Source organism: Chiroxiphia lanceolata, chromosome Z (genome assembly GCF_009829145.1).
Source record: "Chiroxiphia lanceolata isolate bChiLan1 chromosome Z, bChiLan1.pri, whole genome shotgun sequence".
Taxonomy (NCBI): Eukaryota; Metazoa; Chordata; class Aves; order Passeriformes; family Pipridae; genus Chiroxiphia; species Chiroxiphia lanceolata.
In genome coordinates, this window is record NC_045671.1 from 56,340,874 (window position 1) to 56,412,962 (window position 72,089).

Below are 72,089 nucleotides of genomic sequence, written 5' to 3' on the forward strand. Positions count from 1 at the left end.
ACACTTAAGTTCAGCTGGAATTGACTGTCACTTCAGTGTTCGACACATGGTTGTGTCATTCTGTTTAATTAATAATTTCAGAGTATGTCTGAATATTAATTCAAAGACTACCTTCCCTTCACTATCTCAGAAAAAAAAATCAGTAAAAATACATATGGAATATTTATGAAATATATATGAAAAAACCACAGAGAATATCTGTTGAATTTTGAAGAGGATTTTAAAAATTGCTGTGAAGATGGTGAGTTTGTTTACCACACTTTTGTAATTAGGAATAACACTGATTTTTTTAGTTATTTTATCAAAATATAACAATGTGTTCTTAGCCTTTCTCAGTTGCAATGAAATGCAAATAACTGAAAATCTTTTCTACTGAAATTCAGCAGAGACTATGCTGCCTTTCAATTTAGATAGCTAAGAATGAGCATACAATCCCAGTGATTTAGCTGATAGGTAGTATTACACAAAGTTTTGATAATATTACCCTGTCCCTGGGTTTGCTTGGTTGTATCCTTCTACCTTCAGAATTATATATAGTTTTGAAACAAAGCAGGAATTTTGCGATAAAAAAATCTAAATATTTTATTTTTAAACAAAGCACTTCAGACTCTGTCAAATTTTCATGTCTATATTGGATTTAAAATCACATTTAAAGCCAAGTTGCTATTGGAGCCAATCAGAGAGTTTTAGATCTCTCAGTTAAGAGATAGGACCAGATGTATATTGTTTGTAGTCGTTCCAATGTCCCACCCTCAAAGGCATGTGTCCTTTGAGCAGACTCTTCAAAAAATTTCTTTACCACTCCTTTCTTTTGCCCTGTGTCTGTCCCTTCCTCACAATTATGTGATTTTATGCATTCACATGCTCAAATCATTTGTCGTTTGTCTTCCAAGTCCTTAAAAACTCATCTGTGATTGTTTCTGCTGGTTTGTATCGTCATCTTATCATTGTGTCCTTTGAGTCTGAGGGAAGACCTGCCTCTCTCAACTACACCATCACTGTTCCCAAAAGAAGCACCTCATGAGTTATATCCTAAATTTATTCTTGTCTTCATCAGTGGATTCTACTGACTGCCTTATGCCCCCTTGGTATTTCCACAGGGACTGACTGACCTGTGATTCATCAAGCTGAGAGTATTGTTTATTTGTTTACCAACAATTGTGGGAATAAATGAGACACATCCCAGAACACCTGCTTGATTTCCTGTACAGATCCCCCAAAGCCTGTTATCATGACATGTCTTCCATGAAAGAAATATCTCTATGAATTTTGTTATATAGAAATCAAATGTTTTTAAAGTTACAAATCTTTAGAAGTACTAATCAAGGCTATATGTAACTTTTTTCTTTTAATTGCTTTCAGTATGTAATAAAATGGCATGAGCAGATGTAACACTTTCCAAAGGTTGTCTCCTCTCTGCAGTCATTTATGCTACTTCTCTCTTTTCAATGTTACCTGCTAGATTTTTGTATATATGCATTAATTAGTTTCCAAGTCAGTCAATTTTCTCTATTAACACTCAGCTGTCTTTACCAGAACGAGTCTTCCCATCAATAGTTTCTACGATGCCAATGCCCTCATATTCTTTAAAATGAAGAGTTAATGCCCATTATTTTTTACCAAATCTTATTTACTATTTACTTCTTTTAAACTTGAAAGCCATGCATGTTCTACTGAGAAAGGTATTTCTTCTGCTGTCAATTTCAGAATCTATTTTTTTATATATGTCACCTATGGTTTTCCTTTGCAATCGGCTGAGTTCAGTTTGTCTTTTTGACCATTGAACACTCCAGCTGATGATGTTACTTTTGCTGATTTCACTTCCATGTTGTCTATGCCTTACATTAAGTTAAGTATGTTCTCTATGTATGTAAATCGTTATTACTATTTAACTGTTTTTCCCATATTGGTAATGAGAGGTCAATCAGACTTGTGACCATTTATGCCTGGCAGCATATTAAACTAACAAGAGATGCATTTATACATCTTCTGTAGTTAGTGTCTATATTAATTGCAAAACAAATTCTTTTGCATTTATTTTAATTATATGCATACACAAGTTGCTTTGTATTAAACCAATCTGCCTATATGTGTCTGTTTTGTGTATCTATTCATGTGTCAATTTCATGGCATCTCTGCATTTCATTATTAATACTAAGTATTTCATGATAATACAAATATAATTTCCATATGGTATTTGCAATTTCCCAGCTCAAACTCTTCTGCTAACTTAATCTTAAACATTTCTCAGCTGACACAGAATGCTTCTTCAAAAAAGCAACTAAAAATTCTGAACAGCTGCATAGAGTGCGGAGAAAAACATTGAGATCTGAGATTCTCTATTACTAGCTGCCCTGGAAACATATGAAAAAGATGAAGTTTTACTCCTGTGGCTAATACACAGTTATAGAGGTTGTCAGTGTTAATCTCAGTCCCAAGTTTGCAGATAGTTTTACAGGAAAACCTTTTGTCTCATGTACTATTTTCAGTCACATTCAGAAATTCATTAAATATTCCCTTAATTCTTTTAATCCTTTCAGAAAAAGGTAGAATATTGCATGAAGAAAAGTTATGAGGCAGTTATGCAGTATCTATCTGACAAGGGCTAGACATAACTGGTTTCTTTCTTCATATATTTTCAGATCTGCTAATTCTCATACAACTAAGCAATGACTAAGCATCTGCTAGGATCACAGGGCAGAACAGTCCTCTGATACAGGGAGGGGGGGTGTTGTTTGATTCTATTCATGAAATCATGGAATCCTAGTGTGGTTGGGATGAGAATGAAACTTAAAGATCATCTAGTTCCAACCCTTGCGCCACAGGTAGAGACACCTTCCATTAGACCAGGTTGCTTAAAGCTGCATTGAGCCTGGTATTGAATATTTCCAAACATGGGAAATCCAGGGAATCCACAGCCCTGTGGGCAGCCAGGTCCAGTGTTTCACCCCCTCACAGTAAAGAATTTCTTCCTAATATCTAATCTAAAGCCATGCTCTTTTAGTTGTTTTTAATTTAAAGAACAGAACACAGGCTCTTCTGCCTACAAATAGAGCGAAACCATTAACTAGCCAGATTTACAGGCTTTTAAAGTTTTCTAGAAGTTGCTAATAAATTCCAATGGAGACAATAAGGAGAGAATTATTCTTTACACAATTAGAAAAGTCAATAACTTTTTATCAAAGCCTCAAAGTTGGGAGTAATTCGAAATAGTTTAGCCTCCTAATATGTTTACATGGCAAAGCATAATTTTTAACTTTATCAGGGCAATGCACATGTGCTCGTGTGGTACTAGTCTTGGATTAATCAGAATCACCCTATTTCCTATGCCCCAAGGCAGTATCTAGGAACTACAATGGGCAAGATTAACATTCATATATTCTGTATATCAATATTAAATATTCATATTTTAATACCTTACAGTGTCTTAGCAAGTTTCTGTGTCATTGTATTAGCTTAGCACAATGCTGTGTGAAACAGGAGTCTTCCCATCAACACTTTCATTATACTGCTGCACTAGACAGATACAGCAGTAAGCCGCTTATACAGTATGGAGTCATACCAAGCTAATATTTTGATAGTAAGTTAGTCAAGCTTTATATGAATATGATTCACTGTGCTGAAAACAAATGGCACCACAGTAAATTGTTCACTTGATCAGAACCACCCACTGTACTAAAGTTAGTGTAGGGATTGCTCCTGGGTTATTGGAAGAAGTCTGGAGGAGGTGTGGCTCTATTATTTTGAAACAGGAGACATTCTTATTACAGTTTCTACCGATGGAAACTACTGTTGCCTGAAGAGTACACACCAACTATACATTTGATCTAGGTAAACTACTTTAGGAGGCCCAGCCCATTTCTGTCATCATGCTTTCTCTCACCCCAGCAACATCTTCCATTTTTCAACAATGGGCATACTTTGCTAGGTTTCTAGGCTGGTATAAACGCTGAGAGTCAGTGAAAAGTCACTTATTAGTCCATAAATTGTCATTGATATGTCATTTTATCAATGTCATTGATAAAGGTGGACATAGTACCAGATCATAACTACAATCATTTCAGTTCCACTGAAAGAACACAGTGTATCTAAGGAATAATAAATATCTACTGCAACACTTTATGAAAATGTGTACATATAAGGATTATTATGCAACTAATCTAGTAATTTAACATGCTGTTTTTTCCCGTTACACTGGCCATAGTCTGCTGACAAATCATTAAAAGTACATTTTCCCTTTTGCAGCTTAGTTTTACAAAAACAGTGGTTTAAGCTTCTTCAACAATACTTTCACTCAATTTTTTCAAGGTAACTAAAGATGCAGCAAAGTGCTAGACTCACTTATAAGTAGAAGTACTGAGCTTTACCCGCCTCTACTAATGCTGCATGCATAAAATTAGTATAAATAGATAAAAAGACACCTACACTCTTCCCACAGTGATACCGTTGCAGCAGTCCCACAGAAGACAAGTTTTTCTGTAGCTGCGGAGGAAGTAGAAGGATATGCTCAGAGGAAACAGAGCCAGAAAACACCCCTTTGGTCACAGTAGATTTTCCACAACACTGACATCAGCAGCTCTCAACAGACATCTTTTTCCATAGAATTTCTAGTTCCCCATCCTCCTCTCTGCCATCCCTCTTTGTTACTCAGTTGTCTTGCTTGAATACTTGAAGTCCAAACTCACATTTTTTGCTCTTGCTTGCTTAAGTCTAAGAAAATTTCCTCTTTTATTTGTACTATTATTACTATCATCATAACATCACACTCCCCTCTACAGCTTCTCCCCAGATACGACACTTCTTTTTTTTAATGTTCTCTCATCTTGTACTATTACTCAAAAACTATAAAATCTTTGTTGTCCTTCTGTATATTTTTCATGTTGATCATATAAACAGGGAGATGAGTGAGGATTTTTCCCTGGTGTTTATTCCAGTCAACATTTAGGTGGGAGACATACAGAAAATAGCACAGATACTCCATATCCGTACCTCAATAGTACAGGGAACCATGCCAATTGTTCCCTGTGTACTGTGAAGTACAACACTTCTCCAGACAAAAAATGTGTTCTTCAGACTCATTGCTCATACACATAAACTGACAGTTACACCAAAAAAAAAAAAAAAAAAAAATCTACTGGAGAAGCAGTACTTATTGTATCTGATCTTATATGCACTTCACAGTTGCAGCTTATTCCATTAAGCAAACTGATTTAAAGTTTATTTACAAAGGGCTTTTTTTGGATGGTACATATGCCCACATAAGAATTACTTTAAGCACTACACTAGTATGATGGCTGTAGTTTTTCACAGCTATGTCATCAAAATATTAGACTTTCAAACAAACTGGACAAACTTTGTCTGAACTTATACTAGTGACCCATTGCAATTTTAAGAAAAGTGGTTTAGACATACTCTGTTTCTCACTATTGGGACATTTCAGTGAGCATAGGCTTTCTGTTTCCACTGATTTTGCTTCAAATAACTTGACATAGTTTCATCTCCATTAATTGATGCCTGCCTCTATATTACTTTCTAAGGCATCCATGCAAAACCTTGCAGATTTTCAGCCAGAAAGGCAGAAGAAAGAAACATGATGAATTATGAAATCATAAAATCACAGAATCATTAAGGTTGGAAAAGACCTCCAAGATCATTGAATCCAACCTTTGGCTGAATACCGTCATGTCAACTAAATCATAGCACTAAATGTCATGTCCGGTTCTTTCTTGAACACTTCCAGGGATGGTGACTCCACCACCTCCCCAGGCAGCCTTTTGCAATGTCTAAGCAATTTTTCAGTGAAGAAATTTTTCCTGATGTCCAGCCACAATGGCCCTTGGTGCAGCTCAAGGCCATTTCCTCTTGTCACTGGTTACCTGGGAGAAGAGATTGACCCCCACCTTGCTAGAATCTTTTTTCAGGTAGTTGTAGAGAGCAGTAAGGTGTCCTCTGAGTCTCCTTTTCTCCAGGCTAAACATCCCAGCTCCCTCAGCTGCTCCTCATAGGACTCACCCTTCATCCGCTTCATTGCCCTTCTCTGGACAAGCTCCAGCACCAGAGTGTCTTTATTGTAGTGAGAAGCCCAGAGCTGGACACAGGATTTGAGACGTGGCCTCACTGGTGCCGAGTAGAGGGGGACAGTCATTGCCCTGTTCCTGTTGCCCACACCATTGCTGATCCAAGCCATGATGCCATTGGCAATCCTGGTCACCTAGTCAGGATGGCATTGGTCCTCTTGGCCATCTGGGCACAGTGCTGGCTCATGTTAAGCCACCACCAGCAGCCACTAGGTATCTTTCCAGCCACTCTTCCCCCAGCCTGGAGCACTCCATGAGGTTGTTGTGACCCAAATGCAAGATCTGGCACTTGGCCTTGAAGTTTCTTCAGGTGAATGCTCTGGGAAACAATATCAAAGATCTTACTGAAGTCCAGGTAGACACATCCACAGCCTTTCCTTAATCCACTTGGCAGGCCACCTAGTCATAAAAGGACACCAGGCAGGTCAAGCAGGACCTGCCTTTCCTAAACTTGTGCTGGCTATGCCTGATCCCCTGGTTGTGCTGTACAAGCCATGTGATGACACTCATGTTCCATAATCTCCCCTGGCAGTGAGGTCAGGCTAACAGGCTTGCAGTCCCCCAGATCCTAATGCTGACCCTTCTTATATGTGTGGAATTGTCTAACCTTTCAGTTAATCAAGACAGATGATAAATGATGGAGAGTGACTTGGCAAGTTCTTTCACCAGCTCCCTCAGTACCCTTGGATTAATTCAGCCCCATAGACTTGTGAGTGTTTGAACGGCACAGCAGTTCACCAGCTACTTCCTCCTGGATTGCAGGAAATTTATTCTGCTCCCACTTCCTGCCTACCAGCCCAGGGGCCTCGTTGCCCTTAGGATAACTAGACTTTCTATTAAAGACTGAGTCAAAGAAGGCATTCAGTACCTCAGCCTTTTCCTTATCCTTGGTGGCCATATTCAATAAAGGACAGAGATTTTTCTTGGCCCTCCTTTTGTTGTTAATTTATAAAACTACCTTTATTAATCTTTTACAGCTGTGGCTGGTCAGATTGAGTTCTAGCTGAGGTTTTCCCTGTCTAATTTTCTCCCTATATGACCCAATGACAACCTTGTATTCTTTTTGAGTTGCCTGCTCCTTCTTCCTAGGGTCAGGAACTCTCTTTTTTTACCCTTAGTCCCAGTGAAAGCTCCCTGTTCAGCCAGGCCAGTCTTCTTCCCTGGTAGGTTGTCTTTCAGCATACAGGGAATGGCCTGCTTCTGCACCTTTAAGATTTCCTTCCTAAAGTCAAGCCTTCCTGGAGCCCTTAGTCATAGAGGAGTGTTTCCCAAGGAACTTCCTTAACCAGTGCCATGAACTGACCAAAGTCTGCCCTCTGGCAGACCAAAGCAGAAGTTTTGTTGATCCCTTCCTTACTTCACCAAGAATTGAAAACTCTATCATTTCATGGTTGCTGTGCCCAAGATGGCCTCTGACCACAACACCTCCCCACAGCGCTTCTCTTTTCACAAACAACAAGGTCCAGCAGGGCATGGCCCCAGTAGGTTCATTTCCCAGCTGTGTCAGGAAAGTCTCTTCTACACACCCCAGTAGCACCCTAGACTACCTCCTCTTCACTGTGTTGAGTTTGCAGCAGACATCTGGCAAGTTAAAGTCTCCCACAAGAACAAGGGCTAACAATTGTGAAACTTCAGCCAGCTGCTTACATAATACTTCATCTGCCTCTTCATCCTGGTTGGGTGGTCTGTTACAGACTGCCACCAAGGTGTCTGCCTGTTTTCTACCCTGGTTCTTACCAATCGGCACCCAACTTTATTTTCACTATCCTTGAGCTCTATACAGTAGAAAACCCTGTGTGTTTGTAATCATATATACCAAAAAGGAAGGGCGGGTGAAAATTTTCCCCTGATATCCTGACACAACATAAGTACTTTTTTAGAATAACATTCAGCTTGGCTTCCATCCCAAGCGGGAGTTCATCTGTTTCCTTCCAGTGACTTTGGTTATAATTTCCTGAAGCTGAACAGCAATAGTACAGATTCCAGGCAGAATTTAAACAACTGATACTGGAGTGTGTCATTACTTTTGAGAAATTTAATGGTCTTCAATTTTATCATTTAAACTGTGCTTAATGAGTAAAAAAAGGATGTATCACAGCAGATACTATTATCTTTTATTATCTTTTTATTAAGAAAGAAATATTTTGTAAATTATTTCCTCATGTTTTTTAATAGAAACTAATATTAACAGCTCTGAGAATAACACTGGACTCTCTTCATCTCATCTGTTAAAGATGTACTTTGAAGCATGCCTCCATGTCATAATAACTGTATGTAATAACTGTCCATAACATATCTAATGGGTATGAGAAGCCTCAAGTCCAACCCTCTTTTCTTCTGCCTAATGTGGTTTATTGCAGTGCCCATCTTACTGCCTTGTGCATAAGTTTTTGAGTTATTACTTTGTGTTGTATCATAATACACTTTCATAGGCTTGCCTAGGCTCTCCTGTCACCCTGTATATGAGGCTAGACTACAGCTCTGAATGGTGAACCCACGCTGCCAAACAAGATGATGCAGCTGCATGCAGATACAGCTTCAGGATGCGGAAATCAAATTTATTCCCACTGGCATTGACCTGAATCCCCTCTAAGTACCTTCTGAAGACATCTTGGCAGTCTTAGCAGTATTTTTAAATTGTTAAAAACAGGCTAAGTCTGTCTAAACATACGTTATTCACCAACTCTCGTCAAAGCAATTCTGCTTTTTCTACATGATTGTCCAGCAGACCATGGGAACCTGCTGCACAGGCTATCTATTTTAGTCCCAAGCTAGGCCTTCAAGCTATGATGAAGCTCATCCAAGCAGTGGCCACAATAAATACTGTTTTACTGTCTCAATCAATAATAGGGGCTCTCTTTCAGGAAGAATTTTTGAGCTGTGTCAGCAAACGCAACTCAGAAGGAGGCATATCTCTGGCTGTAAAGCACCCTGGGCTAGATCTCAGATTGCATCTGAGGAGCTGCAAAGTACCCGCTAAGAGATGGCAGATGAAAGCCCTCTGCCTTCATCTGCACCTTGCTAAAATCCCAGCACAAGACAGTGTCCACAAGGAGCTGGTGTTCAAAGTAGCATAAAACAGAAGTCGATACAGATGCTTATTTTATTTTATCTGTTTAGTGAAGGTGGAAAAAAAAAAGAAGACCAAAATATAAAAAAAAGAAGAAAAAATAAATAATAAAAAAAAGAAGTACTGGGAAGAAAAAACTGAGCTTCTCCACAAAAAATAAAACAAAAGCAGATAAAGGAACAGAAGCTGCAAGCGAAGTACAACTGTTTTTATGCTGGGTCTGACGTAGGGGTTGTGGCAGTATGTATATTGTTGAGGGTGCCGTGTGTGGGGTAACACATCAACTACTGCCCAAGGAGCAAATTCAGTCAGGCTGTGCCTTCTGCTCCCTTCCTTGCTACGTACGAGTGACACACAGCATGCTGCTGCTCTTGCTGGCACCAGGTAGCTGCCAACATGACTGTGGAAGGAAGTCAGTGGCCATGCATCCTCACATAGGTCCCCCATCTTCCCCACCATGTCAAATCAGGAGTAGCATCCTTTGGTTGCTCCTCCTCTAGATGACTTGGGTATTTGGCACAGGATGGGAAGGGAGAATATTGTTGTGCTATGCACAGAGAGGCATGGGCTGCAGTGTAGTCCTACACAAGCATGTGAGCTAGTTTTGCAGTTTTCCTGCCTTTTCCAGGCATCAATGGAAGTAAAGATGCTAAGATGGAGGTCTGAAAGCTGCTTGAGGGAGTACAAATGCAACAACATGGTTGGATGCACTTTAAACTCACGTCACAAATTGACGGGCAAACTAAGCATGCCAACAAAAGGCTAAATGAAATGATTCATCTGATGTTGTTTTCTTGCAAATAGATTTTTCACAGAGCAAAAGAATTTGAGATAAATTTTAAAAATCAGCATAAGTAAATATGTCAAGCCACTGAATTAACTTCTTTCCATTTGAATGGCAGAAACCTTAGAGTCTATGCACTATTGAACCTCCTACTTTGTGGAAAAATTGGACTCCAGGGGTTAAACTCAGCTGCCAGGAAAAAGTAAAGCAGTGCCATTTCAGAGCTTGTGTGACACACACATGTGACACAGAACTTCCAGGAGAGCTGCATTGCTCTGGAGTGATTGTTGGACGACAGATAGGGTAATTTATTGCTTCTCAAGTGACTATAGACTCCTACATTTAGGCAGCTGGATCCCATCTTAGAGTACTCCATTAAGATAAGTACAGGGATAAATATTGAATGATTGGGAACAAAGGCAAGACCTTGTAATTCAGTTTGCTATTCCTCTCATTTAAAGTTTACGTAGATATTGTAACTGTGTAAACGTTTCTACATATACATACACATATGCATTTACATATACTGTAACAATCTGAAAATGACTGGGGAAGATTCTGACATAGTAATTGCTGCAGAAAGGCTTTACTGGTCATTGATTCTTACCATTAGCCAAGTGACTTCATTTGTTGAAGAAAAATCTTGGCAGGTCCCCAACCCTGAAATTAAAGCTGGAAGAAGTTCCCTTCTCTTTTCCAGAGCCTAAAAGAAAGAGGCAAAGAGATTTAAAAAGAGTCCCAGAAGCAGAGAAGACCTTGGAAGATTTTTGATTCCCTCCTCTCCCTCCATGGAAAAATAGTCCGCATGTAAAGCATAGGTAGAAACAGGGATAAAACAACAGGGACATTACAAATAGAGTGCTAGAGTACTAACAGTGTGCATGTAATACTACACATACAGAGTACAGTACGTATTTTCTATTACTCATGTGACTAGCAAAGAAAACTAAAAGCGTCTTCATCATTGTAATTGTTTCAGGTTGTTTTTCTTACAAAGATCTTTAAAATGAATGGAGCCTGCTGTCCCTCTTTACAGAGACTATTTCTTTCCAATTGTACATTATAACAGGTACTGGTAGATGTAAGTACAGTAGGCACATCTCTTACATCTGAAAAAATGCAGACACAGACAGTAACTGAGCATTTCTGTATGAAAATTTCTTTAGGTCCTTAGGAAAACACCAGTTTCAAATGTAACTGTATTCACTGGTTTTTTTTTCTCCCTCTCAAAAACTACAGTTGCAAATAGCAAGAGTTTATTGAAATAACAATCTCATCCGCTACATGATCCAGAGACCACTTAGACTGGTAGGATAATCAGAGAGAATAACAGTAGAAACAAAACATTTTTTATAGAAGAAACTTGGCTTCCAGCAAAATGACTTTTACTGAAGACAATGAAGTCCCATTGATTTCAGCTGAAATTATGCTGTGTATAAAACGAGAAACTGATTTCAATGTTTATTACTGCAATATTGCACGCTTCAACGATCCAGAGAATTTTAATATGGAATGCTGGCAATGAGGAATTAAACCTGTCTTGGAGCACTTTGTCACAGTGAATTTCTATATGTAACCTGAAGGGTAATCAGATGACATTAACCTTCCATAACAGCTCACAGACATCAGTTTCATTAATTTAAAAAAGTGGTAACAGGTAGTGGACTTTTTCTCTAGCATAATTTAACCTCAGAAAATATTTTTGCATCCCTTATAGAAATATACTTAGGTATATACACATACTTGATTAGAAGAGCAAATGGTCACATATTGCCCAAATGTGTTAAATAATAGTGTTCCCATAAATTGGAGCAAAATTTAAAAAAATCTTTGCACTTTTTTTTAAATTTGTATGATCTTAAATCTGGAGGATAAGTGAATACGAGAAGAAACCACAAACATTGATGTGCCAAATATCACTACTATGTTTCAGAAAATGGTACTTCATGATGGGACAGATGAATACTGAGCTAAACATGTAAAAGTCTCATGGAAAAAAATGAAATGTCAGAAACCAACAAAGATTTCTCTTCTTTATAGGTAAATAATATTTCATCTTTCAGGGAATCACTGGTATTTTGAAACGGCTGACTGTTAAGTACAATTTGATGACTTTAGACAATACCACAAGTGCTTGGACAATTCTTTAAACCATTCTGAGTAGTTTCAATACTTTCTTCTAAGTGTTATTTTGTTCTAAGCAAAATTTAAAATGTAATTTAAAAAAAGATATGCAAATATGCTAAAGTATCTGAAACTTTGGATTCTATTTTTAAAATTAAGTCTGTCACTAGTACAGAAATTATGTAACAGTTTCCTCCTTTGTGTTTAAATGGGGTTCAGCCTGATCATAAAACACAGTAGTTTATACCTACCTAAAGTGACAGTCTGATTGTAGTCTCAATGGCTACCACAGTCCTGATAAAAAAACAAAGTTGTAAATAGGAGGTAGATATCTACTATGATAGACTACTTACACCTAAATAGATAAAATAGATGGGAATTTAGAGGATACATGAAATAAACAAGCTAGCAAGAATAAAAATATCAATTTGGAAAATATAGTGTTTGTTTTCATCAGGATTTTCAAAGCTGATACATTTTTCAACTTAGATTTAGTGTAACTATACATCTAGTGGTGTCTAGAACCGACTACCACTATTCCTGGCTATTTGCCAGGGAATTTTAAGCAGAACTGTTGTGCCTTGATCAGTTAATTCCTAAGGTGTCCAAATTAGGAATCAGATTTAACTAAAATGCAGGTCTAACATGTGAAACGTAGCCACAATTTTGGATCACATGCAACAAGAAAGCGACTATCATCAAAGAATTAAAAGGAAGAAGCTAAGAGAGTAAATGATAATTTCTTGCTTAACTGAGAAGACAGGTCATATACTAATGGCAAAAAACATCTTTTTTAAAAAAAAAACAACAACAAGATTTTGGAGAGTAAGGGTAAGTGTTCAAATGTAACATTTAGTAAGACAAGAGGGCATGGTCTTAAGCTCTGCCAGGGGAAGTTTAGGTTAGATATTAGTAAGAAATTCTTTACAGAGGGGGCAATCGGGCATCGGAATGGGCTGCCCAGGGAAGTGGCGGATTCTCGGTCCCTGGAGGTTTTTAAGATGAAACTGGATGTGGCACTTAGTGCCATGGTCTAGTACCGCAGTGATAGTGGATCAGAGGTTGGACTTGGTGATCTCAGAGGTCCTTTTCAACCTGGCTGATTCTATGATTCTATGAGTTCATTTGGCTTGAAACTTAAAACAGCCTATTAAGTTGAAGTAAATAAAAGGCCTTAAGTCTCTACAAGTTACTGTTGTTCTGATTAGCATTCAAGATTTTAATCCAAAAAGTTAGTCCATCAAAGGAAAAATAATTTCTTTTAAAAACCTAAATTTTAAAAGAGCCTCTGTGATAAAAAAATTTCAGTTTTTCAAAATCTTTGAATGCACTTTCCACAAAAAAAAAATAAAAATGCTTATGCTGACAAAACTGGTAAAGTTGAAAATCAGAAAGTATTTCACAAATTCATTTGGTCAGATTTTACATGAGTGTAACCAATATTTTATGCAATGCTGTCACAAAAATTTCATTCTCAATGTTCACTATGCCTCACCAAATGGACAATTTCTTGAAATATTTTCTTAATTTTCATCTTCTCAATATTTCTCTATGATACAGAAATCTGCCTGACATAAGAACGGAACAAAATCAGAGACAGAGCCCCAGGCTCACTCACAAAGCAGTGGACTTTATGATTTTTAAAAACCATAATATTCTATTTACCAGCAGAAGCGTGCCACACTTGGTCTTTCAAATCTCATCATCTGGGGATGGATTTTCTAGGAAGGTAACATTTCATGGTACCATATTCCTTTCTTACCTTATATCTGAGTCAGATTTTAATTTCTTGTGTCATGTAGGTTTTTCCAAGTTGTCATGGCTTTCATTCATCTGTAAGACAAATCAATACTAGCTTTGTGTAGCATCTGGGGAAACAGAACAGAAAAAGTTATTTCATCGTTTGACTAAATCAAAGTAATCACATCTTCAAGTATACAGAATTACATGCATAAGCATTGAGTTTAATTCATGATCTGCTGTTCTTTGCTAGCAATACTGGTACTCCGAAACAGGACACTTTTTCCTCACATAAAAAAACTCTGTAAAGAAATAATATAAAATGAATATTAATTATGTACATAATAAAGAATATTTGATCAATTCCCAGAGGATTTACATTTGGATAACCAACTGTATGGAATACTGTATTCACTGTGTAAAATTAATAAGTTCTTTCTTTTCAGCATTTTGTATCTGATGTCTGCATATTACGTTAATGAAAAACATCATTCTTTTTTACTACTGGCTTTCAAAACCTTGTTGGTTTTGAAGCAAAGGAACCACTAGAAAAATGACTGATACAACAGAAACTGAACTTCCCTATGCAAGACTGTAAGAGCCCTCTTCTGTTTGCTTTCTCAGGAGTGCAATGGACTACTTTTGTGTGTCACACTGCTTATATAGAACCCTTTTCTGATATATTTGCATTTCACTATACAAGGGGGATCTCTCTTAGAAAGCTCAGAAGACTTACTCTTGAGCACTGCACGGTTTTCCTGCTGTCCTGGTTCTACTTGCTGCAGCACTGAATTGCACCACAGATGCCAAGAGCCAAACTAACTTGTGTGATACTGACCATGATACTACTCAGGCTGTGGAGGATAATTTGGGTTAATCAAGTGTAGGTTAGCATAAGTACATGTGCTTTTACCACAATTTGCTCTCACAATATGGTATGTGATCCTGCAGCTCATTCATCTCTTCACAGCTATGCTGCAGCTATGCACTGTACATATGCAGTATACATTGTATACTGTAATTCACATCAAAGAAAAAACAACAGAGACTGATTATCTTCCTTGTCCAAGAACCACAGTTTCTAAACTCACAAACAAGAGTGGAGTCCTCAGAAAATCCCTGGGAGCTGTCAAGCTTGTTCTCAAGGACTAAACAGCAGTCAAAGACTTCTTGGGTCTAATTTCAATAGTAATTTAAAAGTCTTTGAAGACAGTTACTAGATGAACAGAATAAAACTGAGACGCTGGTTTTATTTTCTGAGTCTGAAGAGAGAGTATTACTTGTGCAATCTGCCTTCTAAAATACTTGCACACCATTTGAAAGTTCTAGGCTAAACTCCCCAAAATTTGGTATTTAAATTTGCAAAAATAGTTCTCCAGATAAGCAAGTATAGGCAGCTCCTCTAGGACTTACAGAAGCCACCTATGTCATGAAGCAGAACCTCATTAATCAAATAGTTCTGAAGAGATACTCAAAAACTCGCTTGTTGATAGGCTCTCTCGATAATTAGTTATTGCTCAGAATAAGCAGTTAATGATGCAGGAGCTTTATTAAATAAATCTTGGCAGAGCTCTTTTCTAGTCCCAACTACTTGACTGATAGCATTTCCTGATTACCCAAACTTGATATTTCATTCATAGACCGTGTTCACAAAAAATGGATTGTATTGCCGGGCAAAGGAAAAGCACAGGAATGTCTGATTAAACAAGACTGAGTGCTCTGTATGATTTCTATAACCATTTCTATAACCAAACAGTTAAAATGAAATGTCTGCTTCTGTGTTTGTTGGTAAGACCAGCAAACATTATCAACTTTCTGCTTCTACTGAAAGCCTTAATTTCATCACCCCATAATTAACAATTTTACTATTTTTTCTAAATACAGATTCCAAAATGAACTATTATCAACTACATGTTTACAGAGCCAAATGGATTTGAATTCACTCCCAACAGATGGAAATACAAATCCTGATAACATAAAGCTGTTCCCGAAGCAGTTATTCTTCCCCATACTACATCCATATATACTACTTGGTCAATCTGGTTGCAGCAAGCTCAGGCAAGCTTGGATTTAGAGGTATTGAAACAAATATTTGTTTGACTGTACTGGTGCATTGATATAAAGGTGCTAAATTTCACTTCCATACTTTGAACAAATTAGTGTTTTTTCCTAAGAATTTATTTTGAATTAGGTAATTATGTTCAGAGTAACACCTTCTCCCTCTTCCCTTGGAAAAACTATGACCATTGTTCCTCCAACACATATTTAATTTGCAACCTTAAATTTCTCCCAATTTTGATTGATCAGTGAATATGTGCCATTCCAAGCTTTTCCTTAGTATAAATGGAGCATACATTTAATTTCCTATTTTGTACTACAGATATGCAATATGCAGTGATATACGAGTAAACCGTAAGCTTGAAACACAGGAAATATTTATTGGTTTCTTTAAAACTATTTGTGGTCTCAATAGCAAATTAACTTTATATTTGTCCAATTAGAGATGTAATCTATCTGAAGACTCAGACATGGGAGAGTCCCAGATTACATGAGGATTTGACTGCACAACATGAAACCCATTATAGGTTTCAAAATAACACAGCCTACACACCTTTTATCTTTTCAAAGGCCATTAATTAGTATCAAAATAGAAATTAGTATTTCCATAAGAAATTGTACCATTTACCCTCTACCACAAAACCCTTCATAATACCCTTTCCACAGTTTATGAAGACACCCAATTAATTTGGTACCCAAGAAGATATTCCATTCTGAACAATATGCAAAATGTATCTGTATCTGAATGATAAACTAATTACATTTCTAAACGTTGCTTATGCGCAAACACCATGAAAGAGACAGTACCTGTTCTTAGGACAACTAGTACTCTCCTTTCTGGCACTCTGGTACTATAGTGGGAGAGAAGCTGGATGATCTTTATCACCTATTATAGCTTTTGACCTGGGTTTGTAGTCACAAAATCATCACATATGAGATACAATACTATGGCTAGAATTATATGCGTTTTTGGTCTTTCTGAAAGATGATGAATTAGGACTCCAGCCCTTCTATGTGAAAAGATCAGTACAAGAGCTAGTACAGAAATGTCTGCAGCCTCTATTCTGCTTATATTTATTGTAATTAGCTATAAACTCGGATAGGTTAAGCATTATAAAGAATTCTCTGGTTGAATCAGCTAATACTTAAAAGTGGTATTAATCCTAATTAATGAATTTTTCATAGGTGTTTATGAAGCAGTTCTGAAGATACCTGGTGATATCACTTTATTGGGTCACAAGTCCATGAGGAAGACCAAAACTGACTGCTAATATTTTACTTTTTGTTTTCTTCTTATTATTAGCTTATACTAATAAAGTTGAAGATAGAATTTTGCAGGATCATTAACTCATAATATTTACCATTATCCCATGCATGTTATAGTGCTTTTTAAAATATTAACTTCTCTTTAGAACAGATGTTGGAGTTGAGTAATTAAAAACAGCACCACTTGTTTTTCAAAAAGAAATCAAAATTAGTTTTTCCATTCATATTTAAAGAAAGTTCATTTAGAACTAGGTTCATATTCACAGACTGCTCTGTAATTCAGTATCTTTAAAGAAATAAACTTGGTAACTATATTATTAAAAGACTATTGTTAAAAAAAAAAATCACCATAAAACCATTGTTTATTCAAGTCCAAGAAAATGAATAGATGAATATTTTAAAATAAAACATATTTAACCAGCAAGACAGGAAGCATTCTAAAATACTTGTCCAAGCCCACAATAAAATGAGTAACAACTCATCAGTTGGTTCACTCGAAACATATTTGTAGGACTGAAATAACATCTGTTCTTGTTAATTTGAAAGCTAAAGAATGAAGTGGTAGGTTAATTTGCCTGCACAACAAATTTAAAGGAAGTTCAGGTAGCCAATGTTAATTATACTCAGGAATAAATAAAACTAGTACATTGGAGCACTGCATTTGTAAGTCTTGGCATATGGAAATCGTGTGAACTGAGGGTCATAAGACTTCTGTTATTATCATTAAATCTAGTGACTATTTTAGGTCAGTTAAGTAAACTGTTCCCTTTTAAATTTAATAGAAGCAATCAGAAAGACTTCTTATTGATTTTAAAAGAACTTTGGGTCCAAAATGAGTTTTTAACTGATGAACACATACCTGAATATGATGTAGAATGAAAGAGACAAAGAAAGAAAGAAAGAAAGAATTTTATTAACAAATAGTATCTTTGATAAATCTACCATTCATTTTTTGCAGTGATAGGTTAGAAATGTTATAAATTACCACTATCTGAAGTTGGCCCAGAGTCATGTAGTTATTGTCTTGTGCAGTTATTGTCTGTGTGAGCCCTTGGACAGCATGAGGTTTCCTGGACAAGTGGAAAGAAATGTTGGTGTCTGGCTCTTTTCTAAGAGCCACTCCATCAGCTCAAGGAACAGTCTTGCATCCTGCCTTTTTGTGTGGAGGACGCAATGCCACAACATCAGTCATGAAAACTGATGGCCCTGAAGGGAGTACAGGTTAGTACTGTTTAATCGTTCAGGAGCTTTATAAGACTTTGAGCATTTAATGAATTATAGATTTCAAGTGAGAATATTTTTGACAGCCCCAAAATTTTAATACAATGGATAACTACATCTAAAAGTATGATATGTGATACCATACAGAATTTATGGACAACTTTCAGCCCTATATACTTAAACAAATAGGGTTTAGGAGTTCAGGAAAGACAGATTCTCTGTTTTGAGAAAGGACATCCAAAAGTGAATGATGAAAGGACATACCACCTTTAAAACAAAATGACCTCTTTCTAAAGCTGAGGCATTTTCAAGCAGCACAGAAGCATTGAACACCTGTAAAAATACGTATTTGTGGAATGAATGGATTTGTTTGCCTTCTGAATCCTGCTGATCTGTTTTTACACTTAGTTTTCAATTGTAGTAATTCATATGGCCATTCTGCCTCAATTAAAACAGATCATAATGTGAATTGCCAGCTGTTTGGATAGAGGGGACTTATTAAGGATTCTTTAAAAGCACTGTGTTCAGTTGAGTGAATGAATTCTAAGGAATTATTTCCAAGTAACTGATCTTTTACTTTGTGACTGCTTAAAGCTGAGGACACTTGTGCAGTTCAGACTTTCTTCAGTTGCTTCTTCAGGGCATAACTATTCAAAGCTCTCATTACAACTTTCATGAGTGATCAGCATATTGGGATTACTTTGGTCACCTCCAGCAAATGTGTAATCCTCTGGGAGCAACACTCTGGGCCATCACAGAAAACATTGCCGCAGGGTACCCACTGAAGGAGACACATTTGGAAGGGATGCCATTTCTCTTGCCCCGGGCCCTAACAGCTCTTTCGTGGGTGTTGGACCCAGGTTAGGTGTGAAACAACCTGAACATCTGGACACCAGGAATGAAGAAAACCTTTCAGTTGACATGTATACAGAAAGCAGTAGCAACCTACCGCAGAGGATCATCCTTTTGTCTCCAGATGGTCCAGGTGAGGAGTCTCTCGATTGCTTCATATTAGCAACCAGGATAAACCCATAAAGGTGGGGTTAAAAAGGGCGGGTGCCCTTTGCCTCCCATTCTATGGGAGATTTCACTCCTGTGAATATGGCCACAAGCTGAATATGGCTGAATATGGCTGCTGCCCCTTACAAAGAAAGCTCAGGAAACTCATGGGCCACTTTGAACAGAGGGAGAAGTACCTTAATCTCCCCCACATTAAAAAGGTTCTCCTTTAACCACCTAAAGGTGGTTAAACATCACCTTGGCCAACTGGGTGAGAACAACATTGCATGAGCTTGTAAAGCTCAGTGACTCAACGGCCTTAAAGCAGGATATGACTATTAATAGCTATCACCAAGCTCAGTGAAGGCCATGTGCCAGCACAGAACATGTCTCTCCACAGCAATGGACTACAGGATGTCAGTATGCGGACTGTCAACACCATACAGCAAGTGAGAAACTCCGTGTCTTGCCTCTGATGCAGAAGGGCAGGTGAGAGAGTAGAAGGAGGGAGCGGTAATATCACTTGCAAATTCAAGGTGGCTGAGCAAGACTTCTCCTCAGCACAGCTTTTCCAGCGTGATTGCAAGGATACTTTGTGTTGGGTTACAATTGTAAAGGCCAGGTACTCCCACATATTCCCCACAGAGCTCTTTCTGGCACTCTAGGCATTAATTGTAGCAGGGAGGGATGGCGATTCATGGAATTCACCCCGAAGGGCACTACAGTCTTTTTATTATAGAACGTCCTCTACTAAATTACACCTGACAGCTGAACTTGCATACATTAGTCTCTTCCAGGCCTGTTAGAGTACGAAGAAACCACCATAGTACAGCCCTGCAAACCCAGTACCATGGTCCCAGCCAAGCTCCCCTGAGCTTGCAGGTATTTGCAGAGGTGCTCTGACAACCTTGTTTAGTATGACCTTCTCTCCTTCCCTTTCGCTGAAACACAGAGGCTGAGAAGGAGCTCCATCAAGAACTCTCCTCTACTGCTACTAAAATCAGGGAGCTTTAAACCCTGTCTTCTAGTTGGAAATGTCTTCAAGGTATTGCTGAAAGGAACTAATGGTGATCATTAGCCCTCTGAGGATCACACTGTTACATTGAGTAACATCACTCAGCAAGTAACACCGAGAAATAAGGTGTAAAATAAGCAGCTAGTTATAACTTAATGTCTGATAGTGATTTCTCAACAACTTACCCTGCAACAGAAACAGTCTGGCTAAAATCTACCAGTTTTCTGCTAAGCAGTCAATTTCAGGCACTGAGTCATTGAGTGGATGATCAGAACAGGAGCATTGAGGAAGTTGATTTATGAAGGATGATATGCTAACATAGATGAAACCCTGCATTCCTATAAATTTTGTGTTTCTCAATGTATAATGTGGAATATCAATATAATTTAAGGCAAATTGAGTGTTCTTGACTGGGAAAGGGAAAGCACACAAGGAAAATAATACTGTTTGGGAGGAGGACACACAAAGCTTCCAACCTTCAGATACCCAGGAACAGAGTAGTCACTGGGTTTTGGTTTTCTTTTCCTTCAGTCAAGAGAGATGGCATTCTTACATTATACATCAGTATTAAAGTTGCATGCACTTAACAGATATGTAGATAATAAAGCTAAATGAGATCACTGTGGCCATCTTTTTTGGCCTCCTCTCCTACATAACAGGACTGTGCTGAATTAATGACTCTTTAAAGCAGAAGAAGCTTTTAGCAAAGCTGCCAATCTCCATTTCTGTTTTCCACTGATAGAAAACTTACTACTGCTATGAGAAAGTTCCATTTAGAGCCAATGTTGGAAGTGTACTTTCCATTTGGAGTTGATGTTCCCTAGCTTTAGCTTTTAGCTAGTGAATGCTATTTTCTCCTTGTCTGCTTTATTGAAAAGCCTCTATTCTGAAGTTCCTCTTTCCCATATTGTTACTTCTAGATTATGAAAAAGCCATTTCCTTTTAGCTTTTAGTTCCATCATCAGCTCAAGGAGCCTTTCATTATAAGGTATACTGTCCAATCCACTAGTTATTTTCATCTCTCAGAAGCAATTTAAATTTTTTCCATGTCTTTTTTTTCAATGGGAACATTAAGGAATTCTCTAATATTCTAGAAATGCATAATTTTTACAGAAACAGATACCAAAGCCAACATTTATAATACACCTATTACTCAAAACTCCACTGTTTCTGCAGTCTTAAATTGTCAGTCCTCTGTGCCACCTACCAGGAGCTCAAGATGAGTAGTTTATTTACTATAGTCTCAATGACAATTTCATTTTACAGAATTCCAAATCAAAATCCTTTAAGCAATATCTATATATATCTAAAGGATTATCTACATATCATTATCCTTTAATATCTACATAGCATTTCCCTTAAGATGACTTTACACTTACTCACATGGAAATGGCCTTTTGTAGTTTAAAAAGACAATTCAGATCATAGTTAAATTACAAGTAGAGACCTTAAATGTCTGAGCAGCATAGGTGTATCCAGATGGTTAAAAATTCAGCAGTTTGGAGACTAGTGGCATTTTGATGCTTTTGGCAAATATAATGAGGATAATAGGACAAACAAAATTTGCATTATAATTTTTTTCCTCATTAAATTATTCCTTGCTTTTATTTGAAAAAGTAGATTAGAGTTTCCTGGATTTTTTCATTTTAGAACAAAACTTCTGCTAAGATATTTTTCATTTTTACATCACAAATAAAATTTTTCTACATTATTATCCATCTTAAAGTAAAAGACTACAGAAGAGCATATATGAATTGCAGAGTTTGTTCAAGATGCTTCATGTCTGCACTGGCAGACAATGGAAATAGAAATAAGTATGGATGTGCATGGTATTGAGGACCCACCATCTTCCTGGTAAGCTCTTGGACACTGCAGTTTCACCCCAGCTCAAGTCAGATTCCACAAATTGTACCGTGGTGGGGTGTATCTTTAACTTTAGTTCCTGTACAGAGACCTCAGTGCATTCACTCAGACCACACTGCAGTGGGAGCCCAAATAATCTAAGCAAGGAGGATGGGCTTATTTACTTCAATAGTACTCTCTTGATTCAAAATAAAATACTAATAAAGAGGTATCTTCATTTCCCTGTTAAGCTGCAAGTAGCACAGGAGTATAGCTAGTATTTGGATTCTGGTTGTTGCTCTTATATGAACTTTTTATCTTTAAGCTGTATTTATTTTCAGATATCAATGTTTCTTCTTAACAAAGACATTTTCCATACTCCTTGGTTATTTACATATTTAATGAATTATTTATAATGTGCCCTTTTCTCTGGCATATGGGTTTATCACCAAAAAACCAAATATTAATATTTAATTGCCTATATTGGGGAGTAGAACTAATTATTTCCCCTATTATCTAGAGGAAAGTGCTTAGGAAAATATAGACAATGAAGCATAACAGAAAAATGAAGTGTGTTGCATTTTCCAAATGCAATTGGTTCTGGGAGCACCTGTGTTCAAACAATTTCTTTTCTTTTCTATTGTCACTTTTTGGTGTATTTCATAAATATATATTAACTGCATATTAAAAGAAACACTTTGCATAAATGGAAGAAAGTGCCAGAAGCCACCATTTTGTACTGAACTCCCTTCTACTGAGAAATTATTCTTTTACAAGTGGCTTTTACTGACAGAATAAAGATTGTGTGTAGAATTATTTGTGGAACACGGTACCTGTCATAGAAAGGTCAGTTTGGTTATCTCTTGTACTTTATTCTTTCCATGTCTGGTTATTTACCTTCAGTATGTGTTTCCCTGTCCCAGTGAGCAGAAGTAGTTGCTCTTACATTTCCGATCCACAAACTGCTAAGAAAAACTTCCAAGCAAATACTAGAGCAAGAAAAAACTAGAGTTGTTACTGTCTGTTGTATCAACAACCTCAGTTTTAAAATCTTTTCTCTTCCCCTGAATCATTTACATGAAAGTTAGTCATCTCTCACTGTTTTGTAAGCTTCCCTTTCCCTTTTGAAATAGGGACAAGAAGGTATGAATTTGAAATGAAACCTCATTTGTAGATCTGCCTTATTTCATATGTTTAAAGTAGATAATTAATTCTAGCATAAATGCATGGGTGGTTTTAAACTTTGTATATAAAATAGACTTGATATGGAAAATATTTCAGCTTCTGCAACCATTTGGTGTAATGAAGGTTAGCACATAGACTATGTAAAATCTGAATCCCTCTCAGGGAGATCCTTATTTGAATTGCAGATGAGAAATTTCTAAAAGTATAATTAACTTTTCTTGATACCTTTTTCTCCTCATTTTGTGAAGAAATATCACCCACCATCAAGGAAAGAAAAAGAGATGCTTTCTCTTGCCTGTTAAGAAGCTGGGAAGCATTGCACTCTCATGTTCTCCAGTTCATACCTCAGCTCTTATTCAACAAATCCCAAGTGGGTTCTGAGTTTGGAGAGTTTTAACAGACTGAGCAATAAGAAGAAATAATATAATAATACCCTCTATAATGGTGGCTGATGATAGTGCTCCAGGAAAGCATTTCCAGCAAAGTAAAGCAAGTAAAGTGATTTCTAAACATGTACTGGTTTTCTCTGATTTGAAAGGCAATCAGAATGGATCTTTTTGCAATTGTCCACTAATTCTAGTCATTCATGATTCCTGTTTGCCTTGAAACGGTGTGACTGATGGCAAGCACCCAGCTGCATTTCCCACCGTGTGTTAGCAGAATAACGCAACTATTTTTGTTTATTTATTTGTTGGAGGTTTTTTTGTTTGGTTGCTTGTTTTTTTGTTGTTTTTTTTTTTTTTTTTTTTTCTTAATTAAAACCATTTTCCAATCCGGAGGATAAATAGCTCTTCTGAACCTTTCCTACTTCTGGACCTCATATTCTCATCTGTAAAGCTGAGGAACACCATTTCACTTACCTTTGTATTTAGCAAAATTGTGTGAGGAAGGGCAGGAGAATTCAACATATTCTTAAGAGATATGATGACCAAAAACATTGCCCATTAAGGAAAGTAGAGGAGAGTGTAGGTCTCAAAATTAAGGTTCTTATTCAAATCTCCCTAGAATTTGGGGAGAGGGTCAGAACACCTTTGAATTTTGAAGCACAAGTCCCTCTTAAAGGAAAAATAAAAGATTTGAGGCTTATAGTTCATCTCAAGATGAACAGAAGGCAGCAGTGCATCATGGAAAGGAGAAGATGAACTATGTGGCTGACAGATGGATATTTCACTCAACAATGGAGTGAGTAGACTTGGGAGATGACAATGATTTGAAAATACATGGAAGAAACATGATGATTACACTTTCTGTCATGTAAAGTTTAAGTAATAGCTATATTACTAGTTATTTTCTTTAATTTTTTCTCTTTTGAATTGTAAAACAATATTTAAATCACAACAGCTAGAAATCTGGTGATTTATTTGCTATTGGTATTCTTTACTTCCACCACACTCCTTCACCTTACGGAATGTCGAGATTCTCTCTTCTTAGTGTGATCGCAGAGACTCAGGACTTGAAATAAAATCTCCAGCCCTTTGAGGGCAATTGAGACTATATAAAAGTGTAAAAAATTAAAGGTAGCATTGTAGAGCCCTAAAATGATGAGAAGATGTCTGAATTGTTTAGGATTAGAAAAAGATAACATTTTTAAATAAGTCTTAGCTCTGGAAAATTTAGTAAAAGGATAAAAAGAAATGGTATGGAAAATGTAAGAATATTCTCAATGGTTCTTTAGACCAGAATAAAATAAAAGGCAGAATTTATGTTAGACAAAAATGTGAATTCTTACTGCTGATGGCAAGGATTCATTTTTGTGATTAAACCACATTGATTTAATTTTAATCATTAAAATAACATTAATATCATTCTATTTCTCCACTTACATTGCTTAGCTATTAGGAGCCATGCTCTGAAGTAAATACTCACAATTTTTTCTGTATGCCACAATTTCAGGGCAACTTTTGCACATTTGGACTCTTTCTAATGACCTACAGTTTTGTTTTCACCTACTTAACTTCACAAGTTGGACACCTTTGAAGTGATCCTTGAACCTGTGTTTAAACAATAACTTTAGGAGGTGTAAATCTGCATTCAAATCTAAAGCAGTCTTAAAGACAGCAGCTGGCAAGAACGTAATTTCATCTTGTGGCTTGCCAAGCAATCTGGGCAGCAGCACACTAAAGTGTGGAATGGCTGCTGATGAACAGCACAGGCACGTTGGCTTTCATCGATAGGTTTAGTTGGCTGAGTTCATGCTTCTTTGTCTATTTTTCCATATTTACTTGATAGACTCTCATGGTGTGTTTTTTCTAGAAGACAAGTCAAAAGTGTATCACTTCACAGATTTGAGTAAAAAGTCTTTTCCCTACTAGCATGCAAAAACTATGTTTGATTAGTGTTAATACAGTAGCGTGAAAAGTCAGGATGAAAGTGAGAACTCTAATTTGCCCCTTTTGTGCAAGTACTTTAATTATTTTTCCCTTTCTCTCTTATAAGTATATTCCTAGCCCCCTCTCTCCAGCTTATATGACTTCTTCAGAATATCTTATAGCTTTTGCAAAAACAGTCTTTCAGAAAACCATTTAAACTCACATCTTTAATGCCCTTTAGCTTTTTGAAAAGCTGTCTGAAGATGAGAAGTGAGATTTACAAGGCAGTCGGCTTTTCTTTTAAAGCTGCTTTTTTAATTCTGGTCTTTTTTCCCCCTGTTCCCTTATCTTCCTCCTTTCTCCTTCCATATGCTCTGACAAGACCCTGTAGTCCAACTTTTCCCTCCCAGCTCTCACATTTTAAAGTGTTTTTGTTTGGTTGGTTTCCGGTGTTGAACTCCTGGACCTTACTAAACTGAAATGAAATGTTCTGTGAAAATTTAACAGTGCATGAGGAAACTCAGTGTTTGCAGCAGGCAAACAAACACGTTGTGGATCTAAGGCAGCAGAAAGAAAGTGGAAGGCTTTTTCAGGAGGCCTGAAAAAGCCAGGATGTGCATGTGGAGAGAGCATTTTTTCTCCAGTGAAGCACTAAACTGAGGCAGCGACTGCTGCAATCCAGCACTAGTTTGTGCATGATGCACAGCATTTTCATCGGATCTGTTTGAGTCTGCCTTATTGGATTCCTTAAACTCTCCAGAGGTAGTAAAGTACTGAGGTACTTATCCATTCGAGAATGTCTAGTTATTTGCTATGCTGGTGTGGTTTTGTTGTGCATTCAGTGCCATCTATTTTAAATGTATTGAGCAATCAAATTAAACTTGTTATTGTCACTGGGGCTTGAAAATTTAATAAGCAATTACCAGAGTCCATTCCTTTGTTTTTTAATTTTTACTAAGATGTTGTTCAATTTCAGACCTTAAAGCAATCATGCTCTCCAGATTATTGAATTGAATGAGTCCATAAGTCAAACCAGCTCTTAACAGTATTTTTCTTCACTGATTTATTTGGCTGAATGGTACAGTATCTCATTGTGGAGTGAGCAAAAAGGAAATACAAATCAGAAGTTAAACCATAAATATAAGGCACTGCAATGCCTATCAAATCAATGGGCAGCAGACCTACTTTTTGCTACTGTATTGCTCTGCTTTTTATCAGGATGCATGGGGGAAAAAACATGCCGTCCTACAATTTTTAAATGTATAAAATGCAATTTTCTGTTTAGTTTCCTATGTCCCTCAATTATCCTAGAAAAGAATATCCAGGGAATCTAGGACTACATAACTGAATTATTTTGGTTTCCTTTTCCATTTCCTCTTCCTATTTTTCAAAAAAGCACTTTCTTTCTCCAGTGTTTTTCTATTTAATTGTGACCAAGGAAAACTTGCTCAATTTGTTTTCTGTTTGTATTATTCATCAAAGACCAGCAGAATGTTCCAAAATGTGAATTAATTCTATTTTAAATTACTAAAATGTCACTTAGACATATTTAGGCTAATGGTTAAAAAGGTAATCATATTCTCATTCCTGTTATGCCTATTTCCATATTGTTTTAAAAGGTAACAATTTTCGTGGGATTGTCTTCAATACCCATCACACTAGAAATACAAAAGATTGAAGTAAAGCCCCCACAAAAGGTAGCTAAAGCTGGAGAGAGAGCAGAATTACTATTCTGGAATCTGACCAAGCCTCTGAGAAGTGAGGACTTGAAGGACAGAATTCTGAAAATATCAGAAGATTTTTCTTAATTTTTTTCCTCAATATTTTGCAAAAACTGATGGTTAGATTTCAGCAGGAGGAGAACAAATTCTTCATGTGTTTTCTTGAAAATTGCATCTTAATATTAAAGTGTAATATAATAAATAATAAAGAACAAGAAATAATTTTTAAGAGTTCTGTAATGTAATTAAATTCAAACTACTCAAAATGCCTTAGAAAGTGTTCAATGGACTAAAAATATATAATTTTTAAACAGGATGCTGTTGCATTCAGATAGAATTGATTTATTTGTCTCTCTATATTTCCATTTTAACACAGAAGTAAAACTGTATAATTTGAACCAAAATCCTTCTTTTGAAGGTATTTTAAAGCCAGGTAACTCTTTGCTTGATTTCCTCCATTTAGACTGCTTTTTTCCAATTTTTCTTGTTGGAAAACATGGTGATCCAACTGCAACTCAAAACAGTGTGCAATACAATGCAAAATTATCATGTAGAACAGTAGAAGAAATGTCAGGAATTTGCTGTGATCAGAACAGGGCCCATCTCATCTTTATTTTGTATCTATTTCTCCTCTCTCCACTGTCCTAAAAACAAAACGATCCTGAAAAAGTAAATGAGTAAGCTAGAGAAGTTAGAGGATGCATCCCTAATATAAATAGGTATTCAATAATGAGTAGAAAATAAATTAGAGTTTGCTCCATTATCTGGATTTATTTTCAGGCACTTTCCTTTTATTTACAGAAATGCACTTGTCTACACTCCAGGGTCAGGTGACCCTGAATTAAATGAGATGTTTTTGTTCCTAGTGAAATGGTGAACATCCCCTTGAGAAATCACTTAAAGTCCAGACAAACAGATCCAGACACACTTTTTGGAGTGGTGACCTTTGTTGAAATAGGCAGATTTCTCACCTACCAAACAAACTGCCTTGCATTGCAAAGCATGGGCTGAAAATGTGGAAATGTATCTATCTGATTAATTTCAATATTCAACTGTCAAATTCTGGGTTTTGTAACTGCAGAAATATGGTGAAATTTAAAATCCCTGGGCTATGGAATCTGAATCTTCTAAAAATTTAGCTTATAATATAAATGCCTTTTTTTTTTTTCAATAAGAAACCCCTAAAACATACCATAATTTTAACATGTTACATTTAATCAATTAAAATAGTAGAAGGGGAATCTTTAATATCAAATGAAGTCTCAAAATAGAAGTACCAATAACACCATATTTTTTTCATGGATTTTTTGTACGCCATACCTGGAAATATTTCTCAATGGCAGCTTTTGTTGGCATCAGTTTACTTCATATCTCCTTCGTTTCCATTATGTCTTTAAAGAAGGAAACTAAAAGAGGAGGCTTATGAGGACCTTCACATTTTCCATTATCTGCTTTGTTTTGTTTGGGTTTTTCTGTAGGGTGGGCAGATTTAGAAGAAAGTATGAGGCAGCATTTACAGAAATCCCTAGGGAAAGTAAAACTTCTGATGTGCAAGTATTACACTCCCTTGAAAGCCTAACCTGTCATTATCTATATGAAAATGACAGGTTGTTTATATTTCTTTAATTTCAGATTTGTAATTTCTAATAAATGAAACACAGTGCTGCTTTGCTGAATTTTCTCATCCCCATGTAGGTTAATTTTACACAGCTGAATGTGAGCAATTAGATGAATAGCTTTCATCTTATGATTAATAAAAGGTTGAATTTTCTACCTTCAGAAGAAAATAAGTCAACTAGGTAGCAGAATTTATGGCATGGGAAGAACATAAAAGTAATTTATCCAGTGCTCATGCATGCAAACATGTTTGGTCATTAACGAATACACAAATTTATGAATACACATGCACATGCATTTATTAATAAATAATAGTTTTATTAAAAAAAATATCTTTCATGGTCTTGACAGGGTTCAGTCAATTTTTTTCTTCCCTCTGTGAAAGTCAGAATCTGCCTGGATTACAGGAGGTGCAGGTTAACCTACTCATGTACTATCTTCCTGCTAAAATAAGATTCTAAGAATGTCTCCTTCAGATGCATTTTAGGGACTAAACTTGAGTACTTGCAATTTATTCTCAAGATTTGACTTAAAATAAAAATCAAGAATCTTTCTCCTCAAGTGTTAATTTAATTTTATAACAATAGCATGTATGCATTTTAAATTAATTTCCCCAGATCCATACTTATGTAACTTATATCTACCATATAACTGCTGGTAGAAAATCAAACTTTTGGATATGTTGTAATAGTTGCTATCTGCAAACCTGCAGGTATTTTTTGAAAATTTTTCAAAACAGAGGAACACATTTATTCTTGCACGTTCCCATCTGGAATAGGTTACTGAAATTAAATGTCATTGCTGTTCCTTTTGCATGTTGCATGAGCACTGATTTAACCAGTAGTCTTTGTTTTACTCTCAATATCTGCTCTTGCATGTTGGTGTCATTAACTCGCAGTTCTTTTAGATGCAGCTAGTAACATTTCTGAAAGAAGATAATCATCATTTTGGAAAACATCATAGGTGAGGGTAAGTTCACTGGTGGGAGAAGTACATACAGGTTCCTCACAAGGGGAAGCACAGGGGAAGGCACCAGTCTCTTCACTCTGGTGACCAGTGACAGGACCTGAGGGAATGGCATGAAATTGTGCTAGGGGAGGTTTAGGTTGGATATTAGGGAAAGGTTCTTCACCCAGAGGATGCTTGAGCACTGGCACAGGCTCCCTTGCAAAATGTTCACAGAACCAAGCCTGACAGAGTTCAAGAAGCAGCTGGACAACACTCTTGGACACATGGTGTGATTCTTGGCACTGTTCTGTGCAGGGCCAGGAGTTGGATGTTGGCATTCCTTGTGAGTCCCTCCCAACTCAGGGTATTCTATGATTCTGTGATAAAAAAGAAAGAATTGTGTTTGCATTTTCTCTGCACTGAAATGTCACCAAAACATAAGCATTTAAAATAAATTGATCCACTAAAAATATATTTCTCTCTGTGAATACCAAAAAAAAGAAAATTCCTCTGCCATATCTCTGCTCATTATATGTCTGCCCATGTTTCTTATTTTAGTCTAACTTCCATATTTCATTTGGTGTTTTGTGAATCCACCTTAATGTTTTCCATTTTTCATTTGGTTATCACTTCACACACCATAATCCATTTATTCTTTGTTCTCCAAATTCTTGTCTTTAACTTTTGTATCTGAAACATTACTCTGCTTTTACCTACCATTTTGCTCTCACTTACCTGCTGTCTTTCCTTCTTTTTTTATTCCCTGTGATTATGCTTCTTTTAAGTATTTTTCACACCTTTGGACTGAATATGGTATGTAAATATTTTTTTTTGTTCTAATGGCAAAAGTTTCTAATTTTTCCCTTTCTGTCTATATTCTCTCTTTTACTCTGCTGAGTTCAGTTCACTGTGTTTCTCAGCCAGTTAATCAGTGACTTGCAGGGAGACAAGGTAATAAGGAGTTCTGTGCTGAACACAAAAAGACACTTTCTCCTTTTTGTTAGTTTGCTTTTCCTCCCCCACTTCACTCTTCAGCAGTTTGCAGTCACAGGCTAAATGTCCTCCCAGTAGCTGCAGTGTGCCCAGCTTTGCCTTCCTCCTCCTTTCTGTCCCTTCATGATATTTGTGCCAACAGCAAACCTCTTCCCCTTTGCCTGAACTCTAGTTTTGCTCATTCTTTCATCTTGTATTTAAATCTTTTGAAAGAGACATTTTCTGAAAGGTTGCAAAAGTTTAGCATAATACACTCTGTTTCACAGAACAATAAAGAACTGTAATTCTTCCTTTTCCTATGGCTAACATATTATATGGGTTTAATACCTACTTCTATGTCTTAACTGTCCTTCTGAGTAAAACCAAGAGTAGTGCAAAGAGATGTTTCCAAAGAGATGTCTTTTATCCCCAGATTTTACAAAGGCAATAGGAGATAGTCCTTATTCCCTGCCCATGGACATGAAAACCCTATTGTTATCTATACTATAGGATTAGATGATAATATTATATAAGTGGGATAAATGTGATCAATTGTACCAACACTTGACATATTACACAATAATTTTAATCAGAAATACAGTGATATTTCAAAGTAACATCAGGACATGCAGTTTATGTCACAGAGATCTAAAATTCATTTACTTAATAGAGTCTCAGAAATATGGAAATAGTCATTAACAGCATTGTTGATTATAACGATTGCAGCTTGAAGACCCCTATTTCCCATTCAAATAAATTAGAAAGCTGCAGGAAAATTTATTGCTATCTCGCGAGTATGACTGTGCACAAGTTAGAGATTATCACTGCCCTCTGCTTCTCTTATGAGTTTGAGAAAGGATTTTTTTATTTCAGTTTCTTTCACAACTCAGAAGATAAAAACTAAGTCCTGCATCTAGAAAAAGGCAGTCCATCTTGTTGATAAGAAAAAGATTTGTTGTTGTTTTTTTACGGTTGCCTTTCAAGCCCAACACAGCTTATGCAAAACTGCTTCAGTAGTCCAATATGCAATTTATTCCCATCTGCAATAACTGCAGACACATTGATTTACATTAATGTAACATGATGGATATGACTTTTGTATGTGTCCGTTCATGTTTCTGTCAGCCCCTACTGGAGCAGAGATCTCAAACGTAACAAATTTCACATCAAATATCAGAGCATGAACAGTGAGTGCCATGACTCAAATGTCCTGAAGCACTGAGTTTTACCTGACACTGAAGAACTCTTATTACTTGCTACATGTGTTTTTTAATATGTGCATCCTCTGGTGTGTAATAATAGGTGAGCTTGTAAAAACAGTTTCAGTGACAAAATCCAGAAGGTACCAGTGCCAAGGTTTTCCCCGATGCACCATCTATTCAGCGACTGTGGAGCCCAGTGGGAATTGAGATCCTTCCAGGGAACTGCAATAAAAGACCAACCTGAGCAGCAGTTCATATAGGGCAGCTCATAAAAACAAAACTTATACCAGACTGTCCTGAATGAAATCTTTACATCTTGATCAAACACTGAAATTCCACATCACTTTTTCAAAGCAAAAATCAAAACATTTTTTGTTTGAATTTTCTTTTGGAAAAAAGGCTGGAAAATGACAAAAACAGGGATAAAATGGAAACTAGTGATCAGCTGTGTTTGCCAGGTAACACGGGGGCTTTTCAACCTGCCTGTCTCCTTTCCAGTGGCTGTGAATTCAGCATGCAGCTTTCTTGGCAAGCCTATGACCCCCTACTAAAAAGGCTATCTGTTCCTAACAGAATAATGTGGTTAGGTGGCAAGGCCCAGACACTGAGAGCAATCGCAATGTAATGGTTTCTGCAGAAAAGCATGAACAAATGAGGAGGTTTTTTACATCCATTATAATAACTAGATAATGTCCTAATCAAAACAGAAAGTATAAGCGCAATACAGGATAAGAAACTCCATGGTAATTTGATCTTTCTTCCACTGAAGGAATTAAAATAATAGAATCTGAGAAAAATTAATGTTAGAGGGAACACCTAGGCATCACTGAGTTCAACTTCTCACTGAAACTGAGGCTGACCTCAAAGTTTTGGATAATTTTGGGTTATTCTGAAGTTAAAATTAACCTGATGAAAGAGGTGACAACAGTGAGGCTGGTAGAAATGGAAATATTTCTAGGGTAAGAACACTAGAAGAAAATAACAGTAGGGTAGCAGGTCTGCAGTGATGCTAAAAGAACAGCTGTCAGACTTGTGTGTACTACACTGCTAACCTCTTTCTCAGATCTTCTCAACAACATAGACACTTGAGGCTTTTGTTGTTCCTTTTTCCTTTCACAGATGAAGACTTTGTTGTTTCCTGAATTCAGTTTTCTGCCATACTCACGATAAAATACATTGTCAAGAGTAATGTCTCACTAAGGTAACACATCTTCCTTAGCTTTGTGGGTTTTTGTTACAGAAGATTGGTGGCGAAACCCAATAATCAACATTCAGAAAAAAAGTCTGAGTTCCATTCAGAACACAGATTAATTAACACAACTCAGTATATCTGTTGAGCCAGGGCTTGTATTAAGCTGTCAAATTACTCACCAGCCTTCTACTCTTTACTTGATTAGGCTCTGAGTCTGTGTGCCTTCTCAGTAGCTAAGGCACTATAAGTGATATAGAGTCCTTTATTTATGATGGTTTTGCAGGATAGCTCAAACTCAATAATAAAATAATTTTAAAATAGAAAATTTCATAAAGATGACTAAAAGTGTATATTTACTTCACTGAATGAACATAGCTAAGAATATTCTTTAGGGAAAACGTGGCATAAAGCACTGTCATTTTCATTGTAATTCAAAGCTTTATACTGGATTATGATGGGGACCATACATTTTTAATAACAACCCTATTTTCAAATGAGGTAAAACAGGAGAGGTGCCTATGACTGCTTCCAGACAAAGAATGTGAAAAAGTCTACCCTGTAAAGAGGCACGTAGTCTCCCTGGTTTTCCTGTTAAATAGCTCCATAGGAGGCAATGTTGTAATGTACCTGGAAAGTTTTAGGACCTGTGAATTTGTTTGCCTTCTTTTCTTCAGTGAATTTGGTATTACTTCTGAAAAACAGAATATGTATCGATACTCAATGTGTATAACTCTTAAGACTGGTATAACATAAACAACAATTGCCAAGATGTCATATTTAGAATCTCAGAAATACCCTTTGGCTTGGACCAAATGTGCTTTAAAATCTTTTCAGTAGGCAAACTAAACATCTTAAGATCCATGCGACATTTTAAGATCTATGACTTCCAGTTCTCATCCTACTCTTCTGAAGTTTTAACTTTAACTTGAAATTGTATTCAAATTATCCAATTCAGGAGAAAAACAGCTATATTCTGTTCTTGACTCTCCTTGCTAAGTTCAATTTCATATAGATTTTAACATGCTGTTTCACTCTGAGAAGTAGCTGTGTCAAAATAACTGTGTTGCTTAGCAGATTTTCTTATCCACATTCCAGTACACTGTTTTACTACAGTGACAAAAAATAAAAAAGTTTTTACTCCTCTGAAGAGGTGTCCTCATGCTGACAAGTTACCTAGTTTTTATTTTAGCAAAATTAGTAGCATGGAACCAGAAAGGTATATCAATCTGCTCTTTCATCCTGTTTTCCAGACATCAAAGTTTCATGAATACCGTGAGAGGGAAGAGGATCAGTGCCTAGGAGCCTGGATACCCTGCCATCAGCCCTGGTGAGTTGGGGATGAGAAGCACTATTCGTTGTGCATTTGGAGGAAACCCCATGCACACATGGACTCACTAATTGTCATCTGTGTATATCTGTATATATGTAGGGGTCTTACTATTTTTGCCCCCTCCCAAGAGTCAGTGTTTACCACGTATGTCCTGGTTAGAACAGCTGGGACCGATTCATCACTGAATGGGTATAGCCCAAACCGTGTATTCTATAGCCCTCCATGCCATTTCCCAGAAACTGTTGTCAGTAGAGGCCTGCGAGGGGGGGTGGGGGGGGGGAATGTTCCTGAGCACCCTCATATCCTTTTATGGAATGAGCACCCTCATACCCTTTTATGGAATTCCCCGCTCTGAGGGGAGGACTGAACATTCCCACCTGAACTGGAGAGTATATAAACCTGGAGTTTCAGAACCTTTGAGACCACTCGTGGGATCCAGAGGAGGACCGCAGCTCATCGCTCTCAACCTGCAGCTCTTCACCACCCTTGGCCGGACTACAGTTACCACTTTTGGTTGGACTGCAGCAGCTCTCCCACCAGCAGGTTTTTCCCCTCTCCCTTTGTTTTGGACTCAAGGGGGGGCCCAGGTAGCACCGCTTCGTTTGTGCCCCGGGGTGCTGGGTTGTACATTTGGGTTTTGTGGGTTATTGCCTGTTGCTTGTCTGGGTGGTCGTACTTATTGTATTATTTTATTAAATTGTTATTCTGACTTGTAATCTCTCTTTGAGTTGGCTTGGTTTCCTCTGCTGGTTAACTTTCAAACCAGCACAATTTTTGGCGCCCACTTGTGGGGCAGAGAGAGAGAAGTCAGAATCACAATTTCATTTTAAGCATTTGTCTATTTGGATATAGAAACTCCCTGATTACCATGTTGTTTGATGCATTCACGTGGATGTTGTATCTGAGTATGTTCATATTTCCACAAATGGGGAACTATTTACCTGTTTTGATGCTCTCTTTAAAACCAGGGAGAGGGATCCAAATTGCTTTATTAGTTTACTATATTTATGTCATCATAACATCAGAAGCAATGAGTTTCATTGTAAATGTGTATTCAGTCCTGTTTGCCTGTCCTGGTTTGGGTTGCTACCTCTGGGGCCTCATTAAAAATCGCACCCAGCCCTTTGGGGAAACAGGGGGGAATGGTTGTTTCCAGCCTCTCACCTCCTTCTTCCCCTTCAGACCTGCTACAACAGTTTTTGGAAATATTGAGTTCCCTTTTGATGTTAAGGACAGCATAATGTTATTGTTAGTGTTGTTTTGTCTGCTCTGTACTGTCTACACCATGTTTAGGGTCAGAACAGGGCCTTCTAGGGAGGTTGTTTGGACACCTACCCTGGGAGCAGATAATGCTGAGTGGCACGGGAAGTGGGAGGACATTGGCCAGTATTTGGAGAAGTTCTCTCCTCCAATGATCTGGAAATTCACCCCTGAACAACTGCAGGATCCTGTTAGCATGATAAGACTGGTGAAGGGAAAATGCTCTGGCAGCTCCAGAGATGGTCAGCTCACAGCAACCTGCTGGGCCCTGGCCACTGCCTACCGGACACTACTTGACATGGTACAGTGCTGTCAGGGGGAGGAGAGAAGGAGCAGATCCACAGGTACCATGTCCACCCAAACCACAACTGAGTCAGAGGGAGAAAGAAATGAATCAACCGGCACCGTGTCCACACAAACCATCGAGGAGCCAGAAGAACAACCCAAACCAATAGCAGTCGCCCCTGTCCAGAAAAGGAAATCAAAGACTAAATCAGTCCGTATAGCAAATGATGATGAAGAGGCAGGACCTTCACATCCACCGGAGGAGACAGAGCCAGAAATAATCACTCGGTCCCTATCCCTGGGTGAGCTACGTGAGCTCCGGAGAGAGTTCACACGACAGGCGAACGAGTCCATTCTGACCTGGCTGCTCCGAATCTGGGATGCCGCAGCTAACGATACAATCCTAGATGGGAGTGAAGCCAGACAGCTGGGATCCCTGTCTCGAGATGTAGTCATTGACCAGGGGATTGGAAGGAGGCAGGAAACTCTCAGCCTCTGGCGGCGACTGTTGTCCAGTGTGAGGGAGAGATACCTTTGTAAGGAGGACCTCCACGTACAGCAAGGACAGTGGAACACGATGGAACAAGGTATCCGGTGTTTAAGAGAATTAGCTGTACTGGAGATAATCTTTTCAGAGGATGAAAGATTCCCTAAAAGTCCAGATGCTGTACAGTGCACATCCCAGATGTGGTTAAAGTTTGCACGACTCGGGCCAGAAATGTATTCCCGCTACTTAGCAACGCTGCAATGGAGGGAAGGAGAGGACAAGGTGGGCGCGTTGGTCAGTAAACTCAGGATTTATGAAGACACTGTCACCGCTCCACTGCGAGCCCACGTCTCATGTGTGGAAACCAAACTGGCCGAACATGTCCGAAGCCTGGAAGAGAAGATTGAAGAGGGACACCAGAAGCTAAGAGAAGAAATTAAGGAAGGGATCTTCCATATCGCGCCAGGACAAACAAGAGTCTCTGCTATTAGGAGCCAGCGTCCCCCAGCTAAGGAGAGAGAACACACTCCACGTGGCAATCTATGGTTTTACCTCCGTGAGCACGGAGAAGATATGAGGAAGTGGGATGGGAAACCCACCTCTTCCTTAGCAGCCCGGGTACGTGAACTGAAAAGAGGAACAAGTGCCACAAGGAACTCTTCAAGGGTAAATGTTGCTCCAGTCTCTCGTGGGCAAGACTCCAGACGGTACAGGAATGATGATACGTCTGATCCTCTTGAAGGGACCTCCAGGTCATACTCACAAGAAGAGCACAACGAGTACCATGACCGGGATTAGGGGTGCCCTGCCTCTAGCCAGGTAGAGGAGAGGGACAATCGAGTCTATTGGACAGTGTGGATTCGGTGGCCTGGCACACCAGAGCCACAAAGATATAAGGCTTTAGTGGACACCGGCGCACAATGCACTTTAATGCCATCAAGATACGTAGGGGCAGAATCCATCTCTATTTCTGGGGTAACAGGGGGATCCCAACAGCTGACCGTACTGGAAGCTGAAGTGAGCCTGACTGGGAAGGAATGGCACAGACACCCCATCGTGACTGGCCCAGAGGCCCCGTGCATCCTTGGCATAGATTACCTGAGGAGTGGGTATTTCAAAGACCCAAAAGGACTTCGCTGGGCTTTTGGCATAGCTACTGTGGAGACAGAGGAAATCAGACAGTTGAACACCTTGCCTGGTCTCTCAGAGGACCCCTCTGCTGTGGGACTGCTGAAGGTTGAAGAACAATTGGTACCGATAGCCACAGCAACAGTGCACCGTCGGCAATACCGCACCGACCGAGACTCTGTGACCCCTATACATAAGATGATCCGTGACTTGGAGAGCCAGGGGGTGGTCAGCAAGACTCGCTCACCCTTTAATAGCCCTATATGGCCAGTGCGTAAGTCCAGCGGAGAGTGGAGGCTGACAGTGGATTACCGTGGACTCAATGAAGTCACACCACCCCTGAGTGCTGCTGTGCCGGACATGTTGGAGCTCCAGTACGAGCTGGAGTCCAAGGCAGCCAAGTGGTACGCCACCATTGACATTGCCAATGCCTTTTTCTCCATTCCTTTGGCAGCGGAGTGCAGACCACAATTTGCTTTCACTTGGAGAGGTGTGCAGTACACTTGGAATCGACTGCCTCAGGGGTGGAAACACAGTCCCAGCATTTGCCATGGACTGATCCAGACTGCACTGGAAAAGGGCGAGGCTCCAGAACATCTACAGTACATTGACGACATCATTGTATGGGGGAACACAGCGGGCGAAGTCTTCGAGAAAGGAGAGAAGATAATCCAGATTCTCCTAAGAGCTGGTTTTGCCATTAAACAGAGTAAGGTCAAGGGACCTGCTCAGGAAATTCAGTTCCTAGGAGTGAAGTGGCAAGATGGACGCCGCCTAATTCCAATGGAGGTAATTAACAAAATAGCAGCCATGTCCCCACCAACCAGCAAGAAGGAAACACAGGCTTTCCTAGGCGCTGTGGGCTTTTGGAGGATGCATATCCCCGAGTATAGCCAGATTGTAAGCCCTCTCTACCTTGTGACACGGAAGAAAAATGATTTCCAGTGGGGCCCTGAACAACAACAAGCCTTTGAACAAATTAAACAGGAGATTGCCCATGCGGTAGCCCTTGGGCCAGTAAGGACAGGACAGGACGTGAAGAACATGCTCTACACTGCAGCCGGGAAGAATGGCCCTTCCTGGAGCCTCTGGCAGAAGGTGCCTGGGGAGACCCGCGGACGACCGCTGGGATTCTGGAGTCGGGGATACAAAGGATCTGAAGCCAGCTATACACCAACTGAGAAAGAGATCCTGGCTGCTTATGAAGGAGTTCGAGCTGCCTCAGAAGTGATCGGCACCGAAGTGCAGCTCCTCCTGGCACCCCGACTACCAGTGCTGGGTTGGATGTTCAAGGGAAAAGTTCCTTCTACACATCACGCCACCGATGCCACATGGAGTAAGTGGATCGCTCTGATCACGCAGCGAACCCGGATAGGGAATCCTAATCGCCCTGGGATTCTGGAAATTATCACCAATTGGCCTGAAGGTGAGAGTTTTGGACTATCCTCTGAAGAAGAAGAGGAACAGGTGACACGGGCTGAGGAGGCCCCATCATATGATAAGCTACCAGCAGATGAAAGGCGATATGCGCTCTTCACGGATGGCTCCTGTCGCATGGTAGGGACAAACCGAAAATGGAAGGCAGCCGTATGGAGCCCCACACGGCGAGTTGCAGAAGCGACTGAAGGACAAGGTGGGTCAAGTCAGTTTGCAGAGCTTAAAGCCGTTCAGTTGGCTTTGGATATAGCTGAACGAGAGAAGTGGCCAAGACTCTATCTCTACACTGACTCATGGATGGTGGCCAATGCTCTGTGGGGATGGCTGGAACGATGGAAAAAGGCCAACTGGCAGCGCCAAGGGAAACCCATCTGGGCGGCAGAGATGTGGCAGGACATCGCTGGCCGGGTAGAGAAGCTGAGTGTGAAGGTCGGTCACGTAGACGCTCATGTAGGCAAGAAACGGGCTACTGAGGAGCATCGTAACAACGAGCAGGCGGACCGAGCTGCCAGGATTAAAGTCTCTCAGGTAGATCTGGATTGGCAGCACAAAGGAGAATTATTTCTGGCTCGATGGGCCCATGATGCCTCCGGTCACCAGGGGAGAGATGCAACATACAGATGGGCTCGTGACCGAGGGGTGGACTTAACCAAGGACATTGTCTCACAGGTCATCCATGACTGTGAGACATGTGCTGCCATCAAGCAGGCCAAGAGGGTGAAGCCTCTATGGTATGGTGGACGGTGGTCAAAGTACAGGTATGGGGAAGCCTGGCAAGTTGACTACATCACGCTCCCCAAAACCCGCCAAGGCAAGCACTATGTACTGACCATGGTAGAAGGAAGTACTGGATGGCTGGAGACATACCCTGTGCCTCATGCCACTGCCCGGAATACCATCCTGGGCCTTGAAAAACAAGTCCTGTGGCGACATGGCACCCCGGAGAGAATTGAGTCTGATAATGGGACCCATTTCAAGAATGGCCTCGTAGACACCTGGGCCAAAGAGCACGGCATTGAGTGGGTGTATCATATCCCTTACCATGCACCAGCGGCTGGAAAAGTTGAGCGGTGCAATGGACTGCTGAAAACCACCCTGAAGGCACTGTGTGGGGAGACTTTCAAACACTGGGAGCTGCATTTAGCAAAGGCCACCTGGTTGGTCAACACCCGAGGCTCCATCAATCGAGCTGGCCCTGCTCAATCAGAACTTTTACGTACTGTAGATGGAGATAAAGTCCCTGTGGTGCATATGAGAGGAATGTTAGGGAAGACTGTTTGGATTAGTCCCACCTCAAGCAAAGGCAAACCCATCCGAGGGATTGTTTTTGCTCAAGGACCTGGTTCCACCTGGTGGGTAATGCAAAAAGATGGGGAGACACGTTGTGTACCACAAGGGGACCTAATTTTGAGTGAGAATGGTCTGTAATGTTTCATTGTATATATATATATATATATGTAAGTGTATATACTTTTAAGGAGACATAGTTTTTAAGGGGGTTAATTTGGGCATGACATGGACGGCATAGAATAAGGGGTGGATAATGTCCTGGTTAGAACAGCTGGGACCGATTCATCACTGAATGGGTATAGCCCAAACCGTGTATTCTATAGCCCTCCATGCCATTTCCCAGAAACTGTTGTCAGTAGAGGCCTGCGTGGGGGGGTGGGGGGGGGGAATGTTCCTGAGCACCCTCATATCCTTTTATGGAATGAGCACCCTCATACCCTTTTATGGAATTCCCCGCTCTGAGGGGAGGACTGAACATTCCCACCTGAACTGGAGAGTATATAAACCTGGAGTTTCAGAACCTTTGAGACCACTCGTGGGATCCAGAGGAGGACCGCAGCTCATCGCTCTCAACCTGCAGCTCTTCACCACCCTTGGCCGGACTACAGTTACCACTTTTGGTTGGACTGCAGCAGCTCTCCCACCAGCAGGTTTTTCCCCTCTCCCTTTGTTTTGGACTCAAGGGGGGGCCCAGGTAGCACCGCTTCGTTTGTGCCCCGGGGTGCTGGGTTGTACATTTGGGTTTTGTGGGTTATTGCCTGTTGCTTGTCTGGGTGGTCGTACTTATTGTATTATTTTATTAAATTGTTATTCTGACTTGTAATCTCTCTTTGAGTTGGCTTGGTTTCCTCTGCTGGTTAACTTTCAAACCAGCACAACGTATGATCAATTAACTTCAGTCTTACAACAGCATAAATGGAAGAATAACTTTATGACACTGCACGTGCATTTACTATAAAATATTTAAAACAATAAATTTTAGTAAAAATCTGAACTATAGTATGACGAGAGTGACACACTATGATGATTTTAACAGTCTCAGGTTATGACTGTTCAGGTGTAGTGCTATCTTTTCAAATTCCAAGTTGTTTCTGCTTAAGACACTAAAAAAGCTCCTTCCCTGAGCAGTGCTTATGAGGCTTTTTTCTTTATGGATTTGCTTCCTTTGTCCCTTAATACTTCAATACATCCAATTACTGTTCTCTGTCCCTTCTCTTGTAGGGACCTACAGGCAATCTTGTGAATAGAGACCTACCTACGTGCTGGCTGGCCCATCAGTGCATTTGTCATGTAGAGTAAGTTACATAGTAAGCTGGCTGCTCCCAATCAATCTGTACAGGTTTTGTTTTGTCTGAGTGTTCTCTGGGACACCAGCTTGAGAGTCTCTTCCTTTTTTGTTCAGCTTTCATAAAATTTGTAGGAACTTATCACTGAGAATTCTTTCACCTTTGGCTGAAACTGACTGGCAAATTTAGAGGTATGGTAGAAATGACAGAGACCACGTTGTCACAAGACATGTTCTCACAAGAAACTGCAATTTTATTTAATCACTTCTGGTATTAAGCACAATACCAGAAGTGTGCTTAAGGACTGTTAAGCAGTTGGACCTACTTATTGTTGGACTGCTTCAGTCACACAAAATACAAATCAAGGATATTACATAAATTTACTCCTTGCTTATGAATGAAAAGAACAAGTTTATTCACATTTGTTTAATTTTTGCTTTTATATTTCTAGCTGTGATCTTCATCCTTTTATTTGTAGGTTTCTTGAACTACTTTCTCAAACAAATGTGGTCCCATTTGGTTCATACTCATCTGAAATCCTATTGGAACGTTTGTATGTGTTGTCACACTGACAGAGATGCAACTCTTCATCTATCTTTTTTTTACTGTTTCCTCTGTTTCATGAAAAGTAAACTGTATCTTTCCTTTTAAAAAACCTCTTTAGTCCTCTCTTCCCTGGCAATCTTCTTATTAACCCCAAACTCCAGGTCTGGCCCATCATAGTGCCAATGTCTCATTAAAATTACAGAGTTGTTTATGTCTTTTATATTCCATTCTTTCTGTGAGGAGTTCCCCTGAAACCTCCACAAAGCTGCACTATGATTGATCTTTAAATACGTTTTTTTTCTCCATGGTGTTTATGCAAAATTTGGCAACAGGATGCTACTACAAGGACAGTCAGGCTGAACAACTTCACTTGCCTTGTTTCCTTGTGCTCTACAGCTATTCTATATCCATATGCTATCTTTATCTTTTACTTAATCTGCAAGATATTTGTGTCAGAGAACATTTTTGTGCTTTCTGTGTAACATCTGTCCTGGTGATTTCATAGTCTCTGAAAAAGGAATTTGGGTTTTTCAGTAAGATCATTATTTTTGTAATAAGCGACTACTTGGAAACTTAAAATGCATATGTTGCAACGTGTAGCTGCAAAACTTTATTAATAAAATATTTTAAAATTTTTAAATTTTTATTTAAAATGAAATTTCCAGTTTGCACCTTCTCTGGTATTCATCATTGTTTGTATCTGAAGGATACTTTGGGTTATAGTCACAAAATTAATCTACAGACTACTAGCATACTCCCAGCTCCATAAGTTCCCCATGAAGACCCAGTACTAGAAAGGGGGTCGACCACTATCAAGAACCGTGGAAAGCAAAAACTGTGAAAGTAAAGCTAGAGATTGTTCATTTCCCTAGACACAAAAATATCTTAATTTTTCACATACACTTTGCAGAATTGTACTCCATATTATACTCTGAAAATTATTGTAAGCTAAGATAGTGTAAAGAGATTAAAGAGTTTTACTTAAGTTTTCTGAAACTGCTGGAGGACTGCACTACTGCTGAAAACAGCTGTAGCAGGTTTTGATGCGAAAAAATAAGGATTTGCAAGTATTGGTTTAATATGAACAGCAATCTTGGACAGGGATAAATGAAAGTACTGTTATTGATATAAGTCACTAGACCAAGCATTTCACTCAATACAGACATTTAGATGTTCTGTATATTTTATTTAGTGCTTCGTGTTTACTGTGAGGCACTGGAACAGGCTGCCCAGGGAAGTTGTGGATGGTCCATCCCAAACAATGTTCAGGCCAGGTTGGATGGAACTTTAAACATTCCAGTCTAGTGGAAGGTGTCCCTGGCCATGGCAGGGAGGTTGGAACTAGGTGATCTTTCAGATCCCTTCCAACCCAACCTATTCTATGATTCTATGCTTTCATGTCACAGGACTCTGACTCCATCACAGAAATCCAAACAGACACAGAAAACCATAACTTTTAGTTCTAACAGTGTTTAGATAAGTAATAATGTAAGTAATAAGTAATAAGTAATAATGTAAAATAGATGTAAATAATAGTAGCAGAAAAGTTTATCAAGCCCTTCAAGAGGCTGAAGAGCAAGTTGAAATGTATAGAGGTGCAAAGTATGATTTGTTCAAGTTTACTTCCCCAAGAGAGTTTCCTTTCTTAAGAGGATTAAATAATTGGGAATATTAGGCAGCCTGATTAGAACAGAAGGTCCAAGTCTTACTTGTAAAAATGAATGAAAATAAACCACCACAGAAATTATTTTCATCCATTCCCTCTAACAGTAAGAAAAAAGCAGTAATGAAACTTTTTCTCACGTAAACTTCCTTTGAGGTTTCATATTTTATTTTATTTTGTGAGAAATATTTGATTTTATCACCATTTGCTCTTTTCTTCTCATAGTGAGCCTTTGAATTCCCATTAAGTTTTCCAGCTTGAAGGTAAATCAGGTAAAAATTATTCTCTCTCTTTTTTTTTTCCCCCAAAGGGGGGATGAACAGTGTGTGGCTCATACCTTTACTTGAATTTTCTTGTAGTATAAAATAAAGTATTAGTTTTTCCCACTAGATTTTAGCAGAGTAGAAGCCTCAAGATCAAAACATACAGAAACTCTGCAAACTTTAAAAATCACACAAAGCTTCAACATCAGAACCTGCAAATTAACATCATTATATTAAAATAATTAGTGGAATGGTCCCAGAGCCATACCTAGGAGTTTCCAAATTTCAACCATAAATTCCACTGTTACAAAACTGGGGAAAAATCCTAAACTATTCTTAATATTAACCTTTCAATAACAATACCATCAGACTCCCACAGGGTATTTATAAGATTTACTCAAAATTTCTGTAGCTCAGCTGGTTAGGGAATGACACCAAGGTAGTGGGTTTGATCCCTGTATGGGCCATTTACTTCAGAGTTGGACTTGATGATCCTTGTGGGTCCCTTCCATCTCAGAATATTCTGTGAAAACAAAGTCCTATCATTTGATGTACAGAATTTTTTAGGTAGAAGATTTCAAACTGTGTTCTCTTTAAGACTTGCTGGTGTTCCCAAAACTCTTTTGCTGACTACTCTTAAGCAAACCTGGCTCTAATTTTCTGCCTCCAAAACATGATTTCATACATAGTAAGAATTCAGTCTGCATCCAAGCTGAGTAGCAGGCACATAATAGAGATGATGATGTTGTAATGCAGTTTTATGAAAGCACCACACCAAAAACAGTGAAAGAAGCAAATAGAGTGCTAGAAATTATGCAGAAAAGAATACAGAAGGGAAAGCACTACTATGCCACTGCATAAATTCATCATATTGCTACATTTTGAATGCTCTCATTTCTATTATATTATTTTTGAGATGTGAGAACAAGAATTGAGGAAAGTGCAGAGGAGGGTATCAGGGATGATCAAAGTTAAAGAATAATATTGGTAGAAGGAATAACTAAATAGACTTGGACCCTTCAGCCTGGGAAAGAAATGACTGAGAAAGAATAGAATAAAAGTCTATAAAAACTGTGAGTAGAATGAAAAAGCATAAGGTGTTATTATTTCCTTTCTTTTCCAATAGAAGGCCTAGGGGGCAGGAAAAAAATAAGTTGCAAAAAAAATTGAGATACTGCCTCATACAGCTCCTCAGGATGTTTTATATGCTCAGACTTTGTGTAGGCTCAAAAAGGATCTGGGCAAACTAAGAAAAGTCTTAAGGACTAGTTAAAAGCAAGACTTGTAACTCAGAAAACTCCAAGTCATAGTTTATAGCTGTGGAGATAAACACAGAGCATCTTCTGTATTGCCTGCACTCTGAGATGACCTTGTGATCACAAGTAAACTTTGCTCTCACTCAGCAGGGTTACTTAAGCATATATTTACACTGTGTGGATCAATATGTACATGCAAAAGACAGACTTTAAGTGTACAAATGCATTTCGCCGCTTTTTCAAAGGTATCTTGGCACGTTACCTTATTGAGTAGGTTTAAAAAAACCCAAAAAAACCCACAAACAAAACAACAGAAACACATTTTTGCATCACACTTTACCATATCCCTTACAGTACTGAAATCATTAAATCATTTCTGTTAAACAATATGTTCCGGGAGCAGTGGTTTTATTTGAGTTAGATATTTTAGACTCTGAAACAGTTGAATTCACTCTCTGAAAAAAAAGATAGATAATATGATGCAGTAAAAGTACAACGGTTTAGAGGTTTTAACAGCTCGTGTCAAGTTGTCTATCCCTAAAGTAGTTAAAGATTCTTATGGGATTATGGACTTGCATTTGACATTTTTGTCTAAAAACACCACTCTCATACGCACATGCACACAGACATGCTCCCCCAAGATCACTGCAAGACCTACAGCATTTACCAATATAAATAGACACAACTCTCCTTAATCATAGTTTCATTTAACATGCACTCATTCTATGTGTATTCTTTGGATTTTCCATTTAACTTTGGGCCAGATGGTGCCAGTGGGAGCTTGTAATGTGAATCTGTTCTCACAAATAAGGAACTTTTGAAGGCATTGCCCTTCAGTGAACTACTGTAATATCAAAGGCTACAGAAGCTTTTTTTTACAGAGACAAGGCTTGGTTTGCTGGTATTGTATGGAGTGAGAACACAGATTTCATCTTTTTTCCAGGTCTGAACATAAAGATGGTACTGATTATCACCAGCTTCTGCATAGAACAACAGAGCAGTGCAAGGCTTATTGTATATGACACAGACTACTATGAGTATTGACACCATTTCATTTAACTTCTCTCCATTTAAGCTCCTTTTTGGAAGATGTGATGTGTAAAATACGTAGTACAAAAGCATGTAATTTCAGCAGATAATGACATTCAACTTTTTTGTCTGCTTTCTTCTATCCTAGTCATTCTGACTTGCTTAGTTACACCAGTAAAAAAAGATGATATTTCAAAATGGCGAAATGAATAATTGTTTTCAATAGGTGCAATAGTTATTGCTTCAAACAAATATAATAATTAAAGCTATGCTCCTGTGCCCTTACACAGTGAACAAGAGCAGCTTCCAACACTCGGTGGTCCACAGTGGGAAATTAGAACCATGGCACTTATCCCAAAATAAGATTTCTCAATGATCAAATACAACAAACTTAACAAATTTCATTTTGTCTTGAGTCAAGGATACTTTACCTAGTAGAACTGAAAATGAGATTTTAGCTTTGTGAGACAGCTGATATTTAGACATTTTACTTTCTTTTCTAAAACTTTCCAGAGAGCAAACATTTTCCAGAAAGGTCAGTTAAACAATGAAAGTATTTTTCATTCTGAATGGGCTCAGATATATTTTGTATCCACCTAAGCCAGTACCGTGGTTTATAGGAAAAGCAATACAGCTGTTTCATACTTTAAAAATTTGACTTCTCAGCTGCCAGGGAAATGTACTTTAGTTGGGACTATTCCTCTGTGGATAAACTTGCTGGGCTATGTCATGAGAGATATAGTTAGCTGAGCTGAAGCAGTGTGAAGAACCCATACTACACTGTTTCAATGAGGCTCTAAGGCTGCTTAGGAAAAAGCAAAATGCATTCAAAGCATCCAGACTGAAATCTATTGACATGGACAGTCATAATCAGGAAAAATAAGTTTCACAGAAGAAAGTGATTTAACAATATTCTTTGCCACAGACTTCTTGATTGGAAATCTTACATTTTGTATAAAAAATGTCTTTAATTAAGGTCATATTTTAAATATTGATGAGTATGAGCCAGAGCCACTTACAGATCAATTTCCCAACTTTTGCTTATGTTTAGTAACTCCTAAATTTCATACAGTCTTTTTGATTTAACTTGTTTTTTGGTATAAAGTTACACTTCTCACATGAATGAGCATTGAAGAACTGGATCCCAAATTATTCAATACAGTTAATACTGAACACAATACTTAGATATACCATGTCTGTGGTGCTCCTGTTGGCTCTGAAACCACTCTGGCTTTCAGGTAGAATTCCTTCTGCTATAGTGGGTATTAGTCTGTTCAAGAGTATTATTGCCAGGATTTTGCCAGCAATGGAGAGCAGAGTAATACCACAGTAATTTGAACAGTCTGATTTAACTCCTTTCTTCTGCGTCTCCTAGAATGCTTCCATCAACGCTGCCTCCGTACAATCCTAAACATCCACTGGTCAGATTATGTGACCAATACATCTGTTCTAGAGCAAGCAGCAGTCACAAGTATTGAGGCCATGTTGATGAGAACACAGCTGCGTTGGGCAGGGCACGTCTCCAGGATGAAGGACCACCGCCTCCCTAAGATCTTGCTCTATGGTGAACTTGCCACTGGCTGCTGCAAGAGAGGAGCCCCAAAGAAAAGATACAAGGACTCCCTGAAACAACATCTCAGCCTTGGCCATATTGATCATCATAACTGGTCTACTCTGGCCTCCAATTGGGAGGCCTGGAGACATGACATCTATAACACAGCTGTCTCCTTCGAGAACACACGCAGGATCACTCTCAAGGAGAAAAGGCAACACAGAAAGAACCGTGTCTTGCAGAATACACCATCTAAGGAGTCTTTCTGCTGTGCCTTTTGCAATTGGATATGTCTGTCATGTATTGGCCTCATAAGCCACCAGCGTGCCTGTAACAAATGTGGATAGTGCCTTCCCAAATCTTCGTTCGCGAAGCTTAGCCCTGATGATGATATAAGGTGATGATGACTGCATCATGAAGGTCTGATGGTAGTTCACCTAGTTCTCAACAGTGCACCACAAACTCATGAAATTTAGCATGGAGTGCTTGGCCCTCATGTTTCCAGACTTCAGGTGGAATTCCATCAACCCCAGCTGCCTTGCTGATGCTGCTGAGCTCTTTGGGCTGGAAGTCAGCTTAAACAAGACAGAAGTTTCTCTATCAACCGGCACCTCAGGAAGTCTTCCATCATCCCCATATCACCATTGGCCAATCAGAGCTCAAATCAGTCCAGTAGTTTAATTACCTAGGTAGCATCATCTCCTCGGATGGTAAGATGGACGGAGAGATAGACAACAGGTTATAGAGCCTTCAGAAAGCTTTATAAAAGAGTTTGGTGACACTTGAAGAAAAGTACAAAGATCAGTGTTTACAGAGCCATTGTGCTGTCTACTCTCTTATATGGATCTGAATCATGGGTCATCTACCACCACCACCTGCATCTCTTAGAACGCTTCCATCAACGCTGCCTCCGTACAATCCTAAACATCCACTGGTCAGATTATGTGATTAATATGTCTGTTCTTGAACAGGCAGCAGTCACAAGTATTGAGGCCATGTTGATGAGAACACAGCTGTGCTGGGCAGGGCACGTCTCCAGGATGAAGGACCACCACCTCCCTAAGATCCTGCTTTATGGTGAACTTGCTGCTGCAAGAGAGGAGCCCCAAAGAAAAGATACAAGGACTCCCTGAAACAACATCTCAGCCTTGGCCATACTGATCACCATAATTGTCTACTCTGGCCTCCAATCAGGAGGTCTGGAGACACACCATCTATAACGCTGCTGATGCTTTTGAGAACGCACGCAGGATCACTCTTGAGGAGAAAAGGCAACACAGAAAGAATTGTGTCTTGCAGAATATACCACCTAAGGAGTCTTTCTGCTGTGCCTTTTGCAACCAGACGTGCCTGTCTTGTATTGGCCTTTTTAGCCACCAGTGTGCTTGTAAGAAATGTGGGTAGAGCCCTTCCCAAATCTTCGTTCATGAAGCCCAGCCATGAAGAGTGACTTAGATATATTAAGACATCCTGTGAAATGATATAAACACTAGTTAAATATTTTGCGTAGTTTTGAATGTTTTCAGCTGTATCTACTGGCAAAAAACATTTTCTTTGGAGCACAGCCATTTTTTTTCTGTGTGTGTTACTTTAATTTCTTTATTCTTTGGGCTGATGTTTCTAGAGAGGTAACCTACAGGTACTTCTAAAATTTCCTCTTTCCTAAATTTCAAGTTCTTCGGAGGCCTCACACTTCTTTTATGTTCAATATTTCAGAAGTTCAGGATTCTGAGGAAACTGAGTAGCAAATAAAATAAAAGGAGAGCAATTTCTATCTGTTCCTTTTGGTATTCCATATGTATGTGTTGTCAGTGATCTTATTAGCACTTTTATTGATTCCTGCTTTTAAAATCACTTCTCTTTTCCAAGAATTTCCAAAGTTCTTTCAAACACCATGCTTTTGCCTGAGTTAAAGAATAAGTAAGATTTAGAAAGTCCAGGAAAACCCTTGCTTTCAAATACAAAGCACCCTCATCTATACAATGAGCCAAATCCTTTTGAAATTGCAGTGCTGGAAATTGTATTTGTGATGTAGTTTTATGCATGCATAGCTCACAGTTCTATTTAATCCTATAAAAAACCTGACTGGATTTTCACTCACATTCTTAGAGATTTCTAAGACAATATTATCCTTACTGAACTCACACTGCCAGTTTTTGGAAGAAGAAATGATGGTCCAGTCATCTAGCTAACAAGCCATCCATTCTCCAAAAGGTTTTTATACCTCTTATAAAGCCTCAAATTTACTGAGGAGTCCCAGGCCTTGTTTCTGGGCAATAACACAGAATAGATCACAAAACCTAGCTGCATTAAGACTGGCATTCTGTGTTTACTAAGGTCTATTGTTGTAGGAAATTGTCTTCTTTCAAATTAAAACTATAGAGGAAGCTGTATGTGGATAACTGTATTTAGACACTGGGCACCATGTCACAAAATATTTTAATGTGGGAACATTAGATTTATTTCCTCTCTCAAATTGCCATACAAATCTATATATTTTCCCGTATATAGTCTTGTGGTAAGTCTTTTTTAGTTAAGCATTTCTTTTGCATTCTACTTGAGAAACAACAGTATTTTAAACATCAGTTGGGCTTCCCAGCTAACATACATGATTTTATTTCAGACTCTGGCCAAATGTCTTTTCTACACCTTTGTATCTTAACCAACTGGAAATCAAAGGAGAAAGGAGTAGGTGGTTTGTGATGTCTATAGCATATTTGTATTTCATGACACAACAAAGTGCTAGCAGTACTGGAAAAACCTTTTCCATTATGTTAGTTTTTTATGGTAATGGCCATTTTCACCCTGCCTAAATAGTTGGCTTATGCAATTAAATATTACTCGTTGTTTTCTAACTTCTGCTGTTTCATGCCTGTGTGCGCACATCCACGTCCACAAGGAAGCATTCCCTTTCACAGCATGTCCACTGTAGCAAAGCTGTTAGAAAGAAAAGCCAGACAATCAAATTCATGGATTTTTAAGCATTCTTTTATTCCTAGTTGCTGTTCCCTTTATTCTGCTCATTACTTTTTCATATTACAAGCTGCTCATTGCCTTTTCATCTTTTTTTTGCATTAATACCATTTTCAATGAATAGTTTGGCAAAGGTCAGATGATGGATTCTCATACCAGAATAAGGTTTGTGATGGATTAACCCCGGATAGACATCAGGTGCCCAGTAAAGCTGCTCTATCCCTCCCCTTCTCAGCTGGGCAGGGAACAGAATATATAACGAAGGTCTCCTGGGTCAAGATAAGGACAGGGAGAGGTCACTCACTAATTACTGTCATGTGAAAACCAACCTTGACTTGGGGAAATTAATTTATTACCAATCAAAACAGAACAGAATAATGAGATATAAACCCAAATCTTAAAACATCTTCTCCTTTCCCCTTCCTTCTTCCTGGGCTTAACTTTAGTTACAATTTTTCTCCCTCCTCCTCCCCGGCAGCACAGGAAGATGGAGAATGGGGACTGTGGTCAGTTCATCACACATTTTCTCTGCCACTTCTTCCACCAGGGGAAGGAATCCTCACACTTTTCCCCTGCTCTAGCATGGGATCTCACTCATGGGAACTTCTTCAATGTGAGTCTTTCACAAGTTCTTCATTAACTGCTCCATTATAGCTCCCTTCCACAGAGTGCAGTACTTCAGGAACTGACCACTTCAGCACAGTTCCCTCAAGGGGCCACAGGTCCTGCCAGGAGGCTGCCTCACTGTGCGCTTCATGTGGGGTGACAACCTCCTTCAGACATCCACCTGCTCTCCACGTGCTGCAGGTGGATCTCTGATCCACCATGGACCTCCATAGCCTGCAAAGGGACAGTCTGCCACTCACCATCGTCTTCATCATGGGCTACAGGGGAATCTCTGCTCCAATACCTGAAGCACCTCTTCCCCTCCTTTCTTCACTCATCTTAGTGTTTGCAGAGCTGTTGCTCTCACATCTCCTCACTTTTCTCTTCTCTGGCTGCAAATTGTGCAGGATTTTTTTCCCCCTTCCTAAATCTGCTAACACGCTTGCTGATGGCCTTGGCCAGCAGCAGATCTATCCTGGAGCTGGTTGACACTGCCTCTGTCACACACAGGGGAAGCTGCTGGCAGCTTCTCATAGAAGCCACCCCTGCAGCCCCTCCTCTCTCACACCCCCTGCCCACCTTGCTACTACTAAAACTTTTGCAAGCCTGATACACAGGAAGAGGAAATTATTTGCCATTTTAAGTCTGGCTCAGAATGCTATTAAAAAACTATTGCTAAAGTTCAGTGTTTAAATCACTACACCCTTAATAACTTGCATCCTTGCTACTGGCCAAGCATCTCCCTAGATTGCTAATTTTCATTTTTAAAAAGTCTTGCAGAACACTGAGAATTCTAAGGGACTGGAGGAAAGCTAATACATCAATAACTCAGAAAAGGTAAATGGGATGACTGGATAATTACTGGCTTGTCAGTATGACATTGATCTAGGCAAAATAACAGTACGACTTAGGTGGAGAACAGTTAATAAAGAATTGCATACATAATTAATTCCAATGAACAATTCCAACTAATATGGAAGTTGTGCCTTTCAAGCAATTTTGACGCTTCTTTAGTTGGGTTTTACTTACTTTGTTTTTAAATACAGAAGTACAGTTAGAATTTTCTGTAAAATAATTTTTCTCCTTGGCCTAATATTAACTTAGGGTTTCATCAGCAACATGAAATAAAATACTACAGTTAATCCAATTTCCAGAAGAAAAAGTGTATAGGAGAGTAAGTAAAGAGTACCTCATATACATTGCATACAGGATACTGATGCCTTAAGCCTCTAATGGTTTTTTATTTTTCTAATATTTGTAAGCCTTATAAGTTTTATAACTAGTTGTACAAGTTTCGAGCTGGCTTCCCGCCAAGTCCCCCGAAACTCGACAACAAGGACCCGCCTCCCAGAGAGGGAAAAAGGGGGGAAAAAAAACCAAGCAGCCAAAGCTATAGCAAAATATATATATATATATATATATGTATATACTTTACATATGAGACAGATACACAAAAGGAGAATACCACACACCGGGGGGGGAGGGGGGGGGGAAAAGGGAGAAGGACAAAAAGGGCAAGGACCGAACAAGTCAAACGGCCAGCCGAAGGCAAACTAGCAAAATCTCACCACTTCCCTTCGAACAGGCAGGATGACCAGACACGGTCCTCGGCTCTCCCCTCACGCGGGCAGATAACGGCAGTCACTGTAGGCCTCGGCTCCAGATAAACCCGACCGAAACAGGGACCCACCGTTCTCGAACCTCGCCGGAGAGGAAGAGAGCGAGATCCCTCCCGCTGGCTTTATTTATACCTCAAGTTACGTAAAGGAATAGCATGGAATACTTCCGTGATCACTTTTCTAGTTCCTTCCTGGCTACAAGTTGGTCTCCAGGAAGGCCTAGAGTGAAACCACCACATTCTCCACCCCTTATTCCATACTATTTCTTTACGTAACACCTATGTTTCATGTTCGCCTACATCCCGCGCATATATAGCATAGTTGTCTCGTCGTTGGAAAATCAATGCCGATGTCAGTTCAGTCCAGATCTTTGGTCTCCTCAGTCACAATTACAGTTTCGATTTATGGCTGTTTCGTCACTGGGCTGTTTCATCGCCGGATACCAGCATCAGCTTAGTTCAGGTCTCTCTCTCATCTGGTGACTGGCTTCCTGTAAAAACACAACTTAGGACCTACAATTAGTTTTTCCCCAAGGCTAAATTTCCTTGAGGCACACACTGGATGACTCCATCCTTCCTCATTAACCACCACGTATGTCCTGGCCCTTGAGCAAAGACAATCCCACGAATGGGTTTGTCTTGGCCTGAGGCAGGGGTAACCCAAACAGCTTTCCCTAGCATTCCCCTCAAATGGATCGCTGGAACTTTATCTCCATCAACAATGTGAAGGGATTCTGCCTGTGCAGGGCCAGCTCGATTGACAGAACCCCTGGTGTTAACTAGCCAGGTAGCCTTGGCTAAGTTTTTGTCCCAGTTTTTATAAGTTCCTTCTCCTAATGACTTTAGAGTGATCTTCAATAGTCCATTATATCTCTCAACCTTCCCAGCAGCTGGTGCATGATAAGGAATGTGGTACACCCATTCGATACCATGTTCCCTCGCCCAAGTGGTGACTAATTGATTTTTGAAATGAGTCCCGTTGTCTGACTCAATACGTTCTGGGGTCCCGTGTCTCCACAGGACCTGCTTTTCAAGGCCCAGAATGGTATTCCGGGCCGTTGCGTGGGGCACCGAAAAAGTCTCTAACCATCCCGTTGTTGCTTCCACCATGGTAAGTACATAGCACTTACCTTGGCGAGTCTGTGGCAGTTTGATATAATCAACCTGCCATGCCTCTCCATACTTATACTTATCCCATCGTCCACCATACCATAGGGGCTTCAGTCTTTTTGCCTGCTTAATAGCGGCACAGGTCTCACAATCATGGATAACTTCAGAAATGATATCCATGGTTAAATCCACCCCTCGGTCTCGTGCCCATCTGTGGGTGGCATCTCGGCCCTGATGACCGGAAGCATCATGGGCCCATCGAGCCAGAAACAGCTCTCCCTTCTGCTGCCAGTCTAGGTCTACTTGTGACACCCCTATCTGTGCAGCTCGGTCAGCTTCTCTGTTGTTATTATGTTCTTCATTAGCTCGCTTCTTGGACACATGGGCATCTACATGGTGGACTCTCACATTCAGACTCTTCGCTCTGGCAGCGATGTCCTGCCACAAGTCAGCAGCCCAGATGGGTTTTCCTCCACGCCTCCAGTTCATCTTTTTCCATCGGTCTAACCATCCCCACAGAGCATTGGCTATCATCCACGAGTCTGTGTAGAGGTAGAGTCTCGGCCATCCTTCTCGTTCGGCGATGTCCAGGGCCAATTGGACGGCTTTGAGCTCTGCAAATTGACTCGACTCGCCTTGACCCTCGGCAGCTTCTGCCACTCGTCGGGTGGGACTCCAAACGGCTGCTTTCCACTTCCGGTTCCTTCCTACAATACGGCAAGAACCATCAGTGAAAAGGGCATAACACCTTTCTTCATCTGGCAGCTGATCAAATGGTGGAGCTTCTTCAGCTCGGCTCACTGGTTCTTCTTCTTCTTCTGCCAGACTGAAGTTCCCACCTTCAGGCCAATTTGTGATAACCTCCAGAATTCCAGGGCGATTTGAGCTTCCCAATCGTACACGCTGCGTAATCAAGGCTATCCACTTACTCCACGTAGCATCGGTGGCATGATGCGTAGGGGGCACCTTCCCTTTGAACATCCAACTCAAGACTGGTAATCGGGGTGCCAGGAAGAGCTGTGCTTCAGTACCGATTACCTCCGAAGCTGCTCGTATACCTTCATATGCCGCTAAGATTTCTTTTTCCACAGGGGTGTAATTGGCCTCAGAACCTCTGTAGCTTCGGCTCCAGAAACCCAGTGGTCGCCCTCGCGTCTCGCCAGGCACCTTTTGCCAGAGGCTCCAGGAGGGACCTTTATCTCCAGCTGCAGAATAGAGTACGTTCTTTACATCTGGTCCCGTTCTAACTGGTCCAAGAGCCACGGCATGTGCAATTTCTTGCTTGATCTGCCTGAAAGCTTGTTGTTGCTCAGGACCCCACTGGAAATTGTTCTTTTTACGGGTCACAAAGTAAAGAGGGCTCACAATCTGACTGTATTCTGGGATATGCATCCTCCAGAAACCTATTGCTCCCAGAAAAGCTTGGGTTTCTTTCTTGTTTGTGGGGGGAGCCATTGCTACAATCTTGTTGATTATGTCTGTTGGTATCTGACGTCGTCCATCTTGCCATTTCACCCCTAGGAATTGGATCTCTCGGGCAGGTCCCTTGACTTTGCTCTTCTTTATAGCGAAACCGGCCTTGAGGAGAATCTGGATGATCGTCTGTCCTTTTTTGAAAACTTCTTCTGCTGTATCCCCCCATACAATGATGTCATCGATGTACTGGATGTGTTCGGGAGCCTTACCCTTCTCTAGCGTGACCTGGATCAGTCCATGACAGATGGTTGGACTGTGTTTCCACCCCTGGGGCAGTCGATTCCAGGTGTATTGAACGCCCCTCCAGGTGAAAGCAAACTGTGGCCTGCACTCTGCCGCTAAAGGAATGGAGAAAAACGCGTTGGCTATGTCGATGGTGGCGTACCACTTTGCTGTCTTGGACTCCAACTCGTATTGGAGCTCCAACATATCTGGCACGGCAGCACTCAACGGTGGCGTAACTTCATTTAAGCCACGATAGTCCACAGTCAGTCTCCACTCTCCATCGGATTTACGCACAGGCCAGATGGGGCTGTTGAAGGGTGAATGGGTTCTGCTGACCACCCCTTGGCTCTCCAACTTTCGGATCATTTTGTGGATAGGGATCACAGCATCTCGGTTTGTCCGATACTGTCGTCTGTGTACAGTTGTTGTGGCTATTGGCACTTCTTGATCTTTAACTCGCAGTAATCCTACAATGGAAGGGTCTTCTGAGAGGCCAGGAAGGGCAGACAACTGCTTGGACTCCTCTTCAATCACCGAGGCTATACCAAAAGCCCACCGGTACCCTTTCGGGTCCTTGAAGTATCCTCTTCTTAGGTAGTCCATACCAAGGATGCAAGGGGCTTCTGGCCCCGTCACAATGGGACGCTTTTCCCATTGGTCTCCCGTCAAGCTCATGTCTGCCTCTACTACTGACAATTCTTGAGACCCTCCGGTCACTCCAGAAATAGTAACAGTCTCGGTACTCTTACACTCTGAAGGCATTACAGTACACTGGGCTCCAGTATCTATCAAGGCCTGGTATCTCTGAGGATCCGATGTGCCAGGCCATCGAACCCACACAGCCCAGTAAACTCGGTTATCTTCTTGGTCCCTCTCCTTCTCCTGGCAGAAGGCAGGGCCCCTCTACTGGTCTTGATCAGAGCATTCGTCGTCAGAGCTTGACTTTGACTTCTTAGACTTTTTGCCGTTGTCGAAGTGGACCTCCATCTTCTCGTGTTTCGGTGATCGCAGTTTCTCTTTTAAGAAATCTCCGTCTACTACATAGACAACTTTCTTGTCAGTCTTCTTTCGCTTCAACTCCCTCACTCTAGCTTCAAGCTTAGAAGTGGGTTCACCATCCCACTTCTTCATGTTTTCTCCTTTACTACGAAGGTATGCCCATAGTTGGTTACGTGACCAACGCTTAGAGTTCTCTTTCCTTCGACGTGTGAATGACAGGGACCGTGAGCGAGATCGAGACCAGGATCGAGGTCTAGGCCGAGGTCGTCTTTGTCGGTTCCACCGTGATCTTCCCATTGGCCTTTCTTGGTAATCTCTATACCTTCTGTCCTCTCTGTCTCTAAGGTCGTCCTCATATCTGGAACATTCATAATCTCTCTCCATTCTTTCCCTATCGTAGGTGCGTCGGTAGAGGGGATTGAAGGAGTCTTCCATATTTTCCTCTATGGTTCTTATCCAAGCACACATAGCGTCCACGCTTGGTTCCTCCATCTTTGGATTATATACGGATATCAAGCAGGAAATATATGGTTTGGGGGCACCTTGAATTACCTTTTTCCACATTGGTTGCGTGCATGGAACATTCTCAGGAACTTGGATGTCATAATAATCTGGATCAGAATAGATGATCTCCAGCATGGCCAATTCCCGTAGGTATTGGATGCCTTCTTCTGCAGTCCTCCACCTTCTTGAAGAACTCTTCAGGGACTCCTTAAATGGGTATTTCACTCTCACCGCGTGGAGGATTCGGAGCCAAAGGCTGGACGCCATTTTCTCCCTCCCCATTTCTTGCTCTATCACAGGGTCTCGAGCAATGGATCCCAATTGTCGTGCTTCATCACCTTCAATTACATGACTATCAGCTCCTTTGTCCCAGCATCGCACCAGCCAGGTGAGGACTTCTTCACCAGGCAAGCGCATATAATCTCTCCGTAAATCTCGAAGCTCTCTTGTGGTCAGTGATTGTGTAATTTCGCTTTCTCGCATTATTTCTTGTCCATCTCTCCCACGTAGAATCTTTTCCACCTCTCTCTTTACTCTTCCACTCCTACGTGGGACTGCTCCCACTTCCTCCCTATATCTCTCATGTGGAGGTGGAGACTGGGCGTACTGTGGGGATAAGCTTCTATATTGTTCACGCCGCGGAGATGGATTTCTACGCCGTTCATACTGTGGGGATGGACTCCTACGCCGTTCACGCCGCGGAGATGGACTTCTACGTCGTTCATACCGTGGGGATGGACTCCTATGCCGCTCGCGCCGCGGAGATGGACTTCTGCGTCGTTCACGCCGTGGAGATGGACTTCTATGCCATTCACGCCATGGGGATGGACTCCTGTGTCGTTCGCGATACCCCGCAGGTGGAGGTAGTGAGTAATCTTCCGCGTGCTGAGATAAGGGCCTTCTCCTCCAATCATTCATACCTCCAAGAGAAGGTTGGGTCTGGAGGGGTAGGGATAATTCCCCCTCCAATTGAGGGGGATGCTTTGGCTCCTTCTTTGCGTCTTTTGTAATACTGAATGTGTAGTCAGGATATAAATCATCAAGCGACAATATACCACCGACCGTTTGTACTGTTGCTTTCTTTTCTCTTGATGCTATTCTGTATTCCTTTGGGCGTGCCCCTAGTTCTTTTGGACGTGCTCCTTCCCGTGTAGCCGTTTCTTCCTCTCTGGTAACTGCTTCTTCTCTTCTAATCGCTCCTTCCTCAGTCACAACCACTTCTTCCTCTCTCGCAGTCGCGCCTTCATCACTTGCTGTTGCTCCTTCTCCAATTGCTGCCGCTCCTTCGTTCACTACATCCTCTGTTCCTTCTTCTTCTTCTTCTTCTTCTCTTTCTTCTGTGCATTCTGGTTGCGGAGATGGGTCCGTAAGTTCCTTGATCTCCCTTACCCACGTCTTCTTCTTCTTCACAGGGGCAATGATGACCTTCCGGTTCTTAGCTTGAGTCCCGGTCCTAGTGGACTTAGTAGAGATGGTATTGACTTCAAGTTGTGCTTGGACTCCAACTTCTGTGGACCTAATAGGGACATCACTGGTTTCAAGTGGCGTGGTTTGGGTCTCTGTGTCAACCTTAACCCTCTGAAGGTGGTCTATGGCAGCTCGATAAGCATTAGCCAGGCCCCAGCACAAAGCGGAGAATTGCATATTCGGATCTTTGTAGGAAAAACACCCTTCTGCCAAACAGTGGGCCATTTCACCAGAATCAAACATTTGTTCTGGTGTAAACTCCCAATTAATGGGGGGTGACACATGTCCTACTAATCTACCGAAATCTTCCCAAGCTCCATGCCACCCGGAGACTGGCCTGTCTGCAGCCCTTTCCAAAGTTCCAGCGAGTCCCTTTGAGGTGTGATCTTTCCTACAAGAGGGAAAGCAACGGAACCCCATTCTTCCAAGTTTAAGGAGCACTTCCAGTACCTTTATCAATGACAGTACTGTTGCAATAAGATTTATATAGTAATTAGAGCCAATTTTAACCATGGGGATCTCCTTTACCAAACCTTCGATGTCAAAATTAAAGGATGGAAGCAATTCGTTCCATCCATCCTCAAGGTCTGGACGTCTCCCTATAGAGTAGCCTAACACAGGTGTAAAGATGGCTAGAATTATAAGACAAATTAATGAAATAGCCATTGTTTTTTGTTATTATTTCTTCCTGATCCCAAAACAAACTTTTGTTTATATAAACAAAGTTTCCTTGGCTGCTTTCCCAGACTCTGGCAGTGTTCCCAGACCTGTTCCCAAAACAATAGATTGGTTTGCAAAACAACACCGAACTTGGCTGTCTTCCCGGAAAATGTTTATCAAAACAAGCCAAACTTAACCAAAACAACCATCCTCTGCTACCAAAAATGTTGTACAAGTTTCGAGCTGGCTTCCCGCCAAGTCCCCCGAAACTCGACAACAAGGACCCGCCTCCCAGAGAGGGAAAAAGGGGGGAAAAAAAACCAAGCAGCCAAAGCTATAGCAAAATATATATATATATATATATGTATATACTTTACATATGAGACAGATACACAAAAGGAGAATACCACACACCGGGGGGGGAGGGGGGGGGGAAAAGGGAGAAGGACAAAAAGGGCAAGGACCGAACAAGTCAAACGGCCAGCCGAAGGCAAACTAGCAAAATCTCACCACTTCCCTTCGAACAGGCAGGATGACCAGACACGGTCCTCGGCTCTCCCCTCACGCGGGCAGATAACGGCAGTCACTGTAGGCCTCGGCTCCAGATAAACCCGACCGAAACAGGGACCCACCGTTCTCGAACCTCGCCGGAGAGGAAGAGAGCGAGATCCCTCCCGCTGGCTTTATTTATACCTCAAGTTACGTAAAGGAATAGCATGGAATACTTCCGTGATCACTTTTCTAGTTCCTTCCTGGCTACAAGTTGGTCTCCAGGAAGGCCTAGAGTGAAACCACCACACTAGTAGAAGCAGATTTTAAAAGCAGCATCCCTCACTCCCTTTCCCTGTAGTACAAATAGTTTACACATTCCTTAACCCTCTTACCCCATTCTATGCACCCCATATCACTCCTTCCCCCAAATCCTGTAGAAATGTTTAGTCTCTTGTCAAGCCAAGGCCTGTTCTGTTTGGAGAATGCTTGTATCTTGGCCTAAATTGCAGAACACGGTCAAGAACTGGGTGACTGTGTGCACTCTGTGCCCCGAAGAAGATGAAGATTGATGAAGAGAGGGTCTCAAAAAGCCCCCAGCCCCAATTCCCAGGGGGCAGGGTGGGGGGTGGATAAGGGCAAAAGTAACAGGGTGGACACACTTCGGATTGAACAGATATTGTTATAAAATGTAACATCTCAGGCACAGCCGTGGCGTCATGTAACATTTATTACCTTGGCACAATTAAACCCTTTCCTTATCTCACCCTAATTAACTGCTCCCTAGTTTTTCTTAGCATCAGCTAAGCAGGCATCAAAACTATGAGATTACAACTTCATCAAAATAATTTCCTTCAAAAATTAGCATTTTTGAAACAATCACTTTCCGTGGACATTGGAATGCTTCTTAAAGAAACATTAAAAAATAAACACAGAAAAATATTCATACTTTGGTTTTCTGATACCTTTCTCAAGAAGAACTATCAACAGGAATCCTATCTCTATATTTTATCAGCTATATTAGAGATAGGAATTTATTCCATTTAAACAACTAATTTTTCAACTAAATGTCTAGAAAGGTCTTTAAACATATGGAAGGTCTTTCTTTTTTCTGTTGTCAAACAGCAATATACCCATCTGTTTGAATTTTCCACCCATAACTTGTATCTGAATTTTCCTATTAAGACCACAGAATCTTTTCCAGTCACTCTTTTACTGAATGTTATATCACTGAACAAAACACATTTAAAATGATACCATCTTCTCAATGTTTTAATTCAATTTAGTGGCTCTGGATATAAGTTCCTTCTATCTCTTATACGAGATAAGCAGATGCTATCTGTTGCTGCCCTTATTTAATGTTTTTTTCTGACTTCAAAGAGCAGTAAAATAGGATGTGCAAGCTGCTGGAAGATCCTACTGGAAACATATTTAAAAGTCACAATTCAAGTCAGCCTCTACTGTGAGCTTGACAAATTGTGCCACCAGCATGCAAACTAGTAGGCTGTAGTTTATTTTCCACTGACCCACCACAGAAGATACAGGATAGCTATTTATATAGCACATATTGGATCCTGCAAAACCTCAGATGCTACATTGCACATCCTCAAATAACTTCATTCTTACCATAACTCCCCAGCTTGATCCAGTCTCAATTCAAATTTTCCCCTCTCAAAGCACATTAGAATCTTCAAAGGTAACCACAACTTCCTGGCATTCACAATCCTTAAAAAAAAAATGATACTGATCTGTATTATAAATTGTGTGTGTGCCCTTATGTCTTGACCACCTTTGAAAAGGGTGACAATTATGTTTGTCTCTGTGGTTAAATATGAGGAAACACATTTCATATTACATATGGGATCCTATGATGCATACAACTGGAAGGAGAACAGAGATAAATCTGGTTGCAACTACCCATACTCAGATACCCAGAGTGCAACTGTTTAGAGCTTTAAATCTGTTGGTAAAAGTTGCTATGAGAAATAAACAGGAAGAGATTAAAAAAAAAATTAACCCCCCCCCCCTTTACTTTCAAATGTGTTACTTTTTACAGTTGGATTCATCATTTGCTCCTTAAGTACACAAAACACTCCACTTGAAATTATCACCAGTCATCGCTTATGTAGAAAGCCCTCTTTCACATCATGTACGTGCAAAACTGTATGACAAGCTTTTGATAACTGCAATATCTCCTTTACAAGAAACAGGTAAAAAATAGAAGACTTTTTTAAACAGACACAGAATAAAATAACATAACAAGAAGTCTGTCTCTGCTCACCACCTGCCATGCAAGAAGCAAACCTTGAGAGCAAGACAGCTGTTACTTTTAGTGTTAGCTTAGATTCCAGTCTAAAGCATTCTATTCCTGGTCCCTTAGGAATGAAATGTGGCACAGTACCTTTGCAAGAACTAACGTAATCAAGTTGATTATGGTTACTATTGTTATTCTTGACTCAGCCAGTTGGGGGAAAAAAATTTAAAATTCTTTTGATAAAATATACAAAATTAATGTTAAAAAAGCATGGAGGGTTGAAAGTCCATCTCTTTACTAATGCGATTTTATCTAACTGGCACTGCTCTTAGCTGCAATTGAGATAGTGTGAAAACATGAGACAGCTTTGAATTGCAAACAGATGTAACTCAAATACAGTTTAATAAACTCACTGCAATTTAGTTCCTCTTTTCTAAGCAAAATTGTTTACAACTATGCTTTCTGCAGACTGAAAGGAAATATGAAGGGAAAAAACTTTAAAAATTGTATACATTAAAGAAGTGGGAGTACAGTTTTCATTTTTGCTTTTCATGTCTGAGTATTGTTACAATAGTAATGGCCACGTTAGTTTGTGTGTTACAATGCAAGCAATACCTAATTCAACCTTTAAGTGGCTTGTTGAAATGATAGGTTTTACATAATTACCCTCAGAAAATAGTGCCTAAAAATTTCCAGAGTGAAATTAAAACCATCTAACACCACTGGTGACCCCTCTGACAAATCGATTTCAGGCTTGACATAATAAGTTACACTGCAGACAGAAGAAAGCCCCATATCCTGTGGGACTGCTCAGATTGTACTCTGAAACTGAAAAGGCTCATCTCTGGTTCCTAATGGTGTTATGTAAATACAAAGGAAATGGGCAGCATGTGGGGTGACATCACAGAGTATAGGAAGAAAGGGTGATCAAAACATTAAATTAAATCATGGCAAGTATAAAAAACAAGCTGCTGAAACCTATAAAAATATCCTTATTACACTACATAAAACAGATGCTACTTATACTTTTAAAAAGCAATAAGATGATCTGAAGACAACATTACAAGAAAAAGATATTACAGTAAATATATTGGTATTTGTGAGTTGATTAGAGATATAAATTATTTTTTCCTGGTGAGTTCTCCTGTAATAATAATTTTATGTCTGCGGTGTGTACTGACTGCAGATCTGACTACAGCCCACAAATGTTACTGATTTTGAAACTAGCCATCCATGAAGAGATTTTTAAAACAATATTCATTGAATTCTGTTGCATAAAGTCACATCACCTCATGATGTAGTTGCAGCACATGATCTTAAAATTAAAATTTTGTTACACTGTCCTCAAATCTATAGTATTTAAGCAAAAAAATTAAAATTCTCATGCTCCCAAATTGAGGAAATTGATGTCTTAACTAAATAATTTTAATGATGTATTTTCTTCTCTACAACTGTTTATTACTATAACTAACAAGATTATCCAGAAGGCCCAACTCTGTTTCGGATGAGGAATTTATTGGATATTTTTTAATGTCCTTCACTTATGTTTAATACAGTGATACAAAACAGTCACCTGCTTGTGACTGACTACAGTTGAGGCCATTTTCAAATCAGTGGCATTACTTTGACACGGCCACAAGACTGTTGTAGCCTAGGCCCCAGAACTAAGAGATCTAGATGTGAGCTCTCTTTCCCCAGATAAAATAGAGTATTTTAAAGGTATTCAAATGTTTTTCTGAAATTACTGGTTTATAATATAGAATTCAAAAAATTCTGCTGCTTTCATAAAATCTTGTGAGTTGTTGATACTGCTGTATTGGGGATAATGTACCACTCCCCTCTGTCCTCTTGCTGATGACTCCCATGACAATATATGGTTAGCAAAGCTGCTGCAAACTACATTCAAAGATCCTAAATGTACAGAGCAGATTGCAGACTAAGAGTTAGTAAACTAACACGTCATGTGAGTACATGTTTACCTTCAATCAGCATCTGAGAATAAAACCACCACATTCTTCAGTTTATTTTGTATTCTACTGCTCAGAATAGGTTCTTCAAATAATTCAAAGCCTTCAGATTATGCATGGAATTGCAACTGAGAATATTTGCATATCATGTTATTTTAATTGCATGATACTATCAATTTAATTAACTGGGACCACGTTAATTATCACTTTCACAAATCAACTAGACATGTCCTAATTGATTTCAATGAATATAAACTCAAAGTCTGTGGAAGTCACTCAGTATCTTTGGAGATTCTCATAAGCCTTTGAAGCCTTTCTCAGCAAATGTATTTAATTATAAAATCTAAAGTACCAAAAGTTTCCATTATTGTGAATTCCAAGTGCTTGAAAGTCCTTGAGAAAGAGATGATAAGGTTGCAAAAGAAGCACTAATAAAATTCAGTTTCAAAACGACCATAAACTTAAGAGACGATTCTCATAATTACATTACAATGTAATTGTGTACAGGAGCGTACAGCTCCTCTCAGTGAGGAGCACTTAAGCTTGGACATCAAAGGTGCAGGCTGGTGCTTAGAGAACAAGGTTCTCTAAGCAGACCAGATACCAGAAAACACGTACTCCACAGAACACTGTCTGGAAGAACCACTCACTTCTTATACATGGTGAGCTTAGAGATGACATACAGTATTTTGCAGAGTGAGAGGGAGTTATGAGATGGAAGGGATGTTCCACGATGAATCAGCGACTGCCTTGTAAGGGAAACAGCTGACAACACTTCCTGTATTTTTACTTTCTAAAAGACTGCTTGGATAACTTGCTGTCTCAAAATCATTTGACAGAGGTAAATCCCCAAAATGGATACATCCCCAAAATGGCAGCAAATCTGGAATGACGAAACTTGATCATAATCATTATGGTGTTTCATAATCAGCTAAGTTTGTATACTTCTCTACCCTGTGTTCTGGCTTCTGTTGGCCTACTTCTGAGCTATAAATATCCCCTCATGGGTAGTTCAAAATGAAGATGCATAATAAGACACTCAGAGGTGTGGTGTCCACTGGGTGACCAAGTAACCCATTAAACTAGAATGTGCAAAGCTGAGCACATTCTAGTGTCGCTTCAGGTCACATTTGAATCTAGTCATAAAACTGTGGGATTTTCTTACTTAGGGTTCTCTTCATATATGAATATCTGTACTGAAAGGATTTTCTGATAGCTTTGTAAAGCAAAGCATTGCTCCTGATATAACAGTCAGAAAATCTATGATTTTTATGACACAAGTGGTCAGATAAGACAGATAAACTGAACCAGCAATTCCCTACCTATCAACAGTCCCTTACTAGTTTCCACAAATTACCAATAAGCCAGTGCTTAAAAAAAAATCACATTTACATTCCCAATACATTAATAATCAAAGGAATTATGGAGTCCCCATAGTCACTGATGGTGTGGGATCTAGTAGAGCAACATTTTTCAGAAACTCTGAAAATACTTTTGTCAAAAACCTTAAAAAAAATTTCATATTTCATAGTACTGCAAATCAAAACCTAATCAGTTCAAAACTCAATCTGTTCAAAACCCAATCTGTTCAAAACCCTTTGATTCTTGACAGTTTCACATCCATTATGCCTGTCTTCTGTAACTGGACGTGCTGGCCATGAACTAATTTAGACATTAAGCACACATATAGAGACATTAAGATTATAGGTTTTGGGAATCTTTATGTATCTGTCTAACAGTAACCACAGTCTTGTATTTGAAAAAGACAGACTCTGGAAAAAGGAATTTTTTTCCCCCCATGACCTTAGTTTAGCTATATATTTCATGGATTATTATAGTTTTATTGCCGCCCCACACACACACACCTTCAACTTTTTTAAGGTCCTAAAGGGACTTTCACCTCACCTTCCTCACCTCCCATCACCAGTTTCATACTTTGTTGTGCTATAAAGTTAACTATTTTTATTTAAAAACAAAAATCCCCAAAAACCTATGAACTTTTCCATGTCCTACGCAGTTTACTAAATCGATGTCTCCTACATTACATATGTTCCATGTTTTAAAATCCCTGGGTATTTTAGTCTGTAAAACTGCTTAAGACACATTCATCTCTTTAAAAGACATTGCATGTACACTGGAAAGACTGTCAGGATCTTAAATAATTGTCACTTTTGACAATTATAGGTAGACTTTTAAAAGCAACACAGCTAAAAGAAGGTACACAATATTGAAGTAAGGGCTCAGATATCTCTTGTCAAAATAAAGAATTCCCCACTTGAAAAAATTTTTCTGTGGTGTCTTTTGATAAATATGGATGGATCATAGGGGCAGTACAGAAATTTTGTTTGTCTCTTCTACTGCATTTTAAGGCATCCTCCTGTGTGGTACTTTGTGATACTGGAAATTGATTTTGACTATTTAAGATCATGTGATATTGTTTTTTGGATTGGACTACATGGTAAAATAGATAGTTCAGTGGTATAGTGCCACTTAATCATAAAAAGAGTAGGCCAAGCCAAAACAATACTGTGGACGTTTCAGATACCAGAAACAAGGATCCCTGCAAAGCATTATAATAGCACTAATGAACCACACAACACAAATGCTGAAGTTCACACAGAGAGCAATTAAAACCTGAACTAGCATAATACCTCATTCCAAAATCAGAAGGGTTTATTAGACAACAGCTTATTACTTGTGAAAAACTAGAGGAACAATGTGGAGAGAACACCCAAACAGTCCAGCTTCTGTCACTTCACTGAAGATATTCTGAAAGATGTGCAATACCTTGCAAAGAAAAACAAGTGCATAGCCATTAGAGTCTGTGAATACAAAGAATATGGAATTTTGCATTAAAGTGTCCTTCTAGGGCAATCAATCTCCTATGTAGTGGTCTTTATCTCCATCTCAGTTAAAGTAACTCACTGTCCAATGTCTTGACACAAAAATATAATTTAATATTTATTCACACAGATTTTCGCACTGATTCTTCTCAAGTTGACCTCAGATAATCTTCTGGTATCAGACTTCCGATAATATTGTTTCAAATTGAATAATAATCCACTACCACTAAGATTTTTTTTTTAAATACAAGAGAATGCCTAGTGCTTGCTTCACATAAAAATCTCATTCATCTCTTCTTATTGTTTTGGCATGACTTGGAAGAGAACTGTTCATTACCATGCAAATGGAGATAACCTTTGTTATTGGGCTAGTTGTCATATAGCACTTTGCATTTGAAATTCACTCGTTGAAACAATCATCCAAACCAAGATTACAGGGACTCCAAATGTAAAATGGTTGAAATCGTGGTTATAAAATGTTTCTGCCCTTTCCATTAGAGAGGAGATATCCAAACATTCTATGATATCACAGAGATGGGAGAAAATTCCGGGTCCTCGTCACCATGAAGTTTTCAATCTGATGAACCAGATTCTCCTTGTTTTATGTAGAGTACCACATACAAGAGTTTTTATTGATATTGATTTGACTTGATGTAGACAGAACATTGTGAACAGTGGTTGGAGACTTTAACAAGAAATAAGTAAGCATGCAGCAAGATTTTGATAACAGGTATAGCAAGTAAGAGCAGAAAATGACAATAATATATCAAGGAAAATTTTGTGCAATGATGAAATTTCCTAAATCATATTGGATCTTATTAAAAAATGAAGTTACACAGAGGAAATTCAAGTGCATTACAGTCTATGGTAAGGGTTTGTAGTATGAGTGAGGACAATGCTCTCAACCTGCAGATGTGTGTAGTAAGAGAACACTTTTCCTTACTGGAATGCAATTAACTGAAGCAGAGTAAATGTCATACTCAAGTTTCACTCCCAAAGCTAGATAAAGAGCTGCTGCCTTCTTAGAAAAGGTTCTGTAGACTCCAATAAACACAATTCATGGATTCCTGAAGTATCACTGGCTTCAGCCATCACTGTGCCATTCTGCTGTGGGCTGTCACGTTTCTAGTCAAAGCAGTCAAGAGAGAAAGCATCTGTTTCAATGGTGGTTACCCTGGAAGGGCAATGTTTCAGACTGCTGCAGCAAGGTCTCCTAGAGGCTTTGGTTTTCAATATACTTGTATATTAAATTCTGCTAGGCAACTCAGGAAACCATATATGCTTCCATTTACCCTCTTCAGGCTGGGAAACCACAACGGAACACTTTGACCACTGGCTCCATAGTCTGTGAAATAAAGAATCCAATAAATAACAAAATAACCCACTGTAAAGGCAAATTTATATTTGCAATGGGGAAAAAAAATATCATTAATGATCTCTGGATCTCAAATCACTTTAAGATGTTAGTGATGTTCACCAAAGAATGCCAAAAGAAGCAAAGTCACAACATTCAGAAGGAGTTTAAAAGTATGATACTGAGAAAACATACTTGATTTCTACTGGACAGAAAGGAAACTGCAGAATGACTGTTTTGTTAGAAGAAGATAGGATATAAACAGAAAAAATGAATGCTCTGGGAACATTCCACTGACTTTTGCGGTGAGATCTTCCCCGAAGCCTGGCTGATTTGTTAATGCTCTCTATTATGTAAATCTTCTATCTCCTTCCTGTGATATGAGAAAGTGTTTTCTTAGCTAATGAAACCCCTGTGTTGCATTCAACCCTCTTACACCTCCCATAAACCACTACCTTGTAAGATTTCAAAGCTGGGATGCACTATCCAGTGTTGTGATTTGCTTGTTGTGATATATTCTATCTTTTTAAATGAAAGGGTTTATGCAAGACTGGATATTTATTTATTCCTCCTTGCATTCTAACCCCTTTTTGTTGTCTATGATAAAATGATATCTTTGGGAGATTTTCTCAATAATCATTAGATCTCTAATGGAGATTTGTTGTCTTATAGATACAAATATTGAACATTTTTGGGATGACTGTTTTGGTCTTCTATAGTAAGTCTTGAGAAGTCTTATATTTTGAATTTTAAGCTAGGTTCTATTAAAGCTTAAAGGTGTCATTAAACAATGGAATTATTCCATTAAATATTCCTGAAATATCTACAAACTATTTAATTCACAGAATCACAGAATCACAGAATATGGTAAGTAGGAAGGGGCCCACAAGGTTCATGAAGTCCCACCCTTAGCCCTGTACAGGACTATCCCCAAGAATCACAACATGTGCCTGACAATATCATCCAAATTCTTCTTGAACTCTCTCAAAGTTGGTGCTGTGACCACTTTCCTGGGTAGCCTGTTCCAGTGCCCAGAAACCCTCAGGGGGATGAACCTTTTTCTAATATCCAATCTAAACCTCCCCTGACACAAACTCAGGCCATTCTATTGGGTCCTGTCACTGGTCACCACAGAGAGATTTATTTCCCGGGAAACCAGCGGGTAGCTTAAGTGGTAGCAACCAGGGATAGATCCCTTTCCCCGTTAGTCAAGGCTGACGTTCCCTTCGGGCTGTGAAATGGACCAATGCAACTGTTAGTAAGGATCCGATTTGTGCCCACTCTAAATATGTGATTAATTCCGGAACGGGGCCCATATTTTTGCAAATCCATTTAGTAAGTGTTTCCAGAGACCTTTTATTTAATTTATATCCATGATTTCTGATCAGGTCCTTTAAATATCCATACATCTCAGTCTCCTCCCTTGAAGGGTGAGCTCCCATTTTGATGTTAGTGGTATAAGGGGTGTTTAAAATCCTTGCTCACCTCTCCGGCGTTGCTGTGTGATGTTTCTGTTGTTTAGCCGGGTCTGCTGTCCAGCTGCGATGGCTCTCTAAGCGGGGCAGTGAAGCTCTCAGATGTTAAGAGTTAGTTCACTGAGATCTGCTGCACCTCACCAGCTGCTGCTGCTGCTTGCTACTGTAGCTGTCGCTCCTCACATGGGGCACCATCTGCGGAGGTCGGCGCTGGAATAAAGACCTCCACAACTTTTCTGGGTGCAGCTGGTAAGGTGATTTTATTATAAAAGTAGCGGGGCAACCGAACAGCTTAAAGGGAGGAACAAAAGGGCACAAAAAGGCACTACACAACATGGCTCCAGCCTTAAATAACCTGGGTAAGGAAGGCACTAGAACAGAAGGTGGGGTTAAGGTGGAGCATGCAAATTACAACCAATCATAGAAGATAGGGGCTGAACATAACCATATATGGTACTGCGTCAAATATCAACTAATGAAAGGACAGGACATACATACAATACAATACAATACAACAACTTATATGCAAAATCTACGATTTCCTTATTAATTACACATTTTTATACCGCCACAGTAGAGACTAAACCTTTTTATTCTCCTCTGCTTGTACACGTGCAAACTTTCGTTTTTGTTTTAGTAAACTGCCTTATCTCAACATACAAGTTGTTTTCCATCTTATTCTCTCTCCCTTATCTGGCTTGGTAGGCACCTGGCATCCAGCCAAGGTCTATCCACCACACCTTATCATAAAATGAAATCAGGTTTGATAAGCAGGACTTTCCTCTCATGAAGCCATGCTGGCTGTGACTGATGACAGCGTTGTCTTTCAGGGGTTTCTCAATACTTCCCAGAATATTCTTCTCATTAAGGTTACCAGGCTTACTTAAGTGAGACTGACAGGCCTGTAGTTCCTGGGTTGCTCCTTCTTTCCCTTCTTAAAAACTGGGATGACGTTCACCAGCTTCCAGTCAGCTGGGACCTCTCTGGATTCTCAAGACTGCTCGAAAATCATCAAGAGGGGTTTTGCAATGACATCAGCTAACTCTTTTAAGATCCTGGGATTAATCCCATCAGGTCCCATGGATTTGTAGGGATTCATTTGGAGCAGCAGATCCTGTGTAATTTCAGGGTTGACTGGGAGTTGACCAGTCATGGTCCTCCAGCTCAAGGCACTGAGATGCCCTTGATCCATCATCCGTGTTGAAGACAGAGGCAAAGAAAGCATTAAACACCTCTGCTTTGTCTCTGTCCCTGTTTTGGAGGTGACCTTCCTAATCCTGTAAAGGGCCAATGATATTTCTATACTGTCTATTGTCATTAATATATTTGAAAAAAAAAACCCAAAACCAAAAAAATTGGGCAGTCAGCCGTGTGGCAGTTGTGGCCTCAAGGGAGAGGAGAGGAGGAACTTCAGAGCCCACACAGATTTGCCAGTCCAATTTGGGGGAGGAGTCGGGTGTGCCATGTGGTCCCCGAACCAGCGGGAGGGCAGGCAAGGCAGTCCTGTGTGGAGGGTTGCAGGTGGGCAGTGCATGGGAAGATCTCTGGTAACACGGCGGGGGGAGGGTAAAGTCAGGATGGGTAGTGGATTTTTCTGTGGGGGTTCAGGGTTTAGGCTGGGCTGGGGTCGTGGGAGGTACCCGAGACCCCGGTGGGTGTGGGGGCCCCTTATCTGTGTGTCCACCCTGCCTGGGAGTGCGTTTGGGATAACTCTCTGTTCCGGCACTGTCACAATAAGGGTGGAAAGTGCTGAGCTTAACTCGCCTGTGGCAACTGCCCAGGAACTCTTTGTTTTGGAATTATAGAGTCCTGAAAGGGTGCTTAGGACAAGGGAATGTCCCTGGGAATATCCCTGGGTTTGAGTGTAGGTGGTTCCCATTTTAGTGGGGGAGAAGCTTGTGTGCCTCTGTGAGTT